Source organism: Pristis pectinata, chromosome X (assembly GCF_009764475.1).
Source record: "Pristis pectinata isolate sPriPec2 chromosome X, sPriPec2.1.pri, whole genome shotgun sequence".
Classification (NCBI taxonomy): Eukaryota; Metazoa; Chordata; class Chondrichthyes; order Rhinopristiformes; family Pristidae; genus Pristis; species Pristis pectinata.
Window position 1 is genome coordinate 4,835,864 of NC_067450.1, and position 72,089 is coordinate 4,907,952.

At 44.0% G+C, this 72,089-nt stretch overlaps 1 protein-coding gene across 5 annotated transcripts; it reads right to left on the reverse strand.

Annotated features, from left to right (window-relative positions):
* Window positions 1–6,357: 6,357 nt before the first annotated feature.
* Window positions 6,358–42,834, reverse strand: arf3a (ADP-ribosylation factor 3a). 5 transcript variants are annotated; one of them, XM_052009348.1, is made up of 6 exons: window positions 42,708–42,834; window positions 34,063–34,224; window positions 33,032–33,142; window positions 15,513–15,637; window positions 14,811–14,933; window positions 13,190–13,378 (listed from the first exon to the last, which is right to left on the reverse strand). In XM_052009348.1, the coding sequence occupies exons 2-6, from the start codon at window positions 34,205–34,207 to the stop codon at window positions 13,205–13,207; spliced, it is 678 nt and encodes a 225-aa protein (XP_051865308.1). In that variant the 5' UTR covers window positions 34,208–34,224; window positions 42,708–42,834; the 3' UTR covers window positions 13,190–13,204. The 5 variants fall into 5 exon arrangements, with proteins under 5 accessions (XP_051865311.1, XP_051865310.1, XP_051865308.1 ...); XM_052009347.1 differs by having other exon boundaries at window positions 42,678–42,788; XM_052009351.1 differs by lacking the exons at window positions 13,190–13,378; window positions 14,811–14,933 and adding an exon at window positions 6,358–6,627 and having other exon boundaries at window positions 42,678–42,788.
* Window positions 42,835–72,089: the final 29,255 nt, after the last annotated feature.

Here is a 72,089-nt window from a genome sequence, read left to right on the forward strand (position 1 = left end):
GGAAAGGGAAATACGGCTGTCTCACCTGGAGTTACTTCACTGTTTTCGACCGGTGGAGTGGTGACGGGAGTCATTGTTTTTGAGCTTGAGAGGGAGGAAATGGAAACGAGCTAGACTGTGGGCCAAACGTTTGTAAATCGTTCCAGCGATGCGATCAGATCGACTTACCCGACACACAAGTCAAGAAGGCCCTGTTCCAAACCTATCGACAGAAATAAAATCAGATTCAAACTGTTTGCAAATATACTTTCACTGACGGTTTCAGAATTGGAACTGAATTAAAATACCTGAATCATAATGAACCTCCTGATGGCGATCACACCTCAATAAACACTTGATTGAAGTCAACATTACTTTCACGAGTGTCAGATCTACAGTACTGAAAGGGGCGAGCGATCGCTTCACTCTTAAATCGATCTTTGGGAGGCAACTCTTCAGTACGGTTTCATTCCGGCATCAGAATGGCACGTTTTACCTGGAATAACCTGTTTTTTGCCCAGTTCTACCACCAGAGGATCACGGATCAAAGAGGTTCCGTCTTCCAGTTTGCCCTAAGGAACAGAGCAGAAACGAAAGCACGTCAACTCCCCGGTATGCACTGCCATAGCAACCCGTAGGGTTTTGTCATAGTTATTCAGCAATGCTCCGAGCAGTAACCCCTAGCATCTCACGGTCATTTCCAGCATCCAAGCCCCATTCCGTTCCAGAGTCTATATTCCATACCATTTAACGTACCATTTCCTGCATTGATTTTCTATCAGACACTAACGGAACTGGCAGATGACATTTAAGAGTGACGTTGAATATCCGACAGGCAAAGAGAAAGAAACTGTCAACGAGTTGCTAATACGAACGTAGCTATCGCCTATGCCTCCTGTGGCTAGCGACGTTTCGCAGGGTGCGCCACAACGACGGGTAATAGCGTGCTGGGACGCCGCCGCTTATCCGTGATTATCTGCGTTTAATTTTTCCTTATCTGGTGTGATAGTTTCTCTTGATTTGCATTTGATGGTTTTGCCCAGGTAAAAGCATTTCTTAAACGTCTTTCACAACCCCGAGACGCCCAAAGCACTTTGCAGCAAGTGAAATGTTCGTTTGGAGCGTACTCACTGTTGTAATGTACGAAGCCGAGCCTCTCGAGGGTTACCCTTAGCTCTTTTTTTCACCATTCACTCCTACCTGCCTTCCACTTATCTCTGCGTTGTCTCGTGCTGGTTTCGTCGATATTTAAAGGAGGCTGCCCATTTACTTAATTTGTCCAATTCATTGCCATCGTTGAGTCACCTCCCTGTGCTCTTCGGTAAATAAACGTGCCCAATTTGCATTGAATTTACGAGAAAAAGTTATTTATATCTGGGATTCTTACTTACATTAAGCAAACGTACGTAACTCGAGTAACGCACAGGCAGAATTAAAAAGGCAAGAATATAAAGTAAATCTACATTTGAGAGTTTCACCCACTGACATGTCCACTTGCCACTTCCTCTCCTTTTATGATCATTGCACTTTCCCTGCTCCAAAATCTCCCTCCCCCGCGTACGGTTGAGTTACGGGTGGTTTTCAAGTGCAAACAAACTTCCTCCGAATCCGTTCCCTGCGCGGGGAAATATCTGCTGACGTGTTCGTACAACCAGAGCCCTACGGTCTCCACGTGTGCAACATGGCAAAACCATTCCGACTTTCGAGTCGCAGACTTAATAAAGCGATAAAAGAAGTTTCACGTTTCTTACAGTGTAGTGGATGTGAAGCGTGTCCCCAGATTGCGACTGCTCGGGATATCCCTCCGGTTTCAGCTGTTTATAAAAAAATACACATTTGGAAATGAAGAGACAGATGTTTATAGTCGTCAAGTCACGGTGTTCTGGTGAAAGTTAAAGGTCCCGAGAGCCGCTCGTCAAAGGGATCTGCTCACCGAGACCTTCCACTTTGAGTTCTTGCACCTTTTCATCCTGCCTGGAAATCCGGCTCAGAGAGGCGAGGGTCAGGAGAAGGAATCCGGTTCTGCTCATCCTGACCGGCAGATCGAGCGAGCGGCGAAAGAACCTGAATCGCGACCGATTTCCCTCACTGACTTAGCGTGAAGTGGTGGTCGTCCACCATCCCGGCAATCTCCGCATCCTGCCGACCAGGAAGCGCCGCCCAGTCTCGTCGGTCGATGTTAAGGAGGTCTGTCTTCATCTGCGAACGGCTGCCGCCCGTAACGAGGAATTCTTCACCCGTCCCTCTTATTTCTACACTTTGCCCCTTTTAAGCACGTCATCCGGGGTCCAGGTCGATGCTCCCAGTTGTTACTTGAGAGAGATCGAAACGTAAGAAATAAGAGCAGGAGTGGGCCGGTCGGCCCCTGGACTCACTCCACCGTTCCATATGGCCGAGCTGATCCTATCTTGGCCTCAGCACCACTTTCCCGCTCTCTGCCCGGACCCTCTCGTGTCCTTTGTAAATTGGTAAATTATTGTCACAGTGAAAAACTCGGAACCTTCTTGGAACGTTGCAGCCTAACGGGATGAACGTTGAATTCTCCCCCTCCCCTCCCCTCCCACTCCCCTCCCCTCCCCTCCCACTCCCCTCCCCTCCCCTCCCCTCCCACTCCCCTCCCCTCCCACTCCCCTCCCCTCCCACTCCCACTCCCCTCCCACTCCCCTCCCACTCCCCTCCCACTCCCCTCCCCTCCCCTCCCACTCCCCTCCCTCTCCCCTCCCTCCCCTCCCTCTCCCCTCCTCTCCCCTCCCTCCCCTCCCACTCCCCTCCCCTCCCCTCCCCTCCCCTCCCCGCATCCACCCCCATCCGTGCCTCTTCCTTCCTAGCTTTTTTCCTATCCTTTTTCCCCCTCTTCACCTTTGACCCGTCCCCCGGTGGATCTGTTCTCCTGCCCATCACTGTCTCTTACCTGCATCTACCTATCACCACCCTGTGCCCACCCCGCCTCCCCTCTGTTGTCCACCTATCACTGCTCTGCTTTTCCCTCCTCTACTGTATATTGGGCTTCCCCTTTTCCTATCTTCAGTCCCGAACAAGGGTCCTGACCCGAAAGGTTGACCGCCTGCTTTTCTCCACGGATGCTGCCTGGCCCGCTGAGTCCCTCCAGCATCACCGTGTTTTTCATCTAGATTCCAGCATCTGCGGCCCTTTGTTTCTCTTCACTGAGTATCAGTCCGACTTGTTCAATCGCTCTTCCCGCATGAACTTCGTCCCAGGAATCGATCCGGCGAACCTTCTCTGCAATGCCTCCGATGCAAGTATATCCATACTTAAAAGTGGAGCCTGGTGTATTTTTACCGAGCTCCGTAAAGTTGCATCGAAACTAACCCACGTTCCGTAGTCCATATCCGTTGCAATGAAGACCGACGCACCATTAGCCTTCCTAATCACTACTGTACCTGCACGCTAACTTGTGTTTCACGTTAGGACTTCAGATTCCTTCGCACGAGATTTTGAAGTCTTTCTCCGCGTAAATAATAATTTGTTTTCTCATTCTTCTTTCCGAAGTGGATGAGTTCACGTTCTCCTCATGTGTACGACGAGGTTGTGAGCTTGGAACTGAGCCCCTCGCTGCCAAGTTTTAGACCTGCTGCTGGCATCTGCTCCCGAGGACTTCTCGTTTATCAGTTTGACGAGGAAGAATTAGTTGAAGATCCAGCACAAGGACAAACCGAAACAAAGGTCCGTCGGTTTTTAAAGTAATGACCTGGACAACTTTCGTCTGCACTCTATCACAAACATTCCCTCTGGTATCTTCACCCCTTCCCCTCTCTACGACCTAAAACATGTTTGCTTTCTCACTTTTCTGGTTTGGACGAAGGATCCTTGACCCAAAGCTTTGACTCTTTCTCTCCCTAATAAAGATGGACTCGTCGGTCATTTATCGGTTTTTTTGTGGGAGCTTGCTGTGCAGAAATTGGCCGTTGCACCTTTTTCAACACTTCAAGAGATGTTTGCCGCTAATCTTAATTCAGCGGTTGCTGATTCTTCTGGCAGTGGCTACAATTTCTACTTGTTAAAAACCATTAGTCCCCGAACCTGTTTGGCCCGAAACAGCGGATTCTCTGAATACAGCTCCCCTGTAAAGTGCCCGAACAAACAGCTTTGTCATTAAATCAAATGCTCTTGAAGTACTCGATTAGTTTTTGCCGACAGGTTTTGTACCGACCACTCGATAGTCAAAACTGAAAGCGGTTTTCTATTTCATCTTCGTTCGTAGTTTTAAACTAATTTACACCCTTATGCCGCCATAAGAATTAGATACGAGCACAGGATTCGGGAGTTAGGGTTAATTTGGAAAGAGTAGGACCTAGCGAGATAGAACTTGGAAGTTCATAAAACGCTATCTGTAGCCTTTTTAAAGGTCAAGCACTTGGGATCTGAGGCGCTATATAATTGCATTGTTACGTTACTGCTCAGTTTTGATTGTGACGAGCGAGGGGCCTCTGCGGATTCAGAGCTTTCCTTGAATTGGTCCCAGCTTTCTTTGCGTCTCACGGGAGACTCTCTGCTAGCGTGGGGAGGAAGTGGATGAACGGTGTGCAACGTTTCACTATTGTCTGGATGAAGCAAGCTTGACGGCCGATACCGTCTGAGCTTCGATGCGAGTCGGTGCTGTGTCGTTTGAAATTAATTCTGGAATTCAAATCAAATCACTAACTAGGATTAGATTACGAAAATAGATCAGGGAGTGAATGCCACGGTGGGTCACGACACTGTAGACGTACCTTTAGATCCATTTCAAACTGATGGGATGAAAATCCCTTCCCAGTGAATTTTCCTTATTAGCCCAAAGTCTGACGTTCAGAATTTCAAAAAAGTAATTTCTTAAACGTACTCCATATGACTCGATATAATCCTGGGTCAATGTAGCCTAAAGATTAGCGTTGATCCGACGAGCAGGGAAATGCCCGACACGTTCACTTGACGTTCATTAGCTATCTTAACACATTTGAAACAAACAGCTCAGCGCCTCCACTGCAATGGCAGATTTACTTACTTAGTCTGTGGGAGCCGAGCTGCGAGTTCGGCGTTAGACCGTCCCTGAGTTTGGTGAGAGGACGACCCTCGACAACGCGCAACGATACCTGAATATCACCACACCCAAGCGCTGAAGATCAGCGGCACGTTGTCAGGGCTCGCAACCCATTGGGGTGACGTGTGGGGTTAGTCAGTTTTCCCTTCACTTCTGGGGTTCCCATTCCTTGTTCCGAAGGGCATCTGAAGACGCATTCAGGTCAGGTAGGCGGATGGATGGAGGGCGCTGCCGTGGGAGGGCAGCTCGACTGAATAGGTTGTCGTACAGTGCGAGTCAGAGGAATCAATAGCAGAGTTTCAGCAATAACGTGCGGATAGTCAGAGGTTTTTTTTCCCAGGGCCGAAATGGTTGCCACAAGAGGACACAGGTTTAAGGTGCTGGGCAGTAGGTACAGAGGAGATGTCAGGGGTAGGTTTTTTTACTCAGAGAGTGGTGAGTGCGTGGAATGGGCTGCCGGCAACGGTGGTGGAGGCGGATACGATAGGGTCTTTCGAGAGACTGTTAGATAGGTACATGGAGCTGAGAAGAAGAGGGCTGTGGGTAAGCCGAGTAAGTGCTAAGGTGGGGACCTGTTCGGCGCAGCTTTGTGGGCCGAAGGGCCTGAATTGCGCTGTAGGTTTTCTGTTTCTATAACGTACTTGGTCGCATTCGGCTGGTGTCCTAGAGTTTTACATGTGACAAGCATTACCAGATGGGTGCAAGGTACTCCACTGCCGAGCACGAGAGGCTACGAAATGTTGTTGAAGATCAGTAAACGTCCAGATCATTGCATAGGATCAGAGCCAACATGTAAACACATTAAGCGATTCCTCTTCGTGCTGTGGTCAGGTTCTGAGGGTTCCTGAGAAACTTCCCTTCAAACCCAGATGATTCAAACATAAGTTACCGAGAAATGTGGAGAGAAATTTCAATGGAGATAGTCAAAGGATTGTGTGTATTGTTTATCAATTTTAGATATTTTAAAAAGAAATAAAATTAATGGGACTTGTTTTTGTCCTTTGCTTTTAACCTCATATTTAAACTAGCCTCTGTAAGTGCCCCGAACTAGAATTCTACCTCCAGTCTTAAATGAAGCAGCTCGGAGTGAGGGCGGCAGTGTGAAACAAAGCGGAGGTTATAACATTTGGAAACTAATCCAGGATTAATGTCAGGAAATATCCCAGGAGGATTTGGGAATATTAACTAATTCAAGATGGTCAAAAGAATTGGTTGAAACTTCAATTAAAATTGTACATTCTAGAAATTAATTCCTAAAATTATCAGATTAAAGTTTTTTTTATTGAATTTACATCCCGATCCCTCCTCACCTCCCACCAATACCCACCGGCCTCAATCTCCAGGCAACCGCCGTTGGCCTCGATCTCTGGCCGCACCGGATCCCACCAGGGGCACTTACTGAATCTTGCAGTGACGGGTCCGCAGACGAGACGGTTATCTGCATGCTCGTGCAATGACCTCGAAGCACTTTTAATGGCACCAATGAATTTCACGACAAGGGTGACGCCCATCTCCTCAGTTCTTCAATGTGCCGTCAGGTGGCGACATTTCCCCACTTGGAAGGCGACACTTCCTCCTCGGCCACCTTCGCTGCCTGACGAAATTCACGCCTAAAACAAAATGGGGTCATTTCAGAACGTATACCGGTGGAGTGGAACACTGGATGGAGCTATATCCCTTCTGACAATTCACTTAAAGTGCCTCTTACTGTAAATGTAGACTTGTGAACACTCTATTTCCTTAGTCTTACCTGAACTGGATCTTTCATTCTATTGCAGTGCAGTATCTGTTACTTTCGAAGCAGAAATGTGCCTACTTGATTATTTCCTGGTGCTTTGGGATGTAGGATGCACCGTGCATAAAATTTTCTTCTACTCCTTTCAAATTCCAATTATTTAAGGACTTGGAAAAACGTGACGGCTAAAGAATTTCCTTACTGAATGCTGGTTTAAGCGACCAAATTTGTTTCCTACGCACGACCCGTCTCTACCGTGTCTGCTGGGGGTCAGCAGGTGGGGAGGCGGTGCTTTTTCCGGACTATCAAATGGGCATTCTCTCCCGTCCATCCGGCCGTCATTCAGTATAACAGTGAACAAGAAATGCAAAGATAACCCTCGGGATGGAAAATCATCCACAGTCACTTGCACTAAACGTGCGACTGCAAACGTACTCCACTTAAAACATTCAGTTCCACTGACTCGCTGCTACTACACTGCACATTTGTTTGACGTGTTTCTGAATACTTCTTAACTTAAAGGTTGTAAAGTGCCAGATGTAGAACTTTTATTCAGAGCGACACACAATCTACTGGAGGAACTCAGCAGGTCGAGCAGCATCTGTGGGAGGAAAGGAATCGTCGACGTTTCGGGTTGAGACCCTGCATCAGGACTCAGATGCTGCCCGACCCGCTGAGTTCCTCCGAGCAGACTGTGTGCTGCTCCAGACCCCAGCGTCTGCAGTCTCTGGTGTCTCCACTTTTACTCAGAGCTTTTCTAAAAACTTAAATAATGAAATCGTCCTTTCTGAAACTTAACACAGGAAATTCTTTTTGAAAAAAGACGAAGTTCCATCCAGTTCAACTTCTACTATCCTGGAAGTAACGTCATGCGAGAACAACGGAGTACCGCTTATTGTTTTGAGTTCCCTTCACATCCGCGTCAATAAAAAACAAATTTCTACAACCGTTTAGAGAACCTCATCCAAATTAAGTACAACATTTCAAAATGCAATATTTTATTTGTTGCACTCGCTAAAGAGATAGACCACTCAAAACGCGAGCAGCAGTCACTAGGAGGAACAAAATCAGATGTAGGAAAACGGCCAGCAGACCTCAAGCCAATAACTGAAGTTCCCCAAGTACGCAGGCTTATGACAAAGGAAATGAATTTTGCCTACGAGTGAATTCAAGTTGGCAGCTCACGTGAATGGTTGAATAATTGTCGGGTAACTTTTGGTTAGCTTCTCTTAGCTATTGTTCATTTTTGGCCTATCATTTTACAATCTTCATAACTGGAGGTTTTTATGTCTGTGTGACACATACAAACAAATTAGGAGCAGGAGTAGTAGTAGGCCATTCGGTCCCTCAAGCCTGCTGTGCCATTTAATAAGAACGAGACTATGACGACTGGAGCCCTGGACCCTGCATTCTCATGCAACTGCAGTGACCCTTGCTCATCGGGGATCTTTCTACCTCTGCCTTCCGCATCCACCGCGTCAAGACTGCTCAGTCACGTCCCTCCTCACACTGCACTCCAGCAGACGTCAGCCTCGCCCGCCCGCCCGACCTGCCCGTTCTAGTCTAGTAAACCTCGGAATTGTTTTCAATGCGTTAACATCCTTCCTTAAATAAGGAGACCAACACTCCGCAGAGTACTCTAGATGTGGTCACACCAATGCCTTATATATGTAACTGAAGCAGAGCCTCCCTACTTTTGTACTCAATTCCCCCTATCGTTCTGTTAGCTTTCTCGATGACTTGCTGTACCTGCTTCTGGTCTTTCGTTAGTCACGTTCTACGACACCCAGATCCCTCTCCTGCCATTCAGATGATGTTTTTCCTACCAAATGAGCAACTTTCTATTTTCCCCATTTGCCAGATCTCTACCCACTCTTGGCTAACTGTCTGTATTCCTTTGGAGATGTCTCATGTCCTCTTCGCGACTGACTTTCCCGTCTACTTTTGTGGCCCAACTGTTTGGCTCTTTACTAGTTTCTATCTCAAGAAAAGGAAACCCTTAAGTATAACGAGTGATTCTAAAACATAACACGGGAAGTGTAGTGTCACGAAAATATATGTTAGATGGGTCAGCAGATCTCCCCACCAATGCTCACAAAGTGTTTTACGTGGAGTTTACATCTTTTGGGCCAAATTACCTGTTTATGTCGATATTTATGCTCCATACAAACAAGCGACCTCCGAGCCTACCTCACTTCACTTCACCCGATCATCACACCTTTTCTCCCTCGTGTCCGTACCCAGCTTTCCCTGCGATGCATTAATAGCATTTTCCACAATCACACCTCGTGGGGGTGAGTTCACATTCCAATCACTCTTCAGCTAAGACATTTCTTCTGAATTCCCTATTGCATGTATCAAGTACTGTGTTTCATTTATAGACCTTAATTTTGGTCTCCCCAGAACAGCGAGCACCCTCTTCGGTATCTTTTTTGTGATACAGGAACCAGAACTGTGCACAGTACTCCAAGTGTGGTGCAACCAAGGATGCAGACAAGATGACCGTTCTACTTCCCTATAAAAAAAAGCTCCAATGATTAATGTGACCATTATCTTTAGATCCATCTGTTCCTCGACCCCATTACCACCCACCGACCAGATGCACCACCTCACAGACCTTTACCGACATTCAGTTGACATATTCGTACCCAGTTCATTAGTGTCTTTTTGTATTTTGCTGCAGTCTTTTTCGGTGTAAACTATTCCACCGAATAAAACCCAGAGATTTTTGAGATTGCGCTTCTTGTTCCCGTTGAAGTAAATAATGAAGGAGAATGGTCCCGGCGCCTATCCCTGAAGTACGTTAAAATTAGATGCCACAATTCAAAGACCAGTGAGGGAATGATCTCTTGGCTAACTTTTTTTTCCTGAGCCACAACTGATTCACCTCAATGGTTTCTAAGATCTTGCTTAAAAGGCAAATATAACAGCTATACTTGCATTTACAATGCTGGCTGCATTCCATGTTAACGCACAGCCGATGAAGGCCGTCTGGGAGAAGTGATAAGGACTTATACAAATACTTCCCTTTTCTTTTCTGCTATAAATAAGACTGTGGTAGGTACTTAGTTAAAGAAATTTCAAGTACCTTCCCCTAGCCACCAAAAAAGCGTTGAGTAACTCCTCCATGTAAATGTGTGGGAATGTGATCTCCACCACTGGAATGACAAAATAGCTGAAGATTCGCGCTACATCTGGAGCTCAGTTTCATTGATGGTAAAGTGCTTCATTCATTGCAAATCCAAGACATTTCAGTGAAATGAGACGAGAGCGCCACAAGGACAATTTAGCAACATTTCCAGTAAGATGGGCATTCAGATGTCTCGGGGAAGTCAGAGGAACAGCGTGGCGATGAGCCGCACTTCTATAGCGACCGGAGAAGAATCTGAACAATTTTTCACAGGGACAGCTGCTGTCTATTATGCCAGTCTTCTGCTCTTTTGTGCACTTCTTCCTCGGTTAGAAAATGCAGTGTTTCCCCACTCTCCCTGCTTACATACCACTGTCAGTTGCCGTGCATTTGAAAAGACAGAATGGCTGAATCCTCTCGCGTTTTAATGTGATTACTGCCTGGGTCAATACCGTTCCGACATGTGATGCCGAGAGGTTGCATGGGGAACAATGTGGACAGGCTGGAAGTGAGAGACAGACGGACAGACGACAACTGCCCTGAATAGGGCCAAGCTGAGAGTGGCTCCCAACCTCTGCTCCGTCTCTCTCTGCTCGTTTCAGGGAGGGACAGACACGAGCACCGTTAGGACCCGACAGCTGATAGGGGAGAACCTCCGTGGGGCAAAGAGCTTTCCTGGCACTAAAAAAAAGAATAGGATTAGTGGTGGCAAGAGCCCAACAGAAAGGTTTCCGGTTTAGCCAGCCCCTCTCCTCAAAGCTAACTTTATCCTATCCCCCAGTCCCACTGTGCGAAAGTGCAGCAAAAACCATCCGAGCAAACTAAAGCAATAATCCCCCACTTCAGCAGACTGGAATTAAAACAGATTTGGATAAATTACCTACCCGCAGGAAGCCCAGACCCTTCCACCATTAGGTGCCGATGGGATTCCCTATGGTAGAATCAGCTCAGGGCACAGGCATCGTGAAGAAAGAGGCAGGAATTGGAAGAAATACAAGTTCAGAGAATTCTGAGCTGCAGGAAAAGTCCAATCGAAAGGCAGCAGTGGACAGATGTGATGTGGGCAATGTGGACAGTAACTCAAAGGAGCTGGTCCTGAATAACGCCAGTACAATACTACATCGAGGCATTACCTGGGTGTTAAAAGCACACGCGTCACAATACCAGAATGGTGATAATGTAAACCTCTATAATCGGAGGGGGAAAAAAAAAGAGCTATTTTGCGGTAGTGACAGAGAATGCCAAATAGGACGTTGCATTCTAGAGCCCAGAGTAGAGATACACACGTCTGGGATGGTAAGGTGAGCAGTCAGAGGTCTTGCTTTACGTTCAAACCGATGACACTTAGAAGTATGTTACGATCTTGCAGGGTGTTGCGCTAATGTCAAGATCTCTATTCTGCTTTATGTAATAGATATTACGGAGTAGGTGATTAGAAATGTCAGTCCGTTTGCGGTGGAAGCTGAGAAGCCTGGCATCAGACAGGATCGGGAACTTAATATTCCAATTTATGGCATTTTCAGGAGGAGGAGGAGTGGGGGTGGGGGAACTGTGTGGCACCAGTGACGAAAGAGTTCAATCGCGGTGTTACCACTTAAAATACAGAATCCATATGGACAGAATTAAGGAAAACTGGATCATTCTGCAGGCTTTAGAACCCACCTAACATTGATGGTGACAGAAGTGTGAGATCTGCAGGTAGTTCAAATAATTGTTAGCATCGACGGGAAAGCGTTGCTATCTGAAGATGCGCTGGTGTAAAGATGATGCATTTGGTCAAAACAGTGAATGGATCCAAGGCCATCTTCTCTCGTCGTTGAAAGGAACGTTGCTGGATTTCGTTCTAAGAAATGAATAACTGAGGTGAGAGGAAGTGAACTATAAGAAACAGCCATCACAGTGTAATCAGGTTCAATGTAAAAGACAAAGGAAAATGATGGTGTACTGGTAAAAGGGGAAAAAAGCAAGGCGAGAAAGGACATGGCCATTCAGCCCATCACTTCCGTATCTAGACTTAGTAAACAGAATGACAGATCGATGGCGTGGAATTTTCATGTATGACCTAGGGAAATTACAAGCCACTTAGTTTAACTTTGGCAGTGAGCAAAATTTGGGAATCCATTCTACGGGACAACGTAAACCCTCACAGAGAGAGACGGATTAATCCGGGACCGTCAGCATGGATTAAGGGAAGGTCGTTCTGACCGATTTGAATGAATTTTTTTGACGTTACAAGGACGGTCAATAAGGGAAGTGCACTTGACGTAGTCTACATGGATTTCAGCAAGGTTTTTGAACAAGGTCCCACACGGCAGGCTGGTCAAGACAATCGAAGCCCATGGGATACAGGGAAGGTAACAAATTGGATCCAAAACTGGCCCGTAGGCAGGAACCGATGGATAATGGTTGATCTGGCCAGTTGGGCAGAAAAGTGGCAAGTGGGAAAACAGGAGCAGTGGCAGATAATGCAAGGTGAGGGAATATTGCAACATTCAGGGAGATGATCATTTAAAGACGAAGGGTGAAATCTCGCCGTGCAAGATGAGACGTATTTCGAAATTATGGCGAAAGTGAACCGGCTTTGAAAAGATTAGCAGGATTTCCACTATGTTACGGCGCCCACAGTCTATGTCGTCAGAGGAAGCGACAGAATCTTTCAACCTCCTTCATATATGTAAATGGCTGATATTGCATCTGCTTTTAGGAAATGATCATTTAAAAGTACAACGAAAGAAAAAAGAGCTGCAGGTGCTGGAAATATGAAATAAAAACAGAATAAGGCAGCAGGTTATAGGCAGAGAAACAGAACTGACGGTTCAGGTCAGTGACCCTTCGTCAGAACCGAGTATACCCAGCATTCTCTCTTTTCATTAAAGAAAGAAACTTATCCTTTCATAGCATTTTTCATGTTCTCGGGATGCTTCAAAGCACTTCATAGTCAGTGGTACGTGAAGTGTAGCGCCTATTGTAATGTAGGTAATCCTGCAGCCATGCACACAGCAAGATCCCACTAACAGCTACACCATAACAGATTATCGATTTCGGTGATGCTGGTTGAAGGATAAATATCAGTTCCAGGACAGCAGGGAGAACTCCCCTGACCTTTGACGTAATTCCATGGGATCTTTGTCACCCACCTGTGGTAGACAGCGCCTCAGTACGACGTCAGAAAGTCGACACCTTTGACAGTGCAACACAATGATAATTCTTTTCTAGATAAAACGGTTTTATAATGAAACTAATGTGTTATATTTAGGCTGGTTAAATTCTATATTGTGCTTAGCTGTGTCGATAGGAGAATATTTCAAACAAATCTTCAGTTTTAGCAGTGATAACTTACACCAAAAGCCTTATTTTGGAATGCAGTACATGTGATCCAGCCAATAGAAATGGATCCATTAGGGGAAAAAAAGCCCTTCAAGACAACAGAGATGGCAGATGCAGGAGTCCAGAACAAAAATAGAACGCTCAAAGAACAGAGTGGGTCAGGCGGCATCTGCGGAGGCAAAAGGTGTAAAGTTGACGTTTCCGGTTGAGACCCTGCATCAGGACCGAGAGGGAACGGGAAAGATCGCTAGCATTTAGTGGTACGCAGTGGGGTGGGATAGAGGCTGGTGGGTGATAGGTGGAACCAGATGGGGCGGGGATGGTGGACAGGTGGAACCGGATGGAGGGAGAGGGGAGGGGGTGGAAGCGATGAACAAAAGGAGAAGAAAACTTGGGGTGAGTGTGTGCGGGAGGAGAGCAGGGAGGGCGCGGGTTACCTGAAATTGGAAAATTCAATGTTCATACCTCTGGATTGTAAGCTTCCCAAGCGGGGAATATGAGATGCTGCGTTTGGCCTCTGTAACGACGGAGGAGGCCGAGGACAGACAGGTCAGTGTGGGAGCGGGAAGGAGAGTTGAGACGACATACAGCCAGAAGCGCAAGATGGCCGAGGACACGACCGGTTCCCCTTCATTAGCACTCCCATCTGCTTGGCCTCACCCTGAACAACTTCTCTTTCCTTTACAGATCAGCCACGGACACTTGCGTGGGCTCCTGCTGCACCGGTCTCATCATTGGCTACGGGAACCTCGTTCCAATCCTATTCCGGCCAATCCCCCCACCCCTGGCTTTCTCCACTACATCAGCGCTGCCTCCTCCTCTCGTGCACAACTTGTCAGTTTTGTTACCTTCACCACCGACTTCCACCCTGCCCTCAAATTCACTTGGGCCTTTGCTTCCATAACTGCATCTCTCTGCCTCCATCTCAGGAGGGACCTGCTGCTGACGTCATCTATGAACCCACCGACCACAGCTACCCTGACAGTACCTCCCCCCGCCCTGCCTCCTGTAAGGACACCATCCTTTTTTCTCAATTTCTCCATCTCCACTGTATCTGTTCTCGAGATGGGACTTCTGCTCTGGAGCTTCTGAAAAGTCCTCCTTTTTCAGGAAACGTGGCTTCCCCTCTGCCTTAGTTGATGGAGCCCTCACATATACTTCCTTCATTTCCCGCACATCCCTCCCCAGACAGAACAGCAATAGAGTCGCCTTAGTCCCTACCTGTTATCCACCAGCCTCCGCATCCAACACATTTTTCACCGATTCCACCAGTTCCAACCCGATCCCACCACCAGTCACATCTTCCCCTCGCTGATCAGCCACCCCCACCCCCCAAACACTTCTGCAGCTCCGCTCTCTCTGGGACTCCCTCGTCTGCTCATCCAGCCCCGTCCACTGGCACGTTTCCCGGCAGCTAGAGGTGTAAAACCTGTCTCTTCTCCTCCCTCACCACCATCCAGGGACCTATTCAGCCCGTCCAGGTGAGGCAGAGGTTCACCTGCACCTCCTCCAACCCGCTCTACTGCATTCGGTGCTCACGACGTGGCCTCCTCTACACTGGCGAGGCTAAGCGTAGACTAGTCGACCGTTTTGTGGAGTACCTGCGCTCTGTCAGCAATGGTCATCTCAACGGAGCTTCCGGTTGCGCGCCGTCTTAACTCTCCTTGCGCGCCGACGTGTCCATCCTCGGCTTTCGCCACTGCCACGGAGAGGTCAGATGCAAACTGGTAGAACAACATCTCATATTCTGCTTGGGTAGTTAACAATTTTCCATTTTCAGGTAACCCACACCCCCAGTGTTCTCCTCCCACACACACACACTTGTTCATCTAGTTCTCTTCTCCCTTTGTTCACCCCCCCCCCCCCAGGTGATTCCATCTTCTCCCCATCTGGTTCCACCCATCACCTCCCAACCTCTATCCCACCTTCCTTTGTACTGCTGTATCCCGGCAATCTCTCCCGCTCCCTCTTGGTCCTGATGCAGCGTCTCGACCTGAGACATCGATTTACACCTTTTTGCCTCAAAACAAAAACTCATGGTGTTCCCAGCTAGATGGAGAAAGTTTGGCTCGTCAACTTCCGCACTGGTAGTTGCTGCACGTGGGATGAAACACGTCAGGATGGAGTGTTCACGCGCTCATTTGCTGCACTAAATGCTGTTCAGAACTCATCTTGGCTGTGATACATGATCAGGCAAGATCTGCAATTAACCACTTCAAAAAAAAGTTTTATGTTGAACAGTGGCAGTCAAATCATCCCAGTGAAACTGATGAAAACTACCTCACTCGCAATGGTTCATTTACCTGCTTGTTGGCAAGGACGAGCAAGACAGCTTCACGTAATTCGTCTTCTGCGAGCTTTCGCATTAGCTCCTCACGTGCCTCAGTCACACGTTCCCCGTCATTACTGTCAACGACAAATATCAACCCTAAAAGGATAAAAGTGAGCACAACATCTCAGAATGCAGTTAATACATCTCTCGCTCTCCTTTGCATATCTTGAAACCATGCTAATTCCTTGGCCAAAGAACCTGCTTCCCAAACGATTCTTCACTGCACGCATAATTCAGCCATCGGCAGCTCATTAGTCGAGACAACAGATCTTCCTATTCGACCCTTGAAATAGGACAGACAAGTAACTGGCCACGTAGAGAACTGTTGTCGTGAACCTGTCAAAGGGTGATTTTAGAACCAATGAAGATTGGCACGAATCTTTTCATTCTATGCCAATTAAAGGATTGCTAAGCAGTTTTATGCACCTCTGCATTGAGAATAAATCATTTATATACCAACAGTGAAATATTCCAAAACTGATATCTTATTAAATAACAACTGTGTGGTGTGATGGGGAGATGGGGACAGTGAGAGGAGATTATGGAGTCACCCACTGACAGATGTACTGGGTTAATATCTATTCACAACCTTTCTCCTCCTCTGCCCCCCACCCTCCCTTCCAATCAGGAGGGAAGCCACCAAAACTATAAACAGGTTTCCAGGCAGGAGGTGGTCGACGGGTATTTTGTGAATTTTCTACCGCTCAACATGAAGGACGTCGATACAGGATAAATAAACACGTTCTATGCAAAGTAGAGAGGGGTCAATGCTCACTCATCCCAAAAGGCTGCACGATCACATTGGCCACCCTTCCAAAGTATTTCACTGGCTACAAAGCACGCTGAGAATCCCATATTTTCTTACAATAGAGAATGAGACCATTTGGCCCATTGAGTCTCTGCTGGCTCAAAGATTAATCCTATTCCCCTCTAACCTATTCTCTCTCACGCCCATCAACTCGCCACGGATTCCGCCACTCACCCACACACTAGGGGACAACTTACAGTGACCAGTTAGAAATCCTGCACGTCTTTGGGATGTGGGAGGAATCCGGAGTACTTGGACACGGTCACAGGGAAAACCTGCGAACTCCACACAGACAGCACCGGAGGTCAGGAATGAATCCAGGTCATTGGATCCGCAAGGCAGTGGCACTACCTGCTGCCCGCTCCAAAGTCACGAAAGAAGCTAAAGGCACTAAAAGAAACACAGGCTCTTTCTTTAAAAGACTTCCGTCACTAAGACCACTTTCTTCCATCAGTGCTACATTGGCCACCTCCATCTGATCTGCCTCCCGAACCCCCATTCCTCCTTTCACCGCAAATTACTCCAGTCCTCTGCTTGCTGGTCTCGCACAATCCACAAACCTCAACTTTCTCAAATACTGCTGCACACATTCTACCCCACACAAAGGTGCATTGGTTCCCTTTCTCCATGGACGCCTCCCACCTCCATCCCCTAAAATTCAATTCCTCTAACCCTCTATCAGGTGATGTTGATGTTCCTTCACAGAAAACATTGAGTAAATTATAACAGAGATATTTAAAGATAATTAAATCTCAGAATGCATTCAAAATTCAATTAATAAGCACAGCTTCCAGCTCTAGAACCTTCTGCGTTCTCTGCACTCCTTCGCTGGGCCCTCGATCATTAGCAGCCGTGCCTTCAGTTGCCAGGGTCCTAAGCTCTGGAATTCTCTCCCTAAACCTCCCATCTCTCTCTCTTCCTCCCACCCCCCCCCCCCCTCTTTTTTAAGAGGCTCCTTAAAACCTCTTTTTTTTACCAAGCCTTTGGTTATCTGAATTAATACCTCCTCCTGAGAGGATAATCAGAAGTAGGATTAGGTCATTTGGTTCCTCATGTCTGCTCCACTATTCAATAAGATCATGGCTGATTTTTTTTTACCTTCTTTACTGTACTAACCCTGCATCCCCCGATTCCCTTAATATCTAAAAATCCCCAAACTCTCGTGGCTTGTGGTCAATTTGATTTGTAATCATTCCTATGAAACGTCTGGAAAGGTTTTGCTATGTTTGAGGCACTGGATAAATAAAACGAGTCATCGTTGCACATAACAAGAAGTGAATCTTACATACTGCAGGTGTCTTCTTCCCTGAATGCTCTCTCAGATGTGCTGCAGTCAATTATGAATGAGCGCATTCTTCATTATTCAGTAGTTAATTTTCTCTTTGAATAACAAACTTCTCAATTTAATTGCATATTACAATCACTGTGGCTGTTGGTGACATCCAGCCTCCATTTCATCAGGAAATCACATCAACACACTGCAGCATTTGTCACAGGAAACAATTCTCCTGTTTCCATAGATTCAGTCAAAATGCCAAGTTTCGAACTAAAGCACAATAATTTGCAGTTGGTAAAAGGGAATGATCGCCAAATATTCATCATTAGCACCATGTTTTTATTATACTAGAGCCAAAGATTGCCAAAAATTGATTTGCACTGAAAGCTATTTCGGCCAAAACTGAGACACAGATTCTGCAGGTGCTGGAATCTGGAGCAACACACACACACACACACACACACACAGTGCTGCAGGAACTCAGCAGCATTTCTGTGATTGATTTTGTCGCATCTAATTTGGAGTTAGTCTCACTGATATTAGTCAAATCGTGGCAAAAAGAGTGGCAATTCCAGACCCTGATCTTTAGCAAAGATCTTTATTAATATTTTGCATTTGAGCTATACAGAACATCACAATGTATTTTGACAAATGATGTTAATCACAAGGTATCAGAAGGAGAGACAAACTTCACATTATCCTGGGCCACAGGCTCGGACCACCGTCTTTCCATTGACTTTTTTAAAAAAATATTTGGATCACTTGAATCAGCACTAATTTGAAATGTTGCTGAAGAAAACTCGCAAAGGATTAAAGAATGGACAGACTTGTGAAATGATAGCCCACAACTATTAATACAGGACATGGTTGATTTTTTTTAAAATGGTGATTCCAAATATCCCAGGCGCAATAGTTATTTCATTGTGAGGAATATTTCCTTCACTGATTTACCTTGAGAATTTCTATTTACACTGACAGAAATTATGCTGTTCAATAGACAAATCTGTTTGTAATTCTGTTGGCGTTATTCTTATTTTTAGATGATATCCAGTGTCCAGTATTTTTCAGAAATAGTTTTTGCACTGAGAATTGCTCTCAAAACCTCTCTTGTATTTACATAAAGATTACTAAACATTACTGATGTACAACTAACTCCACTGCATTGAAGTAAGATAAACAATGAATTCCCGGAAATATATTGTGTCTTCAAATATGACTCATGTTTGGTCAACAGCAACACTTTCCTGCTGCTGTCACTGGAACTTCAGAAAAACATCGGAATATTTGGGCAGTTAGCCCAGTTTCATCAAATGTTTTTTTCCAACCTGAGTTAGGGCTAATTTATGATATTCATTATATGTACTCATTGGTAAGAGAGTATTCTTTCCTATTAGGGGTGATCTGTCATGGCAGAGGGTCCAATTTATTCAGAGGGACAAAAAAATGGCACATACTTGAATTGAAGAAGATAATGAATCTGGTGGTACGATCCCTACAGCATCGATACAGAGATTGCTTTGTAGAGCAAAGTGAGGTGAGAAAAACTCCTGTAAACTTGCAATAAAACCAATTCAAATCATTATGTATCCACTTCAAGGATGCAAACTCAATAACAGCAATAGTAACCTCCAGGATTTCCTTGCTGAAAAGGCAGTTTGGAGGAACACACACGTGTGATGGCACGTGCAGAGGGTTGCAGGGAATACTGCAGAGAGTTGTGGACACAGCTCAGCACATCACAGAAACCAGTCTCCCCTCCTTGGACTCTGTCTACACTTCTCGCTGCCTCAGTAAAGCAGCCAGCATAATGAAAATTCCCACCCACCCCAGACATTCTCTCTTCTCCCCTCTCCCATCAGGCAGAAGATACAAAAGCCTGAAAGCACGTACCACCAGGCTCAAGGACAGCTTCTAATCCCCGTTATAAGACTATTGAGCAGTCCCCTAGTATGATAAGATGGACTCTTGACCTCACAATCTACTTTGTCGTGGCATTGCACCTTATTGTCTGCCTGCACTGCGCTTTCTCTGTAACTGTAACACTTTATTCTGCATTCTGTTATTGTTTTCCCTTGTACTACCTCTATGCACTGGTGTGGTGAAATGATCTGTGGATGGCTCGCAAAGCAAAGTTTTTCACTGTACCTTGCCACGTGACAATAACAAACCAACTTACCAATGGCAGGAAACTGTCACCGATACTCACACAATACCCTCCATTCAATTTCTGCATTAAATTGAAATATTAGAACAAATTTCAAAAAGTTATTCTAATTTTAACTCATCTGTAGTGAGGAAGGTTAAAGTTTTCCCTTTTAATTACCTGTTACTTATCCCTAATCATGAAATTTTCATTGGATACCCTTACCCATGAAGGGCTTGTTACAAGAACATAGGAAACAGAAGGCAGCCATTCAGCCTCTCAAACCTGTTCCATCATTCAATGACATCACGGCAGATCTGTGACCCCTCCCCCCCCCCCCAACACCTTCTTCCTATATCCCTCAATAGCTTTAGTTATTGAGAAATCAGTCATTCTCAGATTTAATATTACAATTGGTCAGTTGCCATTGGTGGAAGATAGTTCCCAATTTCTATCACTGTGGGCAGCAGCATTTTCTAACTTCACTCCTGAGAGGACTGGCTCTAACGTTTAGTTTGTACCCTCAAGTCCCAGGCACACCAACCAGCAGAAATAGGTTTCCCTCTCTACAGTTCTCCTTAATATCTTGAAAACCTCAAATCACGCCTCAACCTTCAAAATTTCAAGGGCAGCACGGTAGTGTAGCAGTTAGCGTAATGCTATTACAGAGCCAGCGATCCGGGTTCAATTCCGGCCACTGTCCGTAAGGAGTTTGTACGCTCTCCGTGTCTGCGTGGGTTTCCTCCGGGTGCTCCGGTTTCCTCCCACATTCCAAAGACATACGGGTTAGGAAGTTGTGGGCGTGCTATGTTGGCGCCGGAAGAGTGGCGACATTTGCGGGCTGCCCCCAGCACATTCTCAGTAATGCAAAATGACATATTTCACTGTGTTTTGATGTACATGTGACTAATAAATATCTTACACCTTAGCTTAGTCTGTGTCATTTCTCCTTGTGATTTAACCCTTAGAATACAATTATTACCCTGGTAGATCTATGCTGCTCTCCCTCCAAGGTCAATATCTTCTCCTGAATGAAGGTTTAAAAAAAACTGCAGATGCTGGAAATCTGAAATAAAAACAGAGTATACTGGAAATGTTCTGCAGGTCAGACAGCATCCAAGAGGAACAGTTAACATTTCAAATCTTGGATCTTTGTCAGAACTGGGCAAGAAAACAACTTACAGGTCGTCCCTGGGTAATGACCGGGTTCCATTTTTAGACACCTACAAAGTTGATTTTGTAGAAGTTGGAAAATACACAAAAGTACTTCTATATGGTAACCATACCTCCACAGTGTTGTAATAAATGGCATCAAAAATACACAAGACTAATATGAAAACAAATCATTAAAAGTAGATGGAGAGATGAAACTAGTTCTGCCATTTGTAGGAACGAACACATGAACGCAAGTCAGACTTTCCAATGTGATAATATAACGGGAGCTCATTCACATGATCATACATACAAAGAAGAATGTGTTACCAATACCAGGGTTGTGGGACGTGCCCAGCAGGACAGATTGTAATAATGGAGAAAACCTAATGTAATTTCACAGATGGATGACTCACAGCAGAAATGGCCAGTTCTGATCCAGCAGAGGAAGCGAGTTACCCAAAGAATTCAGGTAGTTCAACACAAGACTGCAATGTACCCAGGCAGATGAGGTGCTATTCCTTAGGCTTCTTTTGGGCCTTGTATAGCAGTGTAAGAGGCCAAAGACAGCTCAGAGTGGGAGAGGGATGGAGAATTAAAAAGTGACAGACGATGGGAAGCTCAGGGGACTGAACACAGGTGCCCCGCAAAGCAGCCCACAGACTCCCACTGGTATCTTGGCTCTGCTTCTTCCCACTCTGCCTCCTGTAAGGACTCCATTATTCTTCAAGCTCCTCCATCTGTCAGATTTGCTCCGATGAGACTTTCCACACAGGTGCATCTGAAACGTATTCTTGCACCGTGGCTTCCCCTCTCCCTTGACCCCATCTCATCCATTTTCCACACCTCTAATTTCATCCCCTCTCCTCTCGACAGAGCAAGGATGGAGTTCCTCTGGTCTTTACTTGCCACTCCACCAGCCTCAGCATTCAATGGATCATCCTATTCAATTTCCACAATCGTGCATATTCCCATCCCCTCCCCTTCCAGCAGTTCTGAAGGGACCATTCCCTTTGCAACTCCTTGGTCTGCTTTTTCATCCCCACCAACCACTCCGCCCTACAGTACTTTCCCATACGACAGCAGATGTAACACCTGTCCTTTTACCTCTTCCCTTCTCAACACCCAAGGATCCAAATCGTCCTTCCAGGTGAGGCAGCAACTCCCTTGCACTTCTTCCAATCTAGTGTACTGCATTTGATGTTCATAATGTGGTCTCCTCTACCGCAGGCAGATTGAGTGAGCTCTTTGCAGAGCACCTGTGTTCAGTCCACAGGGGCAGCCCTGAGCTTGCAGTCTCCTGCCACTTGAATTCCCCGTTCCGCTCCAATCTGTCCGTGGCCTCTTACGCTCTTATAGCAATGCCTAATGTAATTTTGTAGAACAGCATCTAGTCTTCTGTCTGGAGATGTTGTAACCTTCCAGACTCAATATTGAATTATCCAACTTCGGGTAATTCACTTTCTTCGTGGGTATCAGAACTGGCCATTTCTGCTGTCAGTCATCCATCTGTGGGGTGGCTGAGTTTTCCCCTCTCCATTATTACAGCCTGACCTGCCGGGCACGTCCTGCAGCTCTGCATTTTGCAACATTTTACACTTCATTATTTATATGATCAACCTCTCACTGTCCCCATTAACCCAGAGGAAATCTATAACTTGTCCCCACAGCAATTCTGGCTTCACCCTATCACAAATATTCCCTTTGTCCTGACCATCCCTCCCTCCACCTTCTCGGCAATTTTTATATCATTTTTCTTCTTTGGCAGTTCCGACAAACTCTCTTCAATCTGAAATCTTAACTCTGCTTCTCTTTCCACAGATGTTGCCTGACCTGCTGAGTGTTTCCATCTCCTCCCCAAGGTGCAGTGTCCAGAACTGATCACAGGTGTTATCGATGCAGGAGTTGCAGCATAACTACCGTTCCTTTTATATTCTGGGCCCCTGGATTTAAAGGGAAGCTTCTAGGAAAAGTGAGAGGCTCACTGCCGTTGAATAATGCAAACTGTTCTGATGCATACATTGGCTTCCATTTGTTTAAACAAGTCTGCAAAATGAAGCAGAATACAATCACAAATCTTACTTCCATATCTTCAATGGATTGTAATTTGTTTGGATTACTATAACCATAAGCAGCAACAGCTGTGTCTCTGCAGGTAGCACTCACTTCTAAGTGACAAGGCTGCAGGTTCAAATCCCTCAGAGTTGACCACAAAAATCTAGTCTGATACTCCAGTGCAGGGCTGAGAGTGTTATTGGACCGTTATACTGGGAAAGATGAGGATACTTCCATGGAGTATTGCTTTGTTGCTATTTACAGCATTACATTTCCTTAGATGATTCATACCTGTTGCATGTCTTTAGTAGATGCAGATCCTCAAAATATTTGGCTTAAAAATGAGCTTTAGTGAAATTTACTGTAAAGCCAGGGGGTGCAAACTGTAGCCTGGAGAATGCCCAGAGCCTGCAAGTGCTGACAGTAGCTAATGAAATCCAGGCAAATCAAGATTATTGCAGTTACATTCTTTAACCTACTGCTTTATCCTCACAGTTGGCAAGGGCTGTGTTTAATGGTGTTGGGTCATTGGAGGTTAAATCCTAACTCAGAGTACTGACCTTGGGTTGTCATCATTGCTTGCATTTCACACTGCTGCCTTGAAGTCATCATAAAACAATTCAATTTCCAGCTCAAGCAGATGCAGGACAGTTGGAACCGGGAACAAGCGATAGGTAGAAAAGATAAAAGCAGTATCAACTCCGAAAATCATTGGCAGAACTACTTGGGCAATTGATCTAGATGGCAGGATAAGCTAGTGCTCTTTCCAACCTTCACAATAAGTGGAAACATGCTGTACAAACACACTGTTCTCAACATAGAACTGAATATATTTGACAAAATCTAGAAGACCCAAACATCTGGAATCTGCTGCTGCCCCTTTTCAGAGGACTGGCATTTGACATCATAATTGCAGCATAGGCTCACCACAGCATGCAGCTGAGGAGAGCCCGCAACCCCGTGGACAGGACCAGCAGCATAGATCTCGTCTTATCAGGATAAGAGTCCCTGAAGCCAAAGAAACTTAGGCCCAGGTCTAAGTTTACTAATAGTAATTGTGAAAACAAGTAGATCTAGGGAAAGTATTCACTGATGACTGCGTGACATTTAACACTCGAGTTGCTCTCTAACATTAACCTCAGTACAAGGATCCCTTAGTTAAAAAAAGTCAACAGTAAGTCATCCGGTAGGATTAATGATAGAAGTTGAGGACTCTTTCCTCCTCCTTCTCCCCAGCCCCCCCCCCCCCCCCCCCCATTCATTCACCCATTGCACAGGATGTGACAAACAACCCCAAGTTCCAGCTCAGATATTTACAAGCTTGCTTTAACTGCAAATTTTAAAGCCTTAAAGCCTTCATCTGCCAACAGACACCATTGCTAAAAATTCATTTCGAATTAACAGGAATGGAGTGTGTGCAGTATGTGCTATGCTGCAATGTAGTCGTTTCGTGGCTGCTTGTCGGCAGGCAGATGCCTTGCTGATAAGGCTATGACCGTGGTTTTGCTAGCATGAGTGTGGTCAGTGCCTTTGGTTTTGAAACATCTTTAGCTAAGCCAGTTTCACAAAACTGCAATGAGGCATTTTTACGTCTTTCTTTTTATTTCCCTTTTCCTCCATTTGCATAGCAAATCAGAAGCAGCAGATGTGAGAAAAGCTAAAGAGCACTCACAGTAGGAATGATGAGACCAAAGGAGCAGGGTGTTATTAGTGCAATAGTATAACCTACAGATCTATATAGATTTACTCACTGATACTAATATATATTCCACACTTTCCTCAAATCTTGAGATAAGCAGGAAAAACACTCCATCCTGCTACATACAAGTATAAATTACAAAATTGTTTTTGTAGTGTTTTTTTGATGCAGGGTGGCTGGGCGGGGGGGCGGAGAAGAGAAGCTGCAGTGAAGAGGAAGAGTGAAGGAATTTGAATGATTTCAATGGTATAGGACCAAGAAAGGTGCCAATCTAGTTCACCAAGGATAGGCCGGTGGACAATTGGGCTTGGTGTATATTGAGACAAAAAAAAATAAGGTAGTATTTTGAAGTGAGCTTATTGATAGAGGAAGACAGATCAGCTTGGACAGCAGAGGATCCTGGAATAGGAGACAGTTTGTTCGGCCCCTGTAATGCGACCTAGCCAGATTGGTCCACGTGGTGTACGCCAGCTATGCACTTGCTATAGTTAGCAGATGTGACAGAATTTGAAAGCATACATGTGGATGTCAGAGTGGTGTGTGGAAGATCCAGCATGTGAAGAAACAAATCAGAATAGAGAGGCCACGAGTTAGAAATTGCCCCTATTCCTGAAAGGAGAGTGGCAAAAGATGAACCCTGAAGAGGCTACACCAAATAAAGATCAAAATCACATTCAGTAGAATAAAGCATAGATATCTTGGCTGCAAAGATTCCTATACTTGATAGCTAGATCACATTCTCACTGACCTATGAAGTGCAAAGTGATGAGTAGGTTGCAGCCATAAACTGCTCAAACCCCACCTCTTACTCAAACCAGTCATGTGATTAATCAATGCTCCTAGAAAAACACGATCGACTTGGAACATCTCAGGTGAAAGGACTTGCATTATTCAGGGTATCACTGAATCCTTTCAGATTGAAACAAATGTTTTACAAAAAAGAATCGTAGACAAGTAAATATGATGATGCAAGTCTTGAATGAAGAACCTGCAAAAAGGATGAAATCAAACTCTACCTCTAAACCATACATGATACTAGATCAGTCCCCATACAGGCAGCCATCTCAAGATGCATTTTGAAAGCAAAATAATCAGTGGATAGAAAGCAATCAGATAACGTATCATTACTATAACAGGAGACCAGATCCAAAAAAACAGCACCATCTAGGAAGAGAGCACTGGAACAAGCTTGTATTTCTACAATCAAATTTCTGGAGTGGTTCTTGAATCTGGAACTTTAGGACAAAATGAGGACCTATCCAATAATCCAGATACCTTATCTGTGAATGGTCAAAACAAATCAGGAGACAGCTATACATTGCAGATGTTTAATGTACTTAGTTTAACCATGGCATTCCTATCAGCAAGTGTGCTCTAGTAGGAAAGCACAGATTAAGAGCACCATTATCATTTTTTTTTGAAAAAGCAATTCTCAAATCACTCGAGATGAACTTATTAACACGGACCCCAGTGAGCAACTTCCCATTACTTCACTTACTTCTAATAATCCCATGTTATTTGCAAATAAAGTCACTAAATTTTAATATATGTTTGATGGGGTTGGTGTGCAGAGCAAAGGCAACCAGAGTTGCATTTCTAAAAATAGTTTTCACTACTTTAGGAATCCTTTTTGTACATTGGTCACTTGTGGGAAAAGCAGCAACTAATAGTCTCAATAAAATCACAAGCACACAAAGTGGTGGAAGGGTGATCAAACATGTAAAGCAAGGAGTGAACAGATGGGCTGAAGGATTATGCTTGTTTGCATGTTTTATGAACATCTTATTTTTATACACTTCTAATGATTGGACAAAAAAAAACTTACTGCAAAAGAAAGCATGTGTCTTGTCTACTTCAGTGTAGACTGAAATCAAGCCATAGAATTTAGAAAACAGTCTGGACTGGGCAGAATTAGTCAAATGCATTTCATCAGATGGATATCAAATTGCTATTGGACCAATGCTCTCGTGCAAGTTTACAAAATATTAGTAACTCCAAGTAAATGTGTGGGAATGTGATCTCCACCACTGGAATGACAAAATAGCTGAAGATTCGAGCTACATCTGGAGCTCAGTTTCACTGATGGTAAAGTGCTTCATTCATTGCAAATCCAAGACATTTCAGAGAAATGAAACGAGAGCGCCACAAGGACAATTTAGCAACATTTCCAGTAAGATGGGCGTTCAGATGTCTCGGGGAAGTCAGAGGAACTGCGTGGCGATGAGCCGCACTTCTATAGCTACCGGAGAGGAATCTGAACAATTTTTCACAGGGACAGCTGCTGTCTATTATGCCAGTCTTCTGCTCTTTTGTGCACTTCTTCCTCGGTTAGAAAATGCAGTGTTTCCCCACTCTCCCTGCTTACATACCACTGTCAGTTGCCGTGCATTTGAAAAGACAGAATGGCTGAATCCTCTCGCGTTTTAATGTGATTACTGCCTGGGTCAATACCGTTCCGACATGTGATGCCGAGAGGTTGCATGGGGAACAATGTGGACAGGCTGGAAGTGAGAGACAGACGGACAGACGACAACTGCCCTGAATAGGGCCAAGCTGAGAGTGGCTCCCAACCTCTGCTCCGTCTCTCTCTGCTCGTTTCAGGGAGGGACAGACACGAGCACCGTTAGGACCCGACAGCTGATAGGGGAGAACCTCCGTGGGGCAAAGAGCTTTCCTGGCACTCCTGTTATTCATCTGCAACAATGAGTTGGATTAGCAAAGAATAGGATTAGTGGTGGCAAGAGCCCAACAGAAAGGTTTCCGGTTTAGCCAGCCCCTCTCCTCAAAGCTAACTTTATCCTATCCCCCAGTCCCACTGTGCGAAAGTGCAGCAAAAACCATCCGAGCAAACTAAAGCAATAATCCCCCACTTCAGCAGACTGGAATTAAAACAGATTTAGATAAATTACCTACCCGCAGGAAGCCCAGGCCCTTCCACCATTAGGTGCCGAAGTGAGCTGTTCAAGGGAACTCTACACTAGAAACATCTCCAATGCACTGGTACTCAAGTAAACAAAAATATTCATACATTTGAGATCAGTGGACTTGCTTCACCTTCCATTGCATAAATGAGCAAAGCTCAGCATGGTGAAGTGTTTCGATATATGTAAAGGAGATCCATTCACGGTAACAAAAAAGTGAGAGTTACCTGCTGAGAGATGATGCTGGCCTTTTAAACACAGCCAATCCAATCAAATCTAGGATTTATATTCCAGCAGCAAGAATCAATGGAAACTTTCAGACCATTAGTTTTACTTTTCCCTCGTTGCACAATGGAAACCAGAGACCAACAGATTGGGTTTTTTTTTAAAAAAACGTGACAAAACGCAACACAGAGCCATAACTGAAAGGCCATAAGAGGTAATGGCTACTAAAATGCTTTGTTTTCTTGTTTTGCCAGAGAATACTGCATTTGAAACATGCTTTACACTTGAGTATGCTTTGAACCACAGTCCAAGGTCATTTTTCAACAGCAGCATCACAACTATGCAGTGTGGTGGAAGTAGAACACTATTTAACCCAAGTACTTGATATGAAAATTGGATCCAAAAGAGTGCAAAATCCTTATCTCCAAATTCAAACCCCCACTGCCCACCCTCAAATCCAAATTGGATTTTGACACGGGCCAATAAATTGGCATAAAATTACTGTTTATAGTCCAAAGGCAATACTGCAGATGCTGAAAATCCAATGAAATAGGTGCTGGAAGTACTCCAGTCAAGCAGCAACTGAAGAAAACATGAATCATCCTCTCCAGATACCACCTGACTCCAGTTTCTTTCCAGCCACTTGTTTTATTATTGTCCACAGTGATTGTAATCAGTGCCAAGCTTAGGATGGAATGGACTTGCCTTTTCTAAAAAAAACATGACCACAGCTCAATTCAAATCAGCTTGAATAGCCAAATTTTTAAAAAAAATATCACCCAACCTTGCTTATAATCTTGCCGAGTACAAGATTAAATTAAAAGTCAGATAATGGATAAGATTGCTGTGATATTGAGAGTAGTTTGCTAATGATGAAACAATTCAGTACTACCAAATGATGGAAGTTTCAATATCTGATAAATGGATACATCCCGTCTGTGTTGGCATTTAATCACAAGGGTCCAAGCTTGATCCTTATTCTATAACCTGACTAACACTTTACGCAGCCTCTGGCCAATGAAGAAATTCTAGTAGTCTATTCTACAGCCCCAAACTATGTAAAAATGTTTCTCCATCACCTAGAAAATCTACTATCCCATCCCTCACACAGTAACTTCAGTTTAACAACTCATTCGTGACCCTGCCCCCCACCACAAAGCTTTGAGTTACACACTGCTTTTGTCAGCCCAGAAACATGCATATATACTGCAGAACTTAAAGAAAATGCTTTCCTGTTGTAACCACAGTTAACTGAAGGGGGAAGTGGAAAAAAAAGCTCATTGGATACTTCCTGATATTTAAAAACAGCTTCTCCAGGTTAAATGGCAGATTCTATAGACTGACATTTTCTGTAGTTGTCCTTGACAACTCAAAACCAGTGAGGAAGTGATCACGTTGTCAAAATTGGATACAAACCTGGATCCCAGAGTAAAGAATAGCACTGATCTGGTGTGCCAAGCAGATCCTAAACTTTGAATTAGAAACTGCAATGCTCCTTACGAAATGTTTACAATTATTTTTTTTATACATAGAAGGGATTCAAGTAGAACTTTAACTGTGCGTGTCCAACAATTCTGCCAATTGCATACTACCTTGACGATATGCACCAACACCCAAGGATACAGCAGCGTGGATTCCTTCCCCATCACACCTACTCTGCAAAGAGTTAAATTTGTGCTATTCTGAATGATAGCAACACAGAGATACATCACGCCCACTGTATTGCAAGGAATGCCTCTCAAACGTAGCTGGCCACTCATTATTGCGCAGGACTCAGTGGCTTCATACAAAGTATTGCAGTACCTCTGGTCCTTCTGCAAATCAGTGCCCCCTTCCCTCACCCTTCAGTAAGATGGTTTAAAAGCATTTGGAAACAGTTTAAACACCAAGCAACAGATGTCGATTGATATTTTAATGTCTTAAGATGACATTTTATAATTTCAGCCATACAAAGATACTGACCCACACTATTTTGCAGAGGTGGACAGGTAAATTGTTTAATTAAGCTGATTTTACAGTACCTATTCCATCACTGGCTATGCATTAAACAACATTCTAAAACATACCCAGAACAATGCACAGCAGAGAAAAGATGGCAACAATGAAAAGCATGGAGAAATGAACAGAACTGAGTTCCAGTACTCAAGAAGTGCAATTTAAAAATACAAGCAAAATGCTCCATTTATTGGAATGTGATAAATGCACTGTTGATAAATTCAATCTGGATGCATTGTTTTTTTTTGTTTAAATCTTTCTGCACAGGTCCAGTTCCAATTCGAGTTTCTTACACTTAAGCCAACTGCAGCTGTTTGATGAGAGTCTTGGAAGAGAGACTACAATACAGTCAAAGGACACTACTGCTCGGATCCCCAATTCAATAACCAGAAGACACCACACCCCAAGGAAATGATGAAGATTAAAAAAGTCAGTGTAGCCAAATTCACCTCATCAGGACAGTTAAATTTTTCCAAATACACAATCCTTGGAAAGCAGTCATCACTTCTTTTTCAACTGATTGGCTAACCAATCCAGACCGTTGCAGAGACCCTCACCAGAGGTGGCGCACGTAGCCTGAATATACCATTGTCGACAGCGCAGGGTGTGCAGGCCCAGTTTGTCTGTGATTTGAGCTGTATTCATTGCATTCGGAAGATCCTAGGAGGAAGAGGCAACATTTATACCTCAGGGTTATATTGCTTTAGGAGAAGCTGCAAGATTGTCCCTGATCCCAAAATGCCCTTTTCTCTTTTCTCCATGTTTAAAAAAAAACAGAAAAGCAGTAACTAATTGAGAAGAGAAACCCCAATATGAACTTTAAGTGGAAGTAGGTGCAGGAGCAGAGTCATCAGGGTGGGGCGCTTAAGTGTAGCAGGACAAGTTCAGAAAGATTAGAGACGCGTACTGGTTCCTTAACCCAAAAACAGTATAAAACATGAATGCAAGGAAGTTACGGCAAACTTCTGTAAATTACTGGTTCAGCCTCAGCTAGAGTAGCACGTCCAATTCTGGGCACGCACTTCGGAGAAAGACATCAGGTGTCTTTCCTATTGCCTATTGCCAAACAGATGGGTTATTAACTAGAAGACACAGATTTAAGATAATTTGTAAAAGAATGAGTTGCAAGACGCAGAGAACGTTAACTTTAAGACAGCAGAATTATGATCTGGAATGCGCTGCCTGAAGAGGATTGTAGAAGATGATGTAGTGTTAACTTTCTAAGGAGAAGTGGACAAATAACAGGAAAAAACAGGGCTATGTGACTAATTGGATAGCTCTACCAGAGAGTCAACATAGGCATGATAAACTGAATAATTGCCTGCACTGTGATACCAAGACAAGCATTTATTGTTAAAATGGTTGGCAAATTGCATAGTACATGCACTATTCTCTACTCCCTGGATAAACTTTTATTATCGACAATGAAACTTTGTATTCTAGACCATTTCGAGAGAGGCATAATTGCAAGAGGAAAAAGATTTGCTGGTTTTTCGCAGTTTGCAATGCGCAAAGACAAATGCTGCCATTTTGCCCATTGAAGGTGCAAGAAACTGAAGTATTAAAATACAGCAAGATATTTTAGCAGTGACAATTTGCGCCAAATTACAATTGCCATATTTTGGAATGCAGTACTTGCGAGGCTGCACAGATAAACTAAAAATGGGCCCATTAGGAAAAGAACTCATGGTGTACCCAAGAGGGAAAGTCAGGCTCAGTTGCTGCATGTGGGATGAAACGTCAGGCCAGGATGGAATTTTCATGCGCTCATTTGCTCCAGTAAAGTGCTGTTCAGAACTCACCTCAGCTGGGATACACGATCAGGCAAGATCTGCAATTAACCACTTCAAAAAATGTTCTACGTTGAACAGTTCCAGTAAAATCATGCCAGCAAAATTGATGAACTACCTCACTCGCAATGGTTCATTTACCTGTTTGTTGGCAAGGACAAGCAAGACAGCTTCACGTAATTCGTCTTCTGCAAGCATCTGCATTAGCTCCTCCCGTGCCTCAGTCACACGTTCCCTGTCATTACTGTCAACGACAAATATCAACCCTAAAAGAATAAAAGTGAGCACAATACCTCAGACTGTAGTTAATATTTCCCACTCATTCTTAAAACACCAATTTCCCTGAACAACAATAAAATACTTTGCAAGAAACATGTACAGGTTGCAGAGGAAAAATATAGGCTATAGGACAAGTAGAAGTAACACTGCCATTTTGGACAGAAGGTCATTCAGCCCCTCAAGCCTATTCTATTTAATTTTTATTGCAATTCCATTTAAGTCCACCTGACTTTGCCCCATTTCCCTCAACATTCAATGAAGAGTCTCGAATAATGAATTACTCCAACACCCACAAACATTGGTGGGTGGGGAGGGGCAAAAGCAAAGAGGAAGAGTCCTAGACTTTCAATGCCCCATCTATGGATAAAGCACTCCGATTTCACCAGTTAGAATTGGGTCATTCATGACTGTACTGTTCATTCTGGACTCTGCCCAGAGAACTAGTTTCTCCGAGGAACATTGAATACTACGTTTTAAAACCTTGATCAGATCACCTTTCAAATTTAAACTTTGAATACAGATCAGCTTATGCGACCCACCCTTGATTCGACCCCACTGAGTATGCACCATGCATTTTCCAAGGTCAACATGATCTGCCAAAGGTGCAGAGCCCAATGCAAAACAGAATTTCTGAAAAGGCCTAGCCAAGATTCTACAACCAAAGCACATTTTTCATTCTTTGTATTCCAGCCCCTTTGAGATACAAAACCAACAATCCATTAGTTGCAATACACAAAAAGTGCTGGAGGAACTCAGCAGGTCAGGCAGCATCTATGGAGGGAAATAAACAGTCGACGTTGAGCCGAGACCCTTCGTCAGGACTGGAAGAGGTCAGAAACTATTAGTTGACCGATTTAGTTGCCCACTAACATTCAATGACTGTAAAGAAACTAGGAATCAAAGTGGATAAACTCTCACTTTTAAAGGCAGTCTTGGCTGCTTTTAAACTCAGAACTTAAGGGTTCGCTCAACACTTAAGTGGACAGACTCAAAGGTATACCAAATCTAGGAACTACAAATCACACATTGCCCTCACCTCATTTCACCCCATCCTCCCAAATGCTCATTAATAAACAGCATAATTGAACATCCGTTAACGGAAGCAGTGCCAATTGTACATAGCACTAGAACAAAAAACAATTTTTACCTTGTGTGTTCTGAAAGTAATGACGCCAAAGTGGTCGGATTTTATCCTGTCCGCCGACATCCCACACCGTGAAGCTTATGTTTCTATATTCCACGGTTTCGACATTAAAACCTGGGAAAAGAAAGATATCTTATCACCTGTTTATCCAATCCATTTCCCCTTTTTAACTGAATCCTCCAAGTCTATCCAACCAGAAGTTTGGCATCATTACTGCAGACTTCCTCAAAAGCACAAATATTTAGTCAAAGATCAAGAGGAGACAGATAGACAAGCCGCAATCTTAAATTTCTAGCTGCAGCATTAAAGCGGAAACCTTCTGATGTTCTTCAAGTACCAAGCAGTTGTCTTCCAGCAAGTTGGTTGACTAATCGGGCTTTCAACACCCTGCTCAGCTGAGTATTAAACAGCCCTAGTCCAATTACATAAAGGTGTGCAAGGAATACAAAGTATTTGAAAAGCAAAATTTGCTGGCAACTTGCTATACCAAACTTAAGCCATTAATGGCCTTTAGGACAACCACTGCAGTTGTTCAGGAGGAAGCTAGAGTTTATTCTTTTCACCTGGAAAGGTAGTAGTAAAAGCATAGGTTTTATGGCAGATTATAGGAATTTGAGATATGATGTCAACATGGGGCAATTCAAAGCAACGATACCAGCTACCAAAAGTCTCCAAGAGCTTATTGATCACCTTAAGGCTTAGAAGACCTTCAACCATTTCCTCTTGTTCTTTTGCACTGATGATTTGACTCAAAAGCTGACAGATCACAGCATGCTCCGATATTATTCGATCTAAAACTTCAACAATGATAAAGACCTAAATATGCCCAAACCATTTTTATTCAAGTAAAGTTAGCATACTTAGCTGCAGACAGATTTTAAAGCGTCACTTGCGAACTAGAGTGCTAGTATCACCAAATAATGATCGACTCAAACTATGTGCTGTAAAAGACCTTCATTACTGAAGTTGAAACAACACAATAAACAAAGATTACAGCATTGCTAATTCAATTATACGAGGTTAATTGAACGTACCTATGGTAGGAATTGTGGTAACAATTTCTCCAAGCTTAAATTTGTAAAGAATGGTGGTTTTTCCAGCAGCATCCAGACCAACCATGAGAATTCGCATCTCTTTCTTTCCGAACAAGCTTCTCAAACTCGTAGCAATAATTCCCATGGTCAACCACTTGATATCTGCATCAAAGAATAGCAGGTAAAAACTTCCCAAAATATATACATGTTAAAACAGATATGCTCATTGCAGATCCCAAATTAGAAAGACTATCAAGCATGTCATTCAAACAATGTGTCAGAGAGCAGGTGTAGACTAAATGGTTCAGTAGTTTGGGGTAGGAAGATGTCCAGTCAGTTCCATCCCTAGGACGGCCAACAACCATTTCCTTTTGCTCTTACTGATGGAGATTTGGCTAAAAGCCAAATTAGACCACACCACATCTTCCCAATATCATTCATCGGCTTAAATCTACAATATATTACCACACGGTTAGAAAAATCTCTTCCAACTTCTGTGCAAGGTACTTCCTGATCGATATGATGGAGGTCTTTGAAGCTTGACACACAAAAAAAAATCTTTGATATGAACAGATACCTGCAGTTCTTCTTTAAATATAAAGAGGCATACAGACCAGAAAGTGGAATATTCAAAGAAATCAAGTGAACTTCAAACAAGCTCAGAAATTCATGTTTTTGTCCAAATCTAGTTAATATATTAAATGTGCAGAACAGTTTTGCAAGGATTAAAGTGCACTATTGCTGTGTTAACATTTAATATTCTGTGCTCTTGTATTTATGTTCAAAACTGCAAAATTATTAAAACTCCCTTTATAAACTGGAAAGGATTCAGTACTCAAATCATCAGTTGAAGAGTTATTTGGAGAATGTCTTGTCCTCCTGCACCAAGTAAATGGTTACAATATTATTGCAGGCAGAAGTCAACCTGAAGGCTACAATACAAAAATGATAGTCCTCAAAAAGGTTCCAGGAAGGTTTTCAGGTCAGATTTTTTTTTGCCAATGGTTCCCAAGCCACCACTTGCAGAACATCTAGCTTCTCCAGTTACCTGCTTGGATCTTTTAACTGGCTCTCCACAGCAAAGATAATTATAAGTTACACAATATCTGGAATTTGGATTAATGCACATTTCACAATATCACTTACTAGAAACAGCACCCAACCAAAAATGTGTTTACCAACTCCAACTTATGCAAGTGTTCCACTGGATCTCAACTTAGGTTACATCAAACTGTCGAATACAGTAAGGTCTGTATCTGTGCAGCATTGGTCAGCTGCCTAAACATTGTGTGTGAAGTACAAAGGGGAACAATTATATTCCTTTAACAAGATTTTTAAAGGAAAGTAGAGGGCATAAATGTATAACGAATCTACAGACTCCAAACACAGGGACTGTTTCAAGATATGAATATTTAAAGATCAGCATTCTGCATACATGTTCATATTTTAATTTTAGTAATTCAGAGACTCGGCAAGTCAACCGAACTCTCCAAATTATACTATATAATACAGAATTTTGCATGAACAGTTTCAGTGCCACTAAGCAAATAGTAGGCCACCTCACCTGAAGAGTAGTCGTTCTGATAGTAAACAGAGTAGGTCTATTACTTGCTGGCTCTTGAAATTAACAAGACATTAGGACAAACTGTGTTCAACCCAGCTTACAGCCTGGTCTTGCCCCACTCCACTCACCTGATCCTCAAGGACACCAAGTTTTGCAGCCCTGCTTACTTAATCCAGCTCCAGGCCTCACCGTCACATTCATCTACTGAAATGCGGCAATCCACAAACAGCAACTAGACCCCAAAATCCCATCTGTAATTTACCTCAATGGCTTTTTGACAGCTTGTTCTCTCAAAAAGCATTTTGAACTTCATGTAAGTATCTCTGACAAACAGACATTAGACAGTTGAAATGGATTCAGATTTGAAAACTAATTAAATTTAATTGATAAAAACAAACCACTCACTTTTTCTGTCAAGAGAAAGGGGTTGCTTTGCACGGGTTGAAGGGTTAGATAGGAAATGTCCCTGGCCCTTCGGCTCACCACAACCGGACTGTGTTCCCAGACCCGGAGGCTCATTCAGAAACACTGGGTCTCCACCGTGTTCCTGGCTTTCATGCTGCCACGCACAGGTGCGGAAGGAAGCAACGTGTGTACCCATGTATGGCCTTGTTGGTGGTTCCCTTCCAAAGTGCCAGGTTTTGCCCAATAAATTTGCTGGTTAAAAGCTCCGAATGTAGTATCCGATTCAAATTAGTAGATACTACTGCAATATCAGGTCTGTGCCACCTCTCAAAGCCCATTCTCCCAACTATTCCTAGTAAGCTATTCTCTCATACCCATGAACTCCCTCCAATTCTCTTGCCACCCACATACACTAAGGGCAACTGACAGTATGCAATTAACCTGCCAATTAGGAGGAAACTGGAATACTTGGGGGAAAACCCAGACGGGCACAGAGAGCTTGTGCAAACTCCACTCAGACAGCACTGGAGATCTGGGTCCTTGGAGCTGCGAGGGCAGCAGGACCTATTCTACAAATAACAATTAGACAACAGAGAAACTTCCTTGTTTGTCTTCCTCTCTATCCACAGCAACACATTTTTATTAACTGTTCAGTGGTAACTGTTGAGACAAAACCCATTGCACTTGGCAGCCTATTAAAAGCAGTAAATCCCTTGTGGATAATGATACTCCACATACTTAATAACCATTTGTTGCAAATTTAACAATGCCCAATTATTGTTTTAAGGGTTAACGCATCCAGCAGTATTTCCCTAACAAGTCTAATGACCCGTGGTTACATTCATAGCTCAGGTTTTGCAATTCACAAAGAAGATTTAGGGAAAGTTAACACTGATGCACGTGAACAAAAAAGACCACTGCAATCCAATCCATCAGGCTAAACTGTATCTAGGAACCAATGTCATCCCATAATGGTTCTCATGCTATTTTTCTTAAAGGAACAGAATCTCAACTCCCACAGTGCCACCTTCAGCACTATTTTCAAGACCACTTATCATTCACAAGGTGAATTATTCTTCAAAGCACAAGGCTAATCACCCCAAGAGCTCTGCTGGCTCTCAGCTCTTTCCTCAGGCAGTTATTCATTCTAGTACGATGTCCTCAAGGAGTGCCCTGATAATTGATGACCAACCTCCTTAACTGCTATACCATGTATAAATTAGAACACAAAGCCTCAATTTGCTTCTAAATTTCATCTAGTCCTAGAAGTTCCATTCCAATGCCAAGGGAGCCTTCATGCGGGGACATCATTAAATTGGATTATTTGCCATTGTTTAAGCTCTTGATACAGTTCTACGGGAGGATGAATGGACTTTACAGACACATATCTGATAATCAGGACACATTACAAAACAGAAAATGTTGCCAATAAAAAGCTGGATAATAGTTAAGGGACGGTCAATTTATCAAACAAGGCATTTTGCAGTCTAAAACCCATGTGGGTTTTTACTTGCAATTTCACAATTTTACATACTGAACAATTGCAGTTCAGATGCAATCAGCCACTTGCTTCCGGTAATTTTTTAAAAAATATAAAACACATTAAGATGTCAAGAGCAAAGGTTTACTGCAGGTCAAAGAAAAAATGGGTTAATGGTTTGGATATCACAACTCAAGGCCACCTGAAATGCTAACTCTGCTCCTTTAAAGAGTAATAATCTGCTGTGGCTTAAGTGTTACAGTTTCAATTTCATTTCCATCTGCATCATGCACTGGCATTCTTCAAAGCTGTCCTCTGTCCAAACCACTTTGGGTTTTTAAGAACTGCACCGCATTGCATAGTGAGTAAAGTTTATTGATCCAATGATCAGCGACATCACTTGCAGGAATTTCTTAAAAAAAAGGGAGGGGTGGGAAAGAAGGGTTGCTATTGTATCAAAATGGTCTCTGCCTTATGTGTGCAATCCTACATTCCGAATTTCTCAACTTTTTCTCACTGAGTAATCATTCTGAATTTACATCGATTACAGAAAATAAAACACTTGAAACCCAAAGTGCAAATGTACCCCAGGTACACTATGGTATTTCATGTTGATAAAAACTTTCTCAACGTGCATTTCTTCTACCTCCAAAAAAGATGGGAAGCCACACTGATCCGTTTACCACAAATGCAGCTCCATTTCATCAAAAGGTAACATGCCACATTTAACCCCTACTTCACTAGGATAAAAAGACACTGCAGCATTTATTAAAGGAGAACTCTTTTCTACTTCCACAGATTCAGTCAAAATGCCAACATTTCAAATAGAGTGAAATGATTTGCTGATATTAAGGAATGAGTGAGCTAGGGCTTTTCTCTTTGGAGAGGAGGAGGAGAGGTGACTTGTTAGAGGTGTACAAGATGATAAAAGGCATAGATCGAGTGGACAGTCAATTTTTCCCAGGGCGACAACGGCTAACATGAGGGGACATAACTTTAAAGTGACTGGAGGAAGGTATAAGGGGGAATGTCGGGGGTAAGTTGTTTCTTTGAGGATGTTGGGGGCAGATACATTAGGGACATTTAAGACAATCTTAGATAGACACACGAATGACAGAAAAATAGGGGGCTATGTGGGAGGGAAGGGTTAGATAGATCTTAGAGCAGGATAAAATGTCAGTGCAACATTGTGGGCCGAGGGGTCTGTACTGTGCTGTAGTGTTCTATGTTCTGAATATCCGTGATCAGAAAGATTAGTGGTCTGCAAAATGATAAGCATGAGATAGAGGCAAGAGCATGGAGGGATTTGTACATCAACACACGGCTTAACCAGAAGCCAATTTAGGTTAGCAAGTGCAGGGGTGATTGGCGAACAAGACTTGAGATCTTAACTCTACAGAGGGTAGAAAAAAAGAATTTCAAAAAGAGGGAGTGCATTGAAATAGTGGCACAAAAACAGATGATATGCCAAGTGAGAAGCAATGACACAGCTTCAATAAGGTAACTTCATTACAGCCTTGAATTGTTTTAAAGTTAACTTCAACTTAAAGGATAAACTTAAATTTGTGACCTGCCAGCCAGCAATAATTCTTCATTAAAACAAGGGAGGTGCCAAGTGACTGTTCCATCCACATACAGATGCTTTATAGTATTGGTCATATGAATATCCAAAATAAAATGCATGACCACAAGATCACAAGACAAGGGAGCAGAAGCAGGCCATTCGGCCCATCGAGTCTGCTCCAAGGAAAGGGAAATAGAAATGAGAAATGGGAAATGGGGAATGGGGGAAGAAGAAAAAAAAACTATTCTAATCCCAATTACCGGCCTTATCCCCATATCCCTTGATATCCTGACTATTTAGATACCTATCTATCTCCTCCTTGAACGCCCCCACTGATCTGGCTTCCACTGCTGTACGTGGCAAGGAGTTCCACAAATTCACCACCCTCTGGCTAAAGAAATTTTTCCTCATCTCTGTTTTGAAACTGTACCCTCTAATTCTAAGATTGTGCCCTCTGGTCCTGGACTCACCCACCAAGGGAAACAGCCTAGCCACATTTACTCTGTCCTTTCCTATCAATATTTTAAATGTCGCTATGAGGTCCCCTCTCATTCTTCTGTACTCCAGCGAGTACAGTCCAAGAGCCGACAAATGCTCCTCATACGCAAGCCCTTTCATTCCTGGAATGATCCTCGTAAATCTCCTCTGAACCCTCTCCAACGTCAACACATCCTTCCTAAGATGTGGGGCCCAAAACGGCGCACAATATTCCAAATGAGGCCTCACTAGTGCCCCGTAGAGCCTCATTAACACTTCCTTACTTTTATACACTATACCTCTCGAAGTGAATGCCAACATAGCATTCGCTTTCTTTACCGCCGATCCGACCTGGTGGTTAACCTTTAAGGTATCCTGCACGAGTACCCCCAAGTCCCTTTGGACTTCCGTGCTTTGGATTTTCTCTCCTCCTAGATAATAATCTGCCCGCTTATTTCTGCTTCCAAAGTGTACAACTGCACATTTCCCTACATTGAATCTCATCTGCCATTTCCTTGCCCATTCTCCTAAACTGTCTAGGTCCCTCTGCAACCTTCCTATCTCTTCAATACTCCCTACTCCTCCCCCTATCTTGGTGTCATCCGCAAACTTAGCCACGAAACCATTTATTCCATCATCCAAATCATTAATGTACAAGGTAAAAAAGAGCGGTCCCAACACCGACCCCTGCGGCACACCACCAGTAACCGGTAACCAACCAGAACGAGATCCTTTTATTTCCACTCTTTGCTTCCTGTCAACCAGCCAATGCTCCACCCATTCTGTTATCCTACCCGTAATTCCATGACCTCTCATCTTATTAATCAGTCTCTTGTGAGGCACCTTATCAAAGGCCTTTTGAAAGTCTAAATACACAACATCTACCGCCTCTCCCTTATCCACCTTACCTGTGATTTCTTCAAAAAACTCCAATAGGTTGGTCAGGCAGGATCTTCCCTTCACAAAACCATGTTGGCTAGGACCTATCCTGCCCTGCGCCTCTAGGTATTCCGTAACCGCGTCTTTGAGGATAGATTCCAATAACTTTCCCACCACTGACGTCAGACTAATAGGTCTGTAATTTCCTTTATGCTGCCTCCCACCTTTCTTATACAACAGAACTACATTTGCGACCCTCCAGTCCTCCGGAACTACACCGGAATCTATCGATTTCTGGAAAATAATCGCCAATGCCTCCGCTATCTCTAAAGCCACCTCCTTCAGAACCGGGGGATGCACCTCATCCGGTCCAGGAGACTTATCAGTCTTTAGTCCATTTAGTTTTCCTAACACCTTCTCCCTAGTAATCTTAACTGAACTCAATTCCATTTCGTGAGACTCCTGACTAACCAGCACATTGCTGATGTCCTCCACGGTGAAGACCGATGACAAGTTAGAGGTATTGATGTACATTTTTTGGTTGTTTTATTAACAACTTAATTCACAACATTAAGGCCCAATCTTAAAATGAATTAGTCAACTTTTTGGATCTTAGGAATGACAACTTAATGGGCTAGAAGCTGTTACTTTAGTGAGGTACGACACACTCACAAAACAGGTACAAATAGAAAGCATCAACCAGTGCCCTGCATGAGCAATTAAAAACCTGTTACAGAAGAACAAGCTATGCAACAGTCAATCTTCACAAGTCTCAGCAACACAAGTACTCTTCCTGTCATTAGTAATTTTAGGTACAATTCTCTCAGTTTTGTCCAGTTATCGCCAAGAGAGACTACAAACAAAGCTGCAAAAGAGTTCAATTCCATTCACAACTCCTCAGCAAATGAAGCAGCCCACATCTGCACACAGCAAGACCTAAATAACATTCAGGCATGGCCTGATGAGTGACAAGTGACATTCATGCCAGGAAGTGGCAGGCAATGACCATCTTCAACAAGAGTGTTTAACCAGCTACTTTTGACATTCAATGGCATCAAATATCAAGTACTCCACAATCAACACCACAAAGTTCACCACTGACTAGCACTCACGAATACTGTGGCTACAAAGGCAGGTCAAAAATATTTGTGCCACAGAACTGCCAGGCAATGACTATTTTCAACAAGAGTTTATCCACTTATCCTTGGCATTCACCATTGACCAAAAATTCATCTGGACGAGACACAAATACCGTGACTACAAGAATAAATCAGAGGCAAGAGACTTACCTCCTGACACCCCAAGGTCTCTTCACCGTCTACAAGACCAATCAGGAGCATAATAGAATACTCTGCACTTCCCTGGATAAGGGCAGCTCCAATAACACTCTAATTGAACACTACCTAGGACAAGACCCCAAATTGACAACCCATTCATAACCCTAAGTATTCATCATTTCCACCACCGACTCCAATGTTCATAAACTATAAGCTACACAGCAGTCATTTGCTTAGCTTACTCCAACAGCATCTCCCAAATCTGAAACCTTTACGATGGAGAATGGCAAGGGTTTCAATTGCACGGGAACACACCCAAATGTTCCCCTCCAAATCACACGCCATCCTGACATGGAAATACATCATCACTCCTTCAAACTTAATCCTCGGCACTCCCAACTCAATAGCACCGTTGTAGCACTTCGGCCATGACTGCAGCAATCCACTTTCTTAAGGACATTAAATGGCCGTCGACATAACCACCCACTCCCCCCCCCCCCCCAAAAGCATCCTTTCTGCACATAACCATTAACCATTACTGGGAGCTGTATTTTAAACGCAAATTTGAGAGGAAGAGAGGAAAATCTGCACGATACGGGACGGAATGGTAATTAAATCACATATATTAATTAAATCCTGCAGAAAAACTCTTTTCAATACAAGGTTTGCTCTATAGATCTAACGCTGCAGGTTACCAGTTGCCTTCTTTACAAGTTCCCTATTCACCCCACCCGGTACCACCCATGAATTGCAATCGTAAGCCCCAGACGAGTTACCACAGAAGTACGGCAGCTCGTCGATGAGGGCCAAAGCCGGCCCACTCCCGCTGCTTAGGCCAGCCGACCGTGAAGGCCGCAACCATCGACTCATCGAGTCGCGGTACCTCCCGCCCTTCACCCCCAGACGACGACGACCACGATACCGTGGAGGAACCACGCAATACCTCCGACGTCGGAACCGTGAATTTACCTGCTTCTCCTCGACGAAAGTGTTACTCACCACCAAGTCCGACGAGCCACTACCGGAAACACGTCACACGCAAGACCCGCATTCATAATCCCGCGTACAACCCCTACGTCTAACGCAGCAATTTGCGGCGGACCTTGCAAATGTCAATCATTTGTGCACAGCAGATTCCTCCTACTGCATTGCTGCTCTGCCCGCGGACACAACGGGGTGCTGTCTAATTAGTTCCAGGGCCTGATGTCGTTGAAAGCTAACACGCAGGTGCAACAGGCAATTATGGTGGCAAATATCACGTTGTCCTTTATTGCAAGAGGATTTGAGTGCGAGTTAGGTAAATGGGGTTCGATCTGGAAAAGTGTGAAGTGATGCACTTTGGAAGAACGAACTTGAAGGCAGAATACAAAGTTAATGGCAGGACTCTTAGCAGTGTGGAGGAACAGAGGGATCTTCGGGTCCACGTCCATAGATCCCTCAAAGTTGCCGCGCAAGTTGATAGGGTGGTTAAGAAAGCGTATGGAGTGTTGGCCTTCATTAGTCAGGGTATTGAGTTCAACAGCTGCCAGGTGATGTTGCAGCTCTATAGAACTCTGGTCAGACCACACTTGGAGTATTGTGTTTAGTTCTAGTCACCTCATTATAGGAAGGATGTGGAAGCTTTAGAGAGGGTATAGAGGAGATTTACCAGGATGCTGCTTGGATTGGAGAACCTGTCTTCTGAGGAAAGGTTGAGCGAGCCGGGGCTTTTCTCTTTGGAGTGACGCGGTATGAGAGGCGACTTGATAGAGGTGTATAAGCTCATGAGGGGCATAGGTCGAGTGGACAGCCAGCACCTTTTCCCCAGGGTGGCAACGGCCAATACCAGAGGACATCCGTTTAAGGTCAGGGGAGGAAAGTTTAGGGGAGATGTCAGAGGTAGGGATTTTTACACAGAGAGTGGTGGATGCTGGGAACACACTGCCAGGGGTGGAGGTGGAGACTGATACAATATGGACTTTTGAAAGACTCTTAGATAGGCACGTGGATGTAAGAAAATGGAGGGTTATGGGCTGTGTAGGAGGGAAGGGTTGGATTGATCAAGGAGTTGGTGTTTATATAGGTCAGCACAACATTGTGGGCTGAAGGGCCTGTACTGTGCTATACTGTTCTATGATCTATGTGTAAAGATGATTACCACAATTATATGGGATCTATAGTGATTCCACACCTACAGAAGTGTGCATAATTTTGGTCTCTTTACCTAATGAAAGGTATACTTGCTATAGAAGGAATACAGCAGATTCACCAGACTTGTTCCTGGATGGCACAACTTTTAGATGAGGAGAGATTAAGTCAGCTACAGTTCTGGAGGTCAAAGAATGAGAAGTAACCTCATTGATATGTGCAAAATACTTAGAGGGCTTCACAGGGTAGATGCAGAGATAATGCTTCCCCTGGCTTGGGAGTCTAGACCTAGGAGTCACAGTCTCAAAATATGGGTAGGCCACTGAGGACTTGAAATGAGCAGACAGTTCTTTACTAGGAGGGTAGTGAATCTTTGGAATTCTCTACCCAGAGGACTGTGAAGGCTCAGGCATTGAATTCATTCAAAACAGAGTTCGATAGATTTCTGAATATTGGAGGAATAAATTGATATGACAGGAAGATAGTATTGTGGTAAACAATTAGCTTTATTTTGTTGAATGGCTAACTCCTGCTTCCATATCCTATGTCCTTATATTTGTCCATTACCCCATATTGTTCCTTTTCAGGTAATTATTTATAAGTAAGAAATATTATGTATTAGTAAGATTTACGAGGATGTTGCCAGGACTCGAGGGCCTGAGTTATAGGGAGAGGTTGGCCAGGCTAGGTCTTTATTCCTTGGAACGTAAGAGAACAAGGGGCGACCTTACAGAAATGTTTAAAATTATGAGAGGCATAGATAAGGTGGACGGTAACAGTCTTTTCCCCAGGGTAGGGGAGTCCAAAACTAGGGGGCATAGATTTAGGGTGAGAGGGGAAAGATTTAAAAGGGACCTGAGGGGCAACTTTTTCAACACAGAGGGTGGTGAGTATATGGAACGAGCTGCCAGAGGAAGTGGGTGAGGCAGGTACAATAGTATCATTTAAGAAGCACTTGGATAGGTACATGGAGGGACGGGGCTTAGAGGGATATCGGCTGAATCCAGGAAATTGGGACTAGCTGGGTGGGCACCGTGGTCGGCATGGACTGGTTGGGCCGAAGGGCCTGTATCCGTGCTGCATTGTCCTACGACTGACTAAATTACCTTTGAATAGCTACTGTTCAATCATCCGCAACTCTTTCAAGCAATGTATTCCAGATTAAAACAACTCGCTGGTGCATGAGAAAGTGTTTTATCTACCCTTGGTTATTTTGCCAATCTGAATCTTTTGGTTATTGATGATCCAGCTGCTGAGAAAGTTTTTTGTCAATGTGCTCTTGAAAACCCTTAATGACCATTAATCCTGGAACTCTCTCACCAGCAGCACCGTGGCAGTATCTTCACTAGAAGGACGGCAGCAGTTAAAATAGGTGGCTCACCACCTTCTCAAGGGCAATAAGGGATGGGGAATAAATGCTGGGCTTGCCAACGACGTCAATCCCAGAAAAAGAATAAATTTTAAAAAAAGTAGATTCAAGGTGCAGTAGCGTACTGATTAATTTGCTAGAATGGTATCCAGAGACCTAAAATTGATCTGGAAATAAAGTTACTGGATTGTGAGTAAAAACCCAGCTGCTTCACTGATATTCACAAGAATTCAGTGATAATAGACCTGATTCTGATTCTGATAATAACCTTCAGAGAAGGAGATTTGCCACTGTTACCCACATTATTAGTTTATTGTGACATTGTTGAGAAATGTGTAAATATTGATTCCATCATATAAGGAAGAACTGGTCTGAAAGTGACACTAGACATCTACAAACAGAAAGGGGAGGAGAACATCAGGAATCGGAGACGCGCCTCACTGTTGAATGTGGGTTACGAAATCCTGTCCGAGGTCATTGTCAACTGGGTCAAGTCTGCTCTGGTGAGGTGATCCACCCAGACCAACAGTACCCAGCAGGAAATTCTTCGCCAGCCTTGCACTGCTGAGGGATACTGTCGCCTGTGTGCGGGACAGAGGGATGGACACCTTCCTGGTCAGCTTGGATGAGAAGAAGGCCTTCGACAGAATATTGCACGATGGACACATTCCCCAAAATGGGCTTTGGGGAGGGAATCAGGAATTGGATCCAACTGCTCTACACAGACGTCCGTAGTGCAATTCAAATCAATGGGTGGGAAATGGATAGCTTCCCTATCAAGTCTGGAGTCTCCGGTCTTGTCTGTCTGCCTCATGGAACCCTTTGCCGAATCCATCAGGAAGGGCATGGGCATAAGATGGGTGACATTGCCAGGCAGTGGGCGCACCCAGATCAAAGTCTCCCTGTACACAGTCGACATCGGGGTCTTCTTCTCAGATCCACGGTCGGTCCGCAGATTGATCAGCTTCTTCAACCAGTTTAGCTGCCTCAAGGACCAGCGTCAACCGCAGGAAGAGCGAGTCCATACTCTTTGGCAACTGGCCCAACTAGTCCTCCGTCCCCTTCACCATCAGGTAAAGGTACTGGGGATCTGGTTCAGAGGGGCCGACACAAAAAGTGGCTGGGACAGACGGGCAAGATTAAACAAAAACTGGGACATTCATGCCCGTTACTATAGTTCCCCCAGTTGAGTATTCTTTGCACCTCTGGCAGCATTTGAATTGCTATGCTGACAAAATGGCCCTTAGTGTAAATTGCACCTTGGTGTCTGCCCGTGTTCCTTTGGTTCCGTCTCCTTATGGCATCTCAGCTCCTCTCAGGTTTTGGCTCAAAACCTCATGCCTCAAAATATCCATACTCGGCTTCTGTCTCCTCATCCTCAGCAAGTTCAAGCTCTGTCGCAACCCATCTTGTTCGCTGTTCTCATCACCTCCCTTAACCCTGCCATTCCTTCACTTGTATCCCCATCTTCACGATCACAAACTAGCCTCTCAATCCCACCACCCCCCCTTCATTCTTACAACTCTTCTGCATTCGCATCTGTCTTTTTAAAAAAAAAGCTTTTCCCCAAGTCACTTATGATTACATTTCCAGCCATCCGCCCAAGCCTTTTTGTCTTGCATTTATCATGATACTTCTGTAGCTGCCAATCTGCTCAATGATACGGTAAAACCCTTTGTCTCTCCCAACCTGTTGCCTCTCTCTCTTTCCTCGCTTAAGTTATAGGTTTGAGTGTATCTGGTGCACAACTGGCCAACCACATTTCACGTGACCTGGCACGATCACCTCAGGCACCATAAGACTTTGCCAAAATCATCACCTACTCCAGAAGGAACCCCTGCATCCCGCAACCCATCCCGCCATGCCACCTCCACCACCACCACCACAGATTTGGTTTCCGCCCCTTGGTTGTCTCCTAACTCCCCACTTTTCTGAGTTCATCTTGCCCATGAGGCCCACCTTCTGTTCTCCAGTTTGTTCTCAGTGATCAGCTGACAACCCACCTTCTCTCCTGGTCCCCATGCTACTTGACAACGCAAGTGTCCTCAGAGTTCTCTCCCTTTCAAAACTAACCACCTCAACTATCTTTGCAAAAAGCCTCAGCTGCTCAGTCCTTGCAAACTGCTGCCCCAGCACGTACCCTGTTTTACTCTCTGGTCTTTGAATATGCACATCTGACTCACAGATCCATGTTTTGATCTCCCAATAAAAGCTTACAAAGCAAATCTGTTGTAACACAGAATCACAAGAGTGACGATGCTTATCTGGCAGCATTCACACTTCCACATGAGTCCCACTCTGGGAGACTTGAGCACAAAAATCTAGGCTGGCCCTCCAGTGAGGCACTGCTGCACTGCCAGAAGTGCTGTTTTTGTATGTGCAAGTATTTGACTGAGCCTTCATCTGTTTTCTCATATGCACGTAAAAAATCCCATGGTACTAATCTGGAGAAGAACAGATGAGTTCTCACCAGTGTCCTGAGCCTAATGTTTATCCCTCAACCAACACCACTAAAATAGATCTTCTGGTTATTATCACATTGCCCTTCCAGGGACCGTGCTTTGCACAAACTGGTCGCTCGTTTCGACATCACGACAGTGACTTCACTTCAAAAGCGTTTCACTGACTGTAAAGCACTTTGAGACATCCTGAAAGTGAAAGACACTACAGAAATGCAAGACTTTCTTTCTCGCAATGAACTATATCCTTTGCAATTGATACATTTTTCCTCATCTTCCCTCTCTGTAGCCCTTGACAGAGTTGACCAGACAATCCTCCACCAAATCTTCTGTTCCAGTATCTAGCTCAGTATGTTTGCTCTCACGTGTCCCTCCCTTCCCAAACTAATTGGAGCCAGAACATCTTCAGCAGTGGCTTCCCATCCCTGAACTATCACCACTGCAATCTTCCAAAGATCCGTCAATCCTGCCTTTCTTCTCCAAATAGTATGCTCCCCCTCAGGGACACAGTTGTGGGCTCAGGTTGCACATAAGATAAGATATCTTTATTAGTCACATGTACATCGAAACACACAGTGAAATACATCTTTTGCGTAGAGTGTTCTGGGGGCAGCCTGCAAGTGTCGCCACGCTTCCGGTGCCAATGTAGCACGCCCACAACTTCCTAACCCGTACGTCTTTGGAATGTGGGAGGAAGCTGGAGCACCCGGAGGAAACCCACGCAGACACGGGGAGGACGTACAAACTCCTTACGGACAATGGCGGGAATTGAACCCGGGTCGCTGGCACTGTAATAGCGTTACGCTAACCGCTACACTACCGCACGTTCACCGATATAAACTCTCCACCACCTCAGTACAATCTGCTTGCTTCTCCGTGGCCTGGGAGAGTGAGAGGGTCATCCACTACTTTCCATCTCTCTATTTTTCCAACCACATTAAAACATTTCAGTATCTTTTTAGGTTTCCTTTCTGATGAAGTACATTCATCCTAAACCTCAAATGTCTTTTGACAAGTGCTGAGTGACCTGTTGTGTACTTTCAGCATTTTCTATATTTTTTTATTCAGTTGGAACTGTAAATGAACAGACATAAATACATATTAATCAATAATAGATATCTCCTTAATCCAAAGAGGTGCAATTCCATGGGGCTGATGTAGCTGTTTAGCCTGCCTATTTCCGTAGTGAAGAGGTAAATTGGTTTATTATTGTCACATGTACCGAGGTACGGCAAAAGACTTGTTTTGCGTACCATTCCTACAGATCAATTCATTTGAACAGTACAAGGAAAAGCAATAACAGAATACAGAATATAGTGTAACAGTTACAGAGAAAGTGCAGTGCAGGCAGACAATAAGGTGCGAGGCCATGACGAGGTAGATTGTGAGGTCAAGAGTCCATCTTATCGTACTACGGGACCGTTCAATAGTCTTATAACAGCAGGATAGATGCCATCCTTGAGCCCGGTGGTACGTGCTTTCAGGCTTTTGTATCTTCTGCCCAATGGGAGCAGGGAGAAGGGAGAATGTCCATGGTGGGTGGGGTGTTTGTAATCAATGCTGGCTGCTTTACTGAGGCAGCGAGAAGTGTAGACAGAGTCCATGGAGGAAAGGCTGGTTTCTGTGATGTGCTGAGCTGTGTCCAGAACTCTCTGCAGTTTCATGTGGTCTCGGGCAGAGCAGTTGCCGTACGAAGCCATGATGCACCCAGATAGGATGCTTTCTATGGTGCATCGATAAAAATTGGTGAGTGTCAAAGGGGACATGCCAAATTTCTTTAGCCTCCTGAGGAAGTAGTGGCGCTGGTGAGCTTTCTTGGCCGTGGCATCTACGTGATTGGACTAGGACAGGCTATTGGTGATGTTTGCTCCTGGGAACTTGAAGCCATCAACCCTCTCGACCTCAGCACCGTTGACGTAGACAGGAGCATGTGCAACATCCCCCTTCCAGAAGTCAATGACCAGCTGTTTTGTTTTGCTGACATTTAAGGGAAATGTTGTTGTCATGACACCATGTCACTAGGCTCTCTATCTCCTTTCTGTACTCCAACTCATCGTTATTTGAGGTTTGGCCCACTACAGTGGTGTTTGAAGCTCTTGCTTTTTATTCTTTGAACCAGTGAGATACAGAATGCCAAACAGCAGCCCAATATCAAGTCTCCCCAGCCAGCAGTAAGATAGCTGTGGTGGGAGGGTAGGATCTTTGAAAGAGTGGGTGGGTTGAATAGGCTGGTGAGGAATCAAGATCATAGCAGGGTGTGAGAGGCCCAGTATTACTTTGTTAGAGCTCTTTTTGCTCTGCTAAATTAACTACATTCCCATTGGCCTCTTCTCCTCACATCAGCTATGGAAGCAGTTGAAAAATGGATAGCACATCAATCAATTCGTTTTAGAAATGACAATCGAGGTTGTAAGTCAGTGGACCCCAAATTCCACGTCACATGTGACCTGTTCTTTCAACAAGCTATCCCAGTGGTAGCCCCTTCTAAAATGGTGACAGCAGTGCAAGTGGGGCGACGAGGTATGCAGGGCCATTTGAACTATATTATTGCCCTGCTTACATTAGCCTGGACATGTTAACGCAAACCTCCAAAATGCCCATGAGATGCTGGGCATTCTGCAGTGTGTAGGATCCACAGAGCTCCACCAGATGTCTCCAGATGTCAGTCCTACAGGTGAACACACACATTTCTACGGTCTAGTGGAAGTTCAATCAAATCACGTCAAAGTTAATAGGAGATATTTATTGGTTGATCTTATTGTGAGGGAAGTGTCGCAAATAGGAGAAGTTATCAAATGACATTTTGTATTCAAAGAATGTGAAACACAAGAACCTGAAGCTTACAACTCACAGTTACACTAATCCTGCTGTTGTGGGCCAAATTGACTAATTATTAGGAGAAATCAAGAATATCTATTTGTTAACAGCATACGATCATCTGGAGGAAAAAGAAGAGAGTATTCAGTTCGAGTCTTCTTTGCGATTCTGTAAGATCATGGCTAATCCTCACTCTCATCTCCATTCTCCTACCCAGACCCCACGTCCCCTGAATATACTTGACTGATCGCCCAAAGCCCCTGGGGAACAGAATTCTGAAGATTCACAACCCTCCATGAAGAAATGCCTCCTCACCTCTCCATTCCTTTACAAATTATATCGTCTGTGATTAACACATTTTCCCTCAGTCCTAAATGGCTGACTCCTCCCTTATTATGAGGTTATGTCCCCTGGTTCTATATGGTTCGCTCTTCAACTGTGGCTCAGTGGGTTGCACTCTTATTTCTGAGTCAAAAGGTGCTGAGTTCAAGCTCCACTCCAAAGCCTGAGCACTAAAATCGAGGCCAATGCTCCAGTCTGATGCACTGATCGAGTTGCCTCCTTTTATGATGTTAAACTGAGGCGCTTTCATAAGAGTCATAGAATTGTACAACACAGAAACAGGCCCTTCGGCCCATCACTTCCACGCTGACCTTTTTGCCCATCTACGCTGATCCCATTTGTCTGCATTTGGGTCATATCCTTCTATGTCTTGCCTTTTTAAGTGTTTTAATAATCTTGTAAAACTATTGAATAGTCCCCTAGTATGATAAAGTGGACTCTTGACCCCATAATCCACCTCGTTATGGCCTTGCACCTTATTGTCTGCCTGCACTGCACTTTCTCTGTAACTGTAACACTTCATTCTGCATTCTGCATTCTGTTATTACTTTCCCTTGTGCTACCGCAATGAACTGTTGTAATTAATTAATTATTGACTAAATGCCTCTTAAATGTAGTGATTGCATCTGATTCCACCACCTCCTCTGGCAGTGAGTTCCAGATATCACCCAATCTCTGTGTAAAAAACTTACACCTAAGATTGCCTTTAAATCTCTTACCTCTCACCTTGAAACTATGCCCTCTTGTTTTTGATACCCCTTGCATGGGAAAAAGATTTTGACTATCTATCCGATCTATGCCTCTCATTATCTAGGTCACTGCCTCAGCCTACTTTGCTCCAGGGAAGACAAACTCAGCCTATTCAATCTCTCCCCAGAACTAAAGCTCTCCAATCCAGGCACCATCCTGGTGACTCTGCTCTGCACTCTCTCCAGCACAACCTATAGTGTGGGGACCAGAACTGCATACAATGCTCCAACTGCAGTCCAATCAGCGTTTTGTAAAATTGCAACATCACATCCCGACTCTTGTATTCTATGCCCCGACCTATGAAGGCAATCATGCCACATGCCTTCTTCACTGCTCTGTCCACCTGTGTTGCCACTTTCAGGGAACTGTGGACTTGGAGCCCTAGGTCTCTCTGTTCATCAAGATTCCTTAGTGCCCTACCACTTACTGTATATGTCCGAACCTTATTTAACTTCCCAAAATACATCACCTTGCACTTGTCAGGATTAAATTCTCTCTGCCAATGCTCTGCCCAACCTTCCAAATGGTCTACATGCTGCTGTAGCCTTTGACAACCTTCCTCACTATCCACACCGCCACCAATTTTCGTGTCATTCATAAACTTACTAATCATTCTTCCTATATTCACATCCATGTCGTCGATATATATCACAAACAACGAGGATCCCAGCACCAAACCCTTCAGTACACCACTGGTCACAGACTTCTAATCAGCAATGCGTCCTCCACCATTACCCTTGCCTCCTATCACCAAGTCAATTGTGGACCCAATTAGGCAGCTCGCCTTGGATATGTGCCTTAACCTCTGGACCAGCCCACCACGTGGGACCTTGTCAGATGCCTGACTGAAGTCCAGATAAACAACATCTACTGCCCTGCCTTCGTCAATCTCCTTTGTTACCTCCACAAAAGGCTCAATCAAATTAGTGACATGGGATCTCCCCTGCACAAAACCACGCTGACTCTCCCTGATCAGCTCCTGCCTTTCCAAATGAACATAAAACCTGTCCCTTAGAATTCTCTCCAATAATTCCCTATCACTGACACAAGGCTCCCCAGCCTGTAGTTACCTGGCCTATTCTTGCTGCCCTCCTTAAATAAAGGAACAGCATCGGCTATCCCCCAGTCTTCTTAGACCTTACCTGTGCCCAACAAAGATGCAAAAATCTCCATCAGGGCCCCAGCAATTGCCTCCCTTGTTTCTCATAGATCTCATCCGATTCTCATGTGTTCCAAGACATCGGACATCTTCACCTTCTTAATACCTACGTGGCTCAGACGTTCAACGTGTCCCTCCCTGAACTCACTATCCTCCACGTCCTTCTCCTGGTGAATACAGATGAGAAGTATTCATTTAGGACCTCGCCCACAGCCCCTGGCTCCACACTGTTACGAGCCAGGTTGCTACTTGGTGAATGTATCTTTAAGGCACCTGGACAGTAGTGTAGTAGTGTGTGTGTGTGTGTGTGTGTGTGTGTGTGTGTGTGTGTGTGTGTGTGTGTGTGTGTGTGTGTGTGTGTGTGTGTGTGTGTGTGTGTGTGTGTGTGTGTGGTGTTATCTGACTTCGGCAAGTGAAAAAAAACTATAACTGCAGCGTACTGGCTGTTGCACAGGGAGAGACGGGGAGAGAGAGTGGCACTGACTGCTGGTCTCTGTATCTATGGATGAAGAACAATAGCTGTGACTGTCACTATGCAATCCACATATGGAATTTTGGAGCAATCTGTGGAGTCCACTTTGTCGTTAACCTGTACTGGAAAGCAGGTGTATCTGTGGGTGGCCACGAATCGAGTGCCCTCGGTGTGACAGACACTTCAGAACAAAGCAATGGAGGTCATCGGTGACTGAGGTGTCGTATGGGTTCCATCGTGGAACATGTGGATTTCGTAAATATTCTCTCTACATTCTCTCTACAATCTACTGTGGTTTTCAGAAGCCTTTGCCTATCGTCCTACCTTATGACTTGCTGAACTGAACTTTGAGAACTATTCCCAGACTTGGGGTTTGGGAATTTGCCATGCACACACTTCAAGTTTATTTTTGGGGTCAATGTTTAATACCTTGTAGCGACTCACTGCACCGGCATCGAACCGGCTACCGAGATCGCAAACGTCGTCGGAGGCCCCGATCAAAGATGGCGCAGGGCCATCCTTCTTCCCCATCGTCGGGCTGGGAAAGCCTGCACGCGGGAAGGTCAGGTGACCTGCGCGTGACATCAGCGCAGGAACTGTGGCGCGGGAAGTTTTCAGATACTAAAGGCGTACCGCGCCCCTGTCGTTCATTTGACTTTGGATTTCAAACCAGCAACTCTGTGTCTTCATTTCGTAGTGTGTAGCTAGCCACTACAATCTAACATTTTTATTTCTCTTATTATTACAAGTAGTTATTAATAAATAAATTCTAACACTTATACATGGCTCCTTGTGTTTCTATTGTTGCTGGTACGTAACAACCCAAGGGGACCCACTTTTTCCCTAGTTACCCTCTTGCTCCTATAATGACTTGGGACTCTCCTTAATCTTGCCTGCCAAGGATATTTCATGACCTCTTTTTGCCCTCCTAACTTCCTTCTTCTCTCCTGCACCCTCTATATTCCTCAAGGAACTTATTTGATTGAGGTTGCCTGTACCTGTCATAGGCTTCCTTTTTGTCTCTGATCAAACCTGGTAGAAGTTAAGGATCCAGTGGTGTTATTTCAAAGGACAGTATTTATTCCTCAATCACGCAGCTGTTTGCAGAACCTTAAATCTGCCAGCTTTGAGAAGAATCTGCATATCTTTAATGTTATTGGACATATGTGCCCACACATGTCCATAACATTTATATATTTTTTCTGACAGGGGGTTGATTTATTGAGTTTCAACAGATTATCTGGTCATTATCACATTGCTGTTTATGGGAGCTTGCTTCAGTTCCTGCATTACAATAATGACCACACTTCTAAAGTACTTCACTGGCTGCAAAGCATCCTTGCGTATCCTGAGGTTGTGAAAGGTTCTATAGAGATGCATTTAATTATCTCTTTTGAAAGGGAAATGGTGCCTTTGAAATTGTAACCCAGCAAGAACGTGCACTTTCTGGAGATGCGAGAATATTGTATGTTAAAAAGTTGCCACTTGTCATGTAAGGAGTGGCGAATTGGGTTACATAAAAAAGGTATCTTGAAGGTTCGTGGTACATTCAAACAGCTTTGCTCTTGACAGTTTCCCCCTCCCTGTCAGATCTTTCTTGTACAGTCGGAATCTCACTCCCAACCACGTTACCCTCAGGACAACTGCGATGAGGATGAGACAGTTGCTGACATCTTTGTGGTCTGTGTATTTGCAAAGAAGGTCTGGAGAGGGATGCAAGGTGCCTTGTCTAGGGTCATCCTGAGCAGCTGTCTAACAGGGGACTCTGTGATCTACGGGCTGTTCCCAGAGACACACACACACACACACACACACACACACACACACACACATATGTATCAAGTGCTGCTGGAAGATCATCAATTTGGTGAAAGCAGCTCTTTGGTCTGCCTGAAACTTACTGGATTTCCAGTACGTTGAGATGTCCGTAAGGGAATGCTGCCAACTGACACATTGCAGGCTGCAGGAGTACGTGCTGAGGGACGCACTGAAGCTCTGTGCAGCCAATGCTAAGGCTTTGGGGGGGGGGGGGGGAAGGACAGTATAAGGTCATTCTGCTACTGGACACTGAGAGGTTATGTCCTGTGTAAAAGCCTCTAAAACACTTAAGTTTGTATTGTCCCAGGAGGCCACATGAGTGGCAATGGTGCTCTGTACACAGAATGCGTGAACACTACCAATGCATAGAACTGATAACACCATGAATGTAAAGAGAGCCTTGCACTGTTTTTTATATTCCTCGCATATTTTTTGAATGAAGTTTCTTTTTGAAATAAAAAAGTTTGAATTCGCCTGAATTTCTTAACAGAGAAGGTATTGTGATAATTATATCCATAAAGGTTTCTCATCTTCCATTTCCTGAAGGGGCAGCTGCACTATGTCTGGCTTCACTTTAGTCCCATGCTCCTGACCGTTGGAGATCCAGTACAAAGAGGAGGGGACAGGTGGGAAGATCAAGGGACTTCCTCATGGAGTTCTTCTGGGCATGGCCAAGATGAACAGGGATTGAGACTTCAGCGATGGGCGGTGGTGTGGGTAGAGGTGAAAACAGGCAGGTGTGTGCGAAGCGCTCATTCAGACTGATCACCTGCCCATCTTCGGCAGAAATTTACGTACTCTGATATCCTGTAGAGGGAGCACGGAGCAGCCATTGCCACGTTCAAGGCCCTCAACAACTGGTGGACACTGGTGGGATTGGAGGTCATCATCAACCACCATGGGGTAAAAATCAGGTTACGTGTGTATAGTAATTCATGAACTTCAGCACAGATTTACCAGCTTGATCCAGCTATAACTACCCATACAGTTGTAATACTTATACATTTTCATTACTACTCACACAAGCCAATCACATCTTCAGTACACTACAATATTTTAGGCTAATTGAGATCTACGTTGTGAACACACAGACTGATGCACATACGGAGCTATCTTGCATACAAATTCTTCTGTAGTTTGAATATTCACCTCATCTGCAAGCAGCAGTAATGCACAGATAGCTAATTTGCACATCCAAATATATAACAAGCAGGTATAAAGCTGTGTTGTGTGACCACATTGACTGGAACCATTGCAATTTTAGCGTCAACAGGATTTCTGAAGTATCAGTTGGGTCCGGTTTTTAAAATGGACACTCATTACTATTTGTAACTTTAGAGCCTTTAAATATATTTTCACCTCAAGCCCAGCACAAACCTGCTCTGGGGCCTGCATCAACTCACTCCCATCCTGTTTGGGCTTGAGGAAATGTTGGTGATCATCAATCATACTGGTCACAAAGTAACTTGTTGTAAAGTCACAGACTTCAATGAAATTCTGTCACTTGCAACTTAGAGCAGAAAATTAAAGGGTGACTGCAAATTGAAACCAGATAGCACATCTTATCCCAGCTTGGCAGAACATAAGTTATTTTTGCTAAGGACAGTTTATATTTAAAGATGATTTAGGCAACAACTGAGACAGTTAAACAGGATTATCCTGTGCACAGGGTAATGGCAGGTGTATGAAGATCTCATCTGTGTCACAGTACAACAGAGCTGCTCTTGGTAGTAAAGCTGAAAGTATCTACAACAACAACCTGCATTTACACACTGCCTTTGGTGTAGTGAAACAACCCAAATGCTTCACAGGAGTGTTCTCAAATTAAACTTGTTATCAGCACAAGCAACCATCGAAGAGGCATGTTTTTTAAAGTACATCTTAAAGAGGAAAGAGCAAGAGAGAAAGAAAAACAGAGAAAGTGGTTTTGGGAGGAAATTCCAGAGCTTAGGATCCAGTGCTCGGGGCTCAGCTACTTTAGGATTGCAGGGTCCAGTGTAAACTGCAGTTCATGGCTGAAAGCAGCAGCAGGATGAGAATTTTTAATTAGGTTTCTATAACATCAGAAAATATGAATAAAGTCAACCTTGTATTTCCACAGCACTTTTCACAAGCCCTTTCACGAGGTCCCAAAGTGCTTTACAGCCAATGGTGTACTTTTTGAAGTACATACAATGTTGTAACACGAGAAACACATCAAGCTCCCACAACAGCACACAGTCACTTATTTTTGCAGTGTTTTTTGACTGATAAATATGGTCCAGGAAAACATGAAGGCAGCACCTCCAACCATGCAGTACTTTTTTACTGCTGAAATGGAATGTTAGCCTGGATCTTTGGTCTCAAATCTCTGGAGGGCGACTTTGGTCAGGGTTGTGGGTTCAAGTTCCACTCCAGAGACTTGAACGCAAGAGTCTAGACTGATTCTGAAGGAATGCCACACTGGTGGATGTGCTGGCTTTCGGATGAGATATTTAATTGAGGTCTCAATTAGATGCAACCCATGGTGCTACTTTGAAGGAAAGCAGGAGAGTTTTCCCCGTGTCCCACCCAATACTTACTGCTTCATCAACATCACTGAAACAGGTTATCTGCTCAATGCTCCGTTACTTCTTTTTGGGGGAGTCTGGTGTTCACAATTTGGCTACTGCATTTCCTACATTACAATAGTGACCACACTTTATTGAAGGGATATTGGGATGATTTGAGACTGTAAAAGGTGCAATAGAAGTCCAAGTTTTTCCTTTTTACTTTCAGTGACCTTTAATTCCCTTCCCTGACAAAAACCCATCTCTTGACGTGTTGTATGTCCAAGGTATAACACTGCCCTTCAACAACAAAGGTTCATGGCAAGACCCCTGGAAAACGTGGACCACTTCTCATATCCTGGGAACCACTGCTCAGTGAAGGAAGACACCAATGATAAAATTCACCACCGTCTTCAATGTGACAGCACAGCCTTTGGTTGAATGAGGAAAAACAGTGTTTGAAGATCAAGACCTCAGACCTGGCACAAAACTCATGGTCTACTGGACAGCAGTTATCCCTGCACTGCTTTATGCTCCTGAGGCCTGGACTAGCTACACCCGGCACCTCAACGCACTGGACAAGCACCACCAACAATGTGTTCACAAAATCTGTCAGATTCACTGGAAGGATAAGTAACCAAAACAGATCGTCTACCCCACAGTGCATTACAGCAAGGGATTACCAGGTGGATAGAAGGAAAGATTCAAGGATGTGCTCAGTGCTTCCTTGAAAAATTTTAACATCTGCACTGACTCTTGGGAATCCCTGGCCCATGTCTGCTCTAAGTGGAGAAGGTATTATAGACAAGATAAGATATCTTTATTAGTCACATGTACATCAAAACACACAGTGAGATGCATCTTTTGCGTAGAGTATTCTGGGAGCAGCCCGCAAGTGTCACCACGCTTCCGGCGCCAACATAGCACGCCCACAACTTCCTAACCCGTACGTCTTTGGAATGTGGGAGGAAACCGGAGCACCCGGAGGAAACCCACGCAGACACCGGAAGAACGAGCAAACTCCGTACAGACAGTGGCCGGAATTGAACCTGGGTCGCCGGTGCAGTAATAGCGTTACGATAACCACTACACTGCCGTGCCTTAAGAGCCTCAAGACCATTCATCGGCCCTGCATAGATGGCATAAGGAACGCACCACCTCACAAACTACCCCCCAGCCTGCCTCATCAGGCTCCTCCTGCCCCATCTGCGGAAGAATCTGCGGTTCCCACGTGAGCCTCATCAATCACCTCAGAACCTGCAAATGCAGCATGGAAACAAGTCGTCCTTCATCCTAGGGCACTGTCTAAAAAATGTTCTGTGGATGACACACACTGCAGTCAGGGTGTACCAGCCATGGAGGGCGTGAATATTTAGGGTGTCAATAAATGACCGCACATTGTATAGCTTGGTTGTACAATACATTAGTGCATGAAGCCCTTTGAAGGTGCAAGCGGGGCTGACTTTTAGTTATATGTTACAGCTGTAATTTGTTCCCTGTGGGCTTGCAGGGTCAGATGTAACATTGAGCAAAGGCCTGTCACAGGTATAAAGGCTGCCCAACAATATTCTACCGACATGGGAGCATCTACCTACAAATGTACACAACTAAAACGAGTAAAGAATTAGAAGCAAGCACTGATAAAAAAGGAAAGGGTTAAAAAAGTTGTGGGAGTTCATGAGATCACAGAGAGAAGGGTAGAGGAGCGATAGGAAACAGTTATTGGATAGATGTGTTTAATGTGAAAAGTTTCTAGGTATGGTGTCTGGATTCCATTCAGTCATACCTGGGGATTTAGAGGGAACAATGATTAGTCAAAGGGGGAGGGAATTAACTTTGTGGATCAACTTTGTAGATTATTAGGAATTTTTCCTGTTAAGCTAGACAGGAAGACAAATCTGCACTTCAAGAGAGCAGTAGTCATACTGCTGGCTCAAAGCACAAGACGGTAATTGGAATTCAATTAAAGCAGATTCAAAGGGGGAAGGACTAAACTGTTGGCAAACACAGAGGAGAAATTAATCCTGTTGAGGGAAAGAGAGGTGTGTTTAAATAAGGAAAGGAAGGAATGTGTTGAGAGATAAGATTATATGTCTTTATACCAACACATGGCATAATTAGCATATTGCCTTTAACTGATATCCCAGAAACATGACGAAGCAGCCCGCTTGATTGGTACCTCATCCACTACCCTGAACGTTCACGCCCTCCATCGCTGGAACACCCTGACTGCAGCATGTGCTCTCCACTAAATGTGCTGCCGTTTCTTGGCCGGGTTACTCTGAAAGCACCTCCCAGATCCACTACCCCTACCAGCAAGAAGGCCAAGAGCTCCAGGTACATCAGACCACCACCCACTGAATATTCCCCTCCAGGTCATGCATCCTTCTGACTTAGAAATAGGCCATTACTCCTTCACTATCACCGAGTCTAAATCCTGGAACTCCTGACCTAACAGAGCAGTGGGACAGCATTGACCAGAGGACTGCAGCAGTTCAAGAAGGCAGCTCACTGCCACCTTCTCAAGGGGCGATTGGGAATGGAAAAGAAATGCATATCTCATAAATAAATAAAAACAATGGCAAGGGGAAAGATGGACAAGAGATGGAGCTGGAAGGGCACAGAATGTTTCACAGAGAGAGACTGAGAACGACGACTCAAATAATTTATTTATTTAAAGAGGCTCAGCGTTTGTTTTCGCTGGTGATAAGAAGATTGGGAGATGACATCCTCTAGATATTTAAAATTTTACAGGTATAGATAATATAGATGCAAGCAGGTTATTTAACTTCAGTTCAGGTCGCAAAACTGAAAACACAAATGCCAAATAGACATGCCTTGGCAAGACTGGAGATTAGAAGTCAGTTGTTCCTCTAGAACACAGCAGATAGACTTCCCTTATGAAAAGAGAATGCCATGCAGATTTATTTCTTGAAGGGGCTCCATAATGATCTATTTAACAGCTAGACTGAAAGGCAAAATGGGTTAAGTACAGACACAGTCATACATTGTACAGAACATTATGGCTTCAGTGCTGCTTGGAACATGTCACCTAAGGACCCCGTCAGTAAGGATTGCCCAGTGTATATACCATAAGATTAAGCTGGTATCCTGCAGTTTTCATGTTGGAAACAGGGAGATGTTTCATGGACCTTCTTCTTGGAAGTTATAATGCTTTGATCTTTCACTGTTCAACATAGGGAAGCCACTTTCAGAGAGAGATTAGGTTGAAGAATCATCCTTGGGCTGTTGGAGTTCCATCTTTGAGCCCTGCTTCCTACACTCGCAGTTCTGTGGTGAGTGACGTGGTATTGATGTACATGTGCTAGCCATGGAAAATGTGCAGCAAAGCTACACTAGAATGGCACTGGGACAAAGAGATTACTGACATGAAGGTTTGAAAGATTATGCCTTTAACAAGGGAATAGAGACTTCAAAGGTTGAAATGTCCAAGATATCGAAAAATGAGGATAAATAGGGAAAGATTGTTTCACTGGTTGGCGACTTAGCACAAGGAAGTAAAGACAAAGCTTTTCATTAAAAGAATCATTGGAAGACACAGCCTCGTCAAGTTTATTGTCATCTGCACCAGTCCATGTATGCACAGGTGGAAAGAAAAACTTACTTGCAGCAGCGTCACAGGCACAGAGCATCAGATAAGCAGGATTCACAAGAAAAAACATAAATTAAACATAAATTAAAAAAAGAATGCAATTAGAACAAAAAAAGGTCAATTTTAGTGCAAAGTGATCAAAATGGTCATAGTGTTGCTACACTGTAGTGATTGGGGTTGTACAGGTTGGTTCAAGAACCGAATGGTTGAAGGGAAGTAGCTGTTCCTGAACCTGGTGGTGTGGGACTTCAGGCTTCTGTACCTCCTGCCCGACGGTAGCTGCGAGAAGATGGCACGGCCCGGATGGTGGGGATTTTGATGATAGATGTTGCCTTCTTGAGGCAGCACCTCCTGTAGATACTCCTGATGTTGGGGAGGGATGCGCCCATGATGTATTGGGCAGAGTCCACTACTCTCTGCATCTTCTTATGTTCCTGTGCATTCGAATTGCCGTACCAGACCGTGATGCAACCGGTCAGGATACCTTCAACAGTACATCTGTAGAAGTTTGCTAGAGTGTTCGGTGACAAGCCAAACCTCCTTTACTTCCTAAGAAAGTAAAGATGCCAGCATGCTTTCCTTATGATTGCATCTACGTGCTGGGCCCAGGACATATGTTATGTTAAGGCCCAGGAGTTTAAAGCTGCTGACTCTCTCCACCGCCAATCCCCCAATGTAGACCGGCGCATGTTCACCCTCCTTCACCTTCCTGAAGTCAACGATCAGCTCTTTAGTTTTGCTGACGTTGAGTGAGAGGTTGTTGTTGTGGCACCAGTCAACCAGGTGTCCTACCTTGACTCATTGCTACCTGTGATTCGTCCAACAACAGTGGTGTTGTCAGCGAATTTGAAGATGGCGTTGGAGCTGTGCTTAGCCACAAGCAGAAACAATTTAACATAATTTAATAGGGAATTATATAGAAATTTGAAAATACTGTAAACAATCAGGAAATGGGATTATTTCTGTTTAGCCTTGGGACTGAGGAATAGATGGAACAAATCAACAGTTTGAGCAGCATGAAAGGCTTGGTGGACTGAGTGGCATTCTCTGCTGTAAATTCAGTGCCTTAGATCTTCCGTGAAAAACCATCAGCACATACCCCCTATGATTGTACGTAAATGTGGGACTCCCACACAAGCGTGTTTGAACGTGGAAGACCCACAGCTGATCATCACAGCGCTCTGACACTCGATTTCGCATGAGCCCAGTGGTGGAGCACAAAGTTCGGCAGATCAAATTTTTAAATTGTTCATGAATATCAGAAAGATTGACAATCGTTCAATCTCTTGGACAGTAATGACAGGCAGTCAGCCTGGGAGCGTGATTTCACCAGCTGTCAGGGTTGCTCAGGCGTGGGGCTTATGAAGGGAAGGTGCAGTAAATCAGCCATGATTGAACGCTGGAGCAGACTCGATGGGCCAATTGGCCTAATTCTGCTCCTATGTCTTACGGTCAGTGCTGGGCTTTGCCAATCAACTCGGAGACAGCTTTCCTGGTGGAGGTTCACGTCAGGGGCCACACCAGGCAAGGGCAGGATTAGCAGGCAGGTAACCAGCCAGCACAGGTGGCAAGCTGGTCAAGTGGAAGGTCTGGGCCCACAATTCTAAACACACATGCCACTGACTCCCACTCTATTTTGTTCCGTCCCCATAGCTAAGAGCTTCTGTCCTCCTAAACTCTGTCAGACTTCCTGGTCCTCCTACCAGCTGCTAAAACCCAATCCTGATGCAGGTACAGTAGCGTAGCGGTTAGCGTAACGCTATTACAGCGCCAGCGACCCAGGTTCAAATCCAGACACCGTCTGTAAGGAGTTTGTATGTTCTCCACGTGTCTGCGTGGGTTTCCTCCGGGTGCTCCGGTTTCCTCCCACATTCCAGAGACGTATGGGTTAGGAAGTCGTGGGCATGCTATGTTGGCACTGGAAGCGTGGCAACACTTGCGGGCTGCCCCCAGAACACTCTACGCAAAAGATGTATTTCACTATGTGTTTCGATGTACATGTGACTAATAAAGATATCTTCTCTTCTCTTCACTGCTTCCTAAGGACTGACTTATCATGCTTTCTCTCCTATTTTCAAATTTCGCCCTATCCTTTGCTTTATTCATTTACAGGATGTTAGCATTGCTGGCATTTACTGCTCATCCCAATTGCCTTTGAGAAGGTGCTAGTGAGCCACCTTCTTGAACAACTGCAGTCTAGGTGTTGAAGCTACTCCCACAATGCGGAGAGTTCCGAGATTTAGACCCAGCGATAATGAAGCAACAGTGATGTACCTCCAAGTCAAGATACTGTGCAGTCTAGAGGAAGGGTGATGTTGCCCTGCACCTCCTACCCTTGACCTTTCAGATAGATGTCACGGGTTTGGGAGTTGCATAGCCCTGCATTATGAACCTCCATCCAGCTTTCATCAAATCCCTGTTTTATTTTCCTCAAAAATTTAACACTAATTCATCTAAAACAAGAAAACCCACCAGCACCTCTACTTCCTCAGGAGGCTAAAGAAATTAGGCCCCTCATTAATTTTTATCGATGCACCACAGGAAGCATCCTGTCCAGATGCATCACGGCTTGGTGTGGCAACTGCTCTGCCCAAGACCACAAGAAACCGCAGAGAGTTGTGGACACAGCTCAGCACATCACAGAAACCAGCCTCCCCTCCATGGACTCTGTCTACACTTCTCGCTGCCTTGGTAAAGCAACCAAACAGCCAAGACATTCTCTCTTCTTCCCTCTCCCATCGGGCAGAAGATACAAAAGCCTGTAAGCACGTGCCACCAGGCTCAAGGACAGTTTCTATCCCACCGTTATAAGACTATTGAACGGTCCCCTAGTACGATGAGATAGACTCTTGACCTCACAATCTATCGCGTTATGGCCTTGCACCTTATTGTCTGCCTGCACTGCACTTTCTCTGTAACTGTAACACTTTATTCTACATTCTGTTATTGTTTCCCCTTGTATTACCTCGATGCACTTTTGTAATGAAATGATCTGTATGGATGGCAAACAAAATGTTTTTCACTCTATCTCGGTACATGTGACAATAATAAACCAATTTACCAATATTTTCAGTGCACCTCACACCATGGAACAAACAGCATGTGTGTTCACACATACAGAGCTGTTAACATGTATTTCTACATTATCAGATGTGTGCAGTCAGCCAAACAACAACAGTTGGCATAATAATCCTAGATAATAGTGTCAAACAAGTTGTAAGCCATACTGATGAGCGGTTACGATACTGAGTACTCTGCCAAGAATAACTTCCTTGCTGAAAACAAATTGTCTCTCAAAATTATAATTCTCAAAATTCATCATGTGTTTAAGAATAATATTCCCATAAACTACAATCAGTAGCACAAAAACTGGCCCTGGTTTCATGTCTTTCTCTTGAAGAAACACTAGCATGTGAAAATGCACCTTGAGGAAGACAAGGAATTCTAGTCTGTAGTCGTGTGCCATTTCTGAGAATATTATTCTTGGATTTTTTTTCCTGCTTTTTTGGGTAAACAAATCTTGAATAAGGTTTCAAAGTCTAACCTTTTTTTCTTGGCAATGGCCCGCTTTGCACATATGTTAAACCCTGTGAATAATATACTGCAGAACTGGAGATTAGTGACAAAGATTGTTGCAATCATTTGGAGAATCTGTGGGCCATTCCATCATACTCTGACCAATAGAGAGCACTTGAACCAGCTCCAAACTGAGCACAAACATGCCAAAAGACCATCTGGTGTGCAGCAAAAACAAAATCACCTCACTTCCATGCTGTGACATCTAGTGAAGCAGAAATAGTAAGAGGTTGATTGAGGCTTCGCATCATCTTTTAAGGATGGTGACCATAGCTTTGACAACCTGCAGAGGTAACTGCTCAAAACAACACCTCTGTAGTGAGTTGCGATCAAAATCTGAGTTCTATATCCTATCCTGAGCAGAGGATCTATGCACAGCACACAATTTTGGCTCAGGCTCCCATGCAGTCCCTGTTTAGGGTGCAGAAAAATTCCTGGGCCCATGATGTTACATCAATCCCACTCCCAAAAGAATTCAATTCCTGTATTCAACTTTGGCTTGGTTAAATCTATTTACTTTTATATGATGTACTTCAAAAGCCTATTTCAAGTAATATCAGTGAAGTTTAAAAAAAAGTCTTAAAGGCTGTAAAAAGACAATGATTGTTCCAGAAAGAAGTGCTCAGATTTGTCGTGCTGACGACGGGAGGGACTACTTAGTTCAGTGCAGATCAGGAGCTACTTTAACTCCCAGAATGGAAATGTCCAAGTAGGGCTGTTGATTTTCCTTCGCGCTATAGAGCAGCAACACTCATCTCGGCAAATGGGCCAAACTGTGACCCAGGAATAGAAAAAGAAACATTCAGGCCCTATGACCCTTCCTGCTACACAGAGTGATCATAACTAATTTGTAAGTTTAAATGGCACTTCGTTGCTCTTGGTTTCTATTTAATATTCTGGCTAATTTAAAATCTATCAATCGTCAATAGACAACCCTTCTTTCATCCCAATTCCCAACCTCAATAGCTTTGACAGGGAGAAGGTTCCAGATTTCACCTACCTATCGTATCAAAAAGTGTTTCCTTAAACTACCCCTGAGCAACCTCTTTCTTTTTTGAACACAGTGGCCCCATGTTGTGGACTTGCCTGGAGTATTGGTACCTCTTGTTTCCAAGGTCGTCAGCAATAGGTGGAAAGGGAATGTTGCTAAGCAATGGAGTCGTCACGGGCTCTGTACAGCAAATAAGAACCCGCAATTAAAAAGGAAACCAATTCACAGAACTTTTGTCTCTTAATTGCTATTTGCTGCTTCTTAAGGGATAATGCAAGGCCTAAGAGAGCACCTCCCAGCATTCCTCGCCTGCCGAGAGCGGCAGTTGAATGAGGTGTGTGTGGGTTGGAGCCCAAGACCAATGGGTTCCCTCTACATGTGTTGGGTCTGGGTCAGCTTGAAAGAAAATTGGGCCGGTTCTTTATCAATAAATACGCTTATGTTCAGGAATTTATAAATAAATGCACTGCTACCCGTGAGCTGGGACCTGCAATGCAGCTAACGTGTAACAGTACATTTATTTATAAGGCCTTGAATGTAAGCGTACTTATTAATTAAGAGCTGGTCCAATCTGAACCCAAGGGCTTAATTTTCTTTCAAGGATCAACCAAACCGAAACCCAACACATGTAGACCGGACCCATTGGTCTCGGGATGTCCATGCCATGTTCAGGTCAAGTTTTAATTTGCATCAAGGATCTGTGGTATTAAGTTGGGACAGGTGAGTGTGCGAATTTAAAATCAAGTAAGATTGTATTAGAGAATTCAAGTTGGGGAGGTGTTTTTTTATGAGGTATCTGAATCAAAATTTTCTTCATTTTCTATAAATCAAACCGCAACAGTTTTTCCCGACAATCAACTGTTGGCAATCAGTTTACAACTCTTCAGTGAATAAGGGAACTCATCAGTCGGATGGACAATACTGGTTCATGATATTTCAAAGCTTTCAACGCACAAATGAAACTTAAACTGAATAAGACTCCAAAATTCTCTATCGTTATATTGAATTTACCAAAACTCTCAAGTTGCCATTTGGCCGACTCCAAACTTGCCAAAGCTCTTGGACACCAGCCCTAATGTGGTGCACCTACCTAGCGCAGCATCAACTTTTTCTCTGTTTGCTAACATAAAGCATTTTGCGGCATGAAAGGCACGATCTTAATGGATGTAGTTGTTGTACACATTTATAACAACATCTGCAGATACATTGCTTCGGACAGAGTTAACGTCCAAGGCACCAGAGTTGCAGAACTAAATGTCCCGTCTCCTCTGAACGCCACAATTTACTTATTTCAGAGATGCTGATTGTTATACATTAACTGGCGTCTTCATACTCCCTTGGAGCAGAAGCAGGCCCCACCTCAAAGCATTGTCAGCTCCCTCAGATCAGAATTAAGAGTGAGTGCAGCTCGGCTGAGGTCAGGTGAAGTGCATAAGCACTCGCCACACCACCCTGAGGGGAAATAAGTACTTGTTCAGTCATACCTGTTCCACAGCGCTGCCTCATATTGTCAACTCAAGACAGTGGGCTCCATTGTTCCCCCGGCAGAGCACAAACCTTGCGAGAGCCTGCACTCTCCCTGTTTCGACACGAAGAGCCAGATAGACCCTAACATAAGTCAAATTGCTAGAATGCTTCCCCCTCCCCTCTTCTTCCCTTCCCTCCCCTTCTCTCTCCCCCTTCAATTTCAGGTAAAATAAGAAGACTCCATTATCTGCCAGGGGCTGGATAGTAATTAAGTGGGATTTAATAGTACCAGGTCTTTGAATGGTTTGCCAGGGGGCATGAGGCAAAGGATAGTAATCTCCTAATGCTTGTTTGAAGGCAGAGAACACAGATCTATGCACAGAGATGATGAGACTTCTGTGCACTTGAGCATAGATATGTACATCTCAGTGTGTAGTGAGACGGTTTGTGTTTGTCTGTGTTTATAAACAGGGTAACAGAGAGGCGCGTTACCAGGCAGCACAGCACTGAGTAACTCAACAATCAGAAGTCACGAGTGAAGGCTTGAGCAGTGTGTGAACTCTACGTGAACTCTTGGAAATGTCAGTGAAAAGGAACTAACCTTGAGGTTTGTTATTTTTATGATACATGCAATAATAAATGGAATATTTTGAAAAAAGAAAGAACATTTGGGTAAAAAGTGTGTAATGGGGCTGTGACAAACAGACAGAATCTACCCAGGTTTCAAACTTAAATAAGGTAATGTGTGATTGAAGACGGAGGACCTTTGCAAAGCCGTGTGCATATGTATTTGTGTGTGATGAGTCTGTGCATGTTTCATGCTATGTCGGGACACTAAACAGCAGGTTTTGGCGGGGCGGGGTGAGGGAGTCAACATGGGGAATAACCTTAAAATTAGCCCTGGAGCATTCTGGAGTGATGTCACGTAGCACTTCTTCACACAAAGAGTAGCGCTAATCTCTGACTCTCCACCCCACAAGGCTGGGAGTCAACTGAAAATGTTAAAATTAAGATGGATAAATATTTTACAAATGTATTATGAATGAAAAACCAAAGCCTGTAGATGAAGTTAAGATACAGGTCAGATATGATCTTATTAAATGGTAGGATGGACTTGATGGGCTTCCTCCTACCCTTGTATTTCCTGAGTCTAAAGTTGTTGGTTAGTTGTGAACCTGGTGTTATAGATCACACAGGTGCAGCAAATTGGAAGTCTATCTGCTTCAGCATATGGTTAACAATGGCATTATGCATCTATTTTAATATTGGAAACTATTATTTCTAATAATCACCTTTTTCCAATATTATCAATTCAAAACAAAACCAAAAAAAATTAATAAAATTTTCTTTCAGGCTGAATTTCAACAGATTTGTCCCTATGGAACAGAGCAATAGGTTACATGCATACATGTGCAGTACATCGACCTGCCCTTGGTCATCAATCACCATCTTACTATATGGACATATACGATAACAACTTGCATTCATGTAGCACTTTGGAAGGTGTGGAAATGTTGCACCTCACTTCACTAGAATGTAACCAGCCAAAACTTGGTAGTTTATACCCTGTCACCATTTAGAGAGATTACAGGGACTAGCTAGGCTGGAAATATCGGAGTTGAAATAAAACCAGAAAATGCTGGAAACACTCAGCAGGTCAGGCAGCATCTGTGGAGAGAGAAACTGGACGTTCTAACTCTATTTCTCTGACCACTGACGCTGCCTGACTTGCTGAGTATTCCCAGCATTTTCTGTATTTGTTTCAGATTTCTAGCATCTGCACATTTTATCATTTTCAATATTGGAATTGATATTGATCGTGTGAAACACTGACGACGATTTCCCACTTATCAGTTTCACAGGGATTTCCCAAAAAATGTCTTAGGATGTGGTGAAATCTCACTATCCCCTAGGAATGGTTGAGGCACCCAGCACCAGTGCACGTAAGGGGAAGAGCCATACTGTATGAGGGAAGAAGGAATAGAAGGATATGGTGACAGCGTAAGGAGGCTCGTGTGGAGCATAAACACCAACGTGGACTCGATGGGCCTAATGACCTGTTTTTCTGTCATAAATATTGTGTAACAGACTGACTGAGTGCAAGTCAATTAATGAGACAGTCAGCTGCTCCAGCTTCACTTTAGCCACAGTACAACTAGTGCAGTGGAATGCTTTGAAGCTTTTAAAAATGAAAGTTTTGAATGCTCCCAGGTTGTCGTTTGAATCTGCTTTTATAATGCTCCTGGTGTGGGAAAAGAGAAAACGCGATGCTCTGAGATTAATGATAACACTGAACCCCCAATGAGTAGAAATGTGAGTAAGTAAAGGCATTGCAAAGGTCTAGTTTTGCCTTAGTATTGAGCAGGCTGGGTGCATGGACTTGTGATCAAACCTAGTACCACACCGGTAATGTTAGTAATAACTGTGATGCAGCTGGGGGAGACTACAAATTACTATCACTTGTATCAAGGAACACTTAACCTGTTTATACGACAATCCTTATCCACCTCCCTTAATATGCAACTATATGTTAAGATTGATTACATTTTCCTCAGAACTGAAAAAAGGTCATCGATCTAATATGTTAAGTCTGTTTCTCTCTGCAAAGATACAGCCTAACATGCTGAATACTCTCAGCATTTTCTGTTCTTATATCAATGTAATGTAAATTCTGCAGTTGACATTTCTTGCTGGCATAGTTTTATCTACTAAAAAAATATTTTTGCAAGCAGACCTGTGTGAATGATTTTCTGTTTTTATTGGTTAAAATAAAAAAAAATTCTGCCTGCTTGACATTCATCTTTTTAATGGTTTAAACTGAAAATTTCAAGCCCTACAGATTAATTTTCGAGGAGGCAGTCGGAAAACACTTTTTTTCAAGCCTTTCTTCCTGAGTTCTGACAATTAGAACCATAGAACACTACAGCACAGAAAACAGGCCATTCAGCCCTTCTAGTCTGTGCCGAAACTTTATTCCGCTAGTCCCATTGACCTGCACCCAGTCCATAACCCTCCAGACCTCTCCCATCCATGAATCTATCCAATTTATTCTTAAAACTTACTCTTACCACGTCAGATGGCAGCTCGTTCCACACTCCCACTACTCTCTGAGTGAAGAAGTTCCCCCTAATGCTCCCCCTAAACCCTTCCCCTTTCACCCTAAAGCCATGTCCTCTCGTACTTATCTCTCCTAATCTAGGTGGAAAGAGCCTATTCGCATTAACTCTGTCTATACCCCTCACAATTTTGTAAACCTCTATCAAATCTCCCCTCATTCTTCTACGCTCCAAGGAATAAAGTCCTAACCTGTTCAATCTTTCCCTGTAACTCAGCTCCTGAAGACCTGGCAACGTTCTAGTAAATCTCCTCTGCACTCTTTCAATCTTACTGATACCCTTCCTATATCCTTCCTATATTCCTACACACCTTGATTTATTTCAAGGAAGAATAAAAGTCTTCAATTTACATAGTGCCTTTCATGATTGTCACTAAGGCCCTTCAAAGAACGAAATGTGCCGACCTTACTCTTTCTGGCCGATAGGTGACTCCAGACCCTCTTAAATGGTTCAGCAAGCCACTCATTTCAGGGCAATTAGGGATAGGCAATAAATGCTGGCCCACGTTCCTTGAAAAAGTAATATAAAAATGATATTCACATCTTGTTTCTCGCAGACTTCCATTAGCTCGATTCAGGCATGATCTCAGTCCTGTTCACAACCTGACGTTTCGTAGTTCACCATCGACCTCCCTTGACTCTGTGCACGGGCAAGGTGAATTTCTCCTAAAATGCAACACTTCCAGAGTCATAGTTAATGAAACTCCATCTAGTGGCTAAGCCTGCAGCTGCTGGTATAGCTGTGAGTTACAGAAGGACAATGCCCAAATAAGGAGAGCCGGTATAAATATGAGTGTATTACAGAGTGATGATTAATCGCGTTGCATCACACTGCCTCGTGACAGTAATTACTTCACTTAATTTTCGACAATATTTTTCGATTTTATTGTATTATAACAACGCTGGTGTGTGTCTGCACAGGCATGGTGGTTTGCACCCTTGCCTATGAGTCAGAAGACTGCGGGTTCGAGTGTCACGCCAGAGACTTGAGCTGATGCTCCAGTGTAATGGTCAGGGAATGCTGTACTTTTAGAAGCAAGGTCTTTTAGAGGAGATGTCTGCTTTCTCCAATCCATGGTGGTCTTTTGACACAGAGTAGAGGAGATCTCCCCAGTGTTGATATTTATCCCTCAAACAACGTGGCTGAAAACAGACCAGTTGGTGATTATGGCTGTCTGTGGGAGCTTGCTGTGCACAAACTGGATGCTGCACCTTCTACGTTATAAGTGACTACTCTTTAAAATGACTGTAAAGCATGTTAGGGCATCCCATTGCGAAAGGCACCATAGAAATGCAAGATTTTTTTTCTGGGCAATAAGCATTTTAGCTAGAGGTTTATATTATTACTAAGGCCCCACTGTGTGTGATATACAAGTTACTTAATTATTATTGTAGTGGTTAAGTTGCTGGAAGAGTATCCAAAGCTCGAAACTGTTGATCCGTTGACCTCACCTCTGGCGCTGTCTGTGTTTTCCCTGTGACTGTGTGCATTTCCGTGTGGGTGATGGGAATGTGAGGAGAATAACATCAGATTGGTGTAAATGGGTGCTTGATGTGGGAAGTCATGGAATCATAGACAGATACAGCATGGAAACACAACCTTCAGCCCACTGAATCCACGCTGAAGGTCCTGTTTCCATGATGCATCCCCTTTCTTATTCCCCTCACATTCCCATCAATTCCCTCCAGATCCAACCCCTCACCTATACACTAGAGGCAATTTACAGTGACCCGCACATCTTGGGACGTGGGAGGAAACGGGAGCACCTGGGGGAGAC

What these genes read in the sequence shown, in the direction of transcription:
- arf3a (XM_052009348.1), bottom strand. Translation starts at nt 34,207, where the DNA reads ATGGGAATTATTGCTACGAGTTTGAGAAGCTTGTTCGGAAAGAAAGAG. An exon ending in TCGTCCTTGCCAACAAGCAG is followed by an intron (nt 14,934 to 15,512) that starts GTAAATGAACCA and finishes TTGTTCTACCAG; the next exon opens with TTTGCATCTGACCTCTCCGT. An exon ending in CCATTGCTGACAGAGCGCAG is followed by an intron (nt 13,379 to 14,810) that starts GTACTCCACAAA and finishes TTGCCTCCGCAG; the next exon opens with ATGCCGCCTGACCCACTCTG.